The following is a 70,632-nucleotide window of genomic DNA, read 5'->3' on the forward strand; positions in this document are numbered from 1 at the left end:
TTGTGAGTTTTTTTTTCGTTCATTTCTCTTGTTGTTTGGTATGCTACATGAAAAATCAGAAAAACTGGCAAAACTAACTGACCAGTAACTAATTTTTATATTTACGAGCCAAAAGCAAAAACAAAAGAAAAAAAGAAGCAGGACATTTACTTTTTATGTGCAAGTGTTTAAGTTTGTGTGTAAGTGAAGGTTTATGAATAGAAACAAAAAGTTTATAGCCAGCCTCCTTTACATTTTCACACACTCGCACTCATTTACTTTTATATGTCCTGATGTATTCCTTTTGGAGGGGAGCTTGACCAAGCAGTACGCTTGACCAGTGTCTATATAGGAATTCTCAATTAAATGTTTGTAACTGTTTGTGTTGTTTTGGGGGGGTAACAAGATTTTTAGCCAAATTGAAACCCATAAAAATATTTTCGTCATGGTCATTTAAGGTTTATGCATAAAAATAACATGTGGAAGAATTAAAACAACAAACCTAACAAAAAAGATTTAATGGCTCAAAATACATAAAAACAACAAGTTGGAAAATTACAAACAATAGTAAACGATTTGGAAAAAGGCTCTAACAGACAATCTAATCTAATCGATCGGAACTGTACAGATACTAAAGAGAGAAAGAGAGAGGACACATACAAGTCTTTAACTATTATTTTGGTAGATAATTCTTTTATTTTGTAATAAACTAAAGAACTTTCAAAGAGGCTTTTAAAGAAAGTCAAGAAGAGATAGCTCGATATTAACATGAAAGTTGATGTAATTTTTCAATTCTTTATAATGAAAAATATAACTATATGTTAAAATATATCAGTTGGAATCAACGTCTAAAACTGACATTACTCCATTACTAAGGACGAGGAGTATTCAACCCAAAACTTCAGTTTTCAAGAATCAAATTTTTTTAAAAAAAAACTTAAATTTAACACAGAAATGTTAATTTTACAAAAAATCCAATATTAATTAACAACGCTAAATTTACACAAAAATGTCATATTAAAACTGATATGCTTACTTTAACAGAAAAAGATTTGAATGTATATAAACGTAACAGAAATATCTCAGTAATATCAGGAAAGCTAATGGAAGTGGAAGATCTCAACTAGATTTATAAAAAAATAACAGATGATATCCACGTCTAATAGAGGCAATCTTACAATATCAGATGGAGTATTTAACTCAAACTTTCCCCTTTCTAGAATCAAATTTTAACAAAAAAACGCAAATTTTACACAAAATCTTTAATATTACTTAACAAATATAGTTTTATACAAAAATGTAAAATTTACACGAAAACACAAATTTTTCTCAACAACTATAAAATTACATTAAAAATCTAATTTTACTCTGAAATTTTAATTTTACACCTTCACACCTTTAATTCCTTCACAACTTAAATTTTACACAAAAACGTCAAACTTACACTGAGACACTAATTTTACACAGAAATCGCAATTTTTACGTAAAAATTCTAGTTTTATACAAAAAATATAGTTTTACACAAAAAACCGAATTTTTCAAAATTCGTAACAATTCTAATTACACACAAACATAAAAACGCAAATTTTACTAAAAAAAAAAAATATTTTACACCAAAACTCTAATTTTACACAAAATCATTAATATTACTTAACAAATATAGTTTTACACAAAAATGTAAAATTTACACGAAAACACAAATTTTTCTCAACAACTATAAAATTACATTAAAAATCTAATTTTACTCTGAAATTTTAATTTTACACCTTCACACCTTTAATTCCTTCACAACATATATTTTACACAAAAACGTAAAATTTACACTGAGACACTAATTTTACACAGAAATCGAATTTTTTACTTAAAATACTCTAGTTTTATACAAAAATTATAGTTTTACACAAAAACCCGAATTTTACACAAAAATCATAATCAATTCTAATTTTACACACAAATATAAAAACGCAAATTTTACTAAAAAAAAAATTAAATTAATTTTAAACCAATACTCTAATTTTCACACTTCAAATTTTACAAAAAAAAAAAACGTAAAATTTACACTAAGAATTAGCATCATACACATTAATGATAATTTAAAAAAAAAAACGTAAGTTTTACATAAAAACTCTAGTTGCAGATAAATATTATAGTTTTGCACAAAAATCCTCATTCTACTCAAAAATCCTAACAATTCTAAACTTACAAACAAAAGTTAAATTTTTACTGATACGATAATTTTACACAGAATCGTAATTTTACACCAACATTACATAAAAACTCTAGTTTTATACAAAATACTAGGTTAACACAAATTTACACTGAGACGTTAATTTTACATAAAAAACGCAAATTTTACTCAAAACTAAAAATGTAATTAAAGAATCCCATTTAGCATAGAAATTTTAATTTTACACCAAAAATTTAATATTACTTCACATTTAAAATTTTACACTAAGAATTATCATCTTACATATAAATGATAATTTTACAAAAATATCTAGTTGCACATAAATATTATAGTTTTGCACAAAAACCCTCATTTTACACAAAAATTTTAACAATTCTAATTTTACACAAAAACTAAAAATTTACACTGAGACTACAATTTTACAAAGAAATCCTAATTTTACATTAATACGCAAAATTTTACATAAAAACTCCAGTCTTATACAGAAATACTAGGTTAACACACATTTACAAAAAAAAGCTAATTTTACTCAAAAACTAAAATTTTACATAAAAAGGCCAATTTTACACAGACATTTTAATTTTACACCAAAACTCTAATATTACACACTTCAAATTTTACACAAAAACGTCAAATATACACTAACGCTAATTTTACACAAAAATCTTAACGATTCTAATTTACACTTAAACGCAAAATTTACACTGAGACGCTAATTTTGAACAGAAATCTTAATTTTACATCAATACGCAAATTTTAAGTAAAAAATGCTGTTTTATACATAAATACTAGGTAAACACAAATTTAATATTACACAAACACAAAAATTTCACTCAAAAACCAAAACTTTACATAAAACGCAAGTTTTACACAAACAGAATTTGGCGTAAACATAAGGCTTACTAGTACTTTAGCTCACCAGAGTCCACTTACCCTGTGGATCGACACACATCAATAACATCTTTAATGTTCTTTCGATACCCTCTTAGGTATACGAAGTAAAAAAGAAGTTTCGCGAAATTATCGCCGCAGCTGCCACTAGCTGTATTTCTGCGACTATCGACTATGACGGCACAAGGATCGTACAGCTGCATCGATAATTGTTTCTGAAAACGCAATGATCGCATCTTAATTGATCTTCCAACAGCATCCAACATACAGAAAGCAGAGATGAAGAGCTGGTCGACTATCAACAGTATGGATGTAATCCCCAGTAGAAGCTGCTAAAGTCATAGACTAACAACATCTGAAGTATCAACACTGAAGAGCTAAGGATCTCCCAACTGAAATGAGACTGCACTTTTTAAAATGTTGAGCAGCGAAAAAAGTTAGTGGATCATCACGCTACCAACGGTATGTCCATGCTGATGTTATAATATCTTTGGCAGCTGGAAGTTAAGTTCCTATCAACGTTTTTTAACCGGTCAGTGAGGAGCCTAATTAGACACTGTACTTGAAACATGGTAGAGTTGTCCTGATACTCCGACCTCTGAATGGCAAGATTGACGGATAGACTTAGAGGCCGATATTGCTCTTGTTACTGTTACCTTGAGCTTTTTATACTCATCATCGTCATCTATCTGCAGCTTTCCATTAGCATGGTTTCCATAAAATTCACAGCAACAGCAGAGCATTAACCGCCATTGCCATTCAGATCTCGCAGGACTTAAAGCAACAGAGGACTTGTTGTAGTTATACAAAATGAAGAGATGGATCGTAAATTATCTGTTTTACAAACACATTTTATAATTACACAAAAACGCTAATTTAAAAAATATCCAAATTTTACACAAAATTTATAATTTTACATAGAAATGATCATTATACTCAAAAGCAAATATTACACACAAGTACAAAAATTGACAGAGAAATTTTGATATTAACAGAACACAAAAATGCTGTTAATACACAAAAGTACTAGTTTTACACAAAAATTCTAATTTTACACAGACATTTTTATTAACAAATTTACAACTTTACACAGATTTACACAAAAAAATTTCTGAACAACGCAAAATATTATACATAAATTATAATTTAACATAAAACCTCTAATTTTATAAACAAAAAATGCCGAATTTACACAATTTTAATGTTTGACGTGCTAATTTTTCACAAAAATTAAAATTTTACATAAAAACTCCAGTTTTACACAAAAATGCTAGTTTTACACAAAAAAACACAATTTTACAGGAAAATGCTAGTTTTACACAAAAATTATCTTTATAAAAAAAATTTTATATTTACACAAAAATGATAATTTTACACAGAACTAAAAATTTTCAAAGAATTTATAATTGTACACAAAAATGCAGATTTTACATAAAAACATTAATTTTACAGAGAAATCGCAATTTTTAGACATTAGTACAGATTTTACACAAAAATTTAAATTTTACCAAAAAGAAAAAAATTACACAAAAATGTAAATTTTACACAAAAACGACAAATTTTCACAACAATTTTAATTTTACTCAAAAACGCAAATTTATCATAATAACGATAATTTTACACAAAAGTGTAATTTTACACAAAATTGCAATAACGCTTATTTAACACTTATACCTTTAATTTAAGCAAAACACCCTAATTTTATTCACAAACTTTTAACCTTCAAATTTTACATAAAAACGTTAATTTTACATAGAAATCGTAATTTTTACACAGAAGTTCTGATTTTACACAAAAATGTAAATTTTAATAAACAGCAAAAATTTACACAAAAATGTAAATTTTACACAAAAACTCCAAATGTTCACAACAATTTTAATTTTACTCAAAAATGCCAATTTATCATTATAACGATAATTTTACACAAAATTGCAATAACGCTAATTTAACACTAATTTTATAAAAACCCAATAATATTTCTAAAAATTTAAATCCAAAAATCTGCTAACAAAGCTTCAGGACAGTCACCCTCAATAAGGTGCTTAATAAAGTGCCAAACCCATCTTTACCACCACTTTTCCTATAGAGTACTCTTACTTAAAAACATCCATAAATATTTAGTTTTTAGCACAAATTTAGGCTCAGATTTGTTTTGTGGTTAATTAACCAAAAACAGAAAAACATTTTATCTATCAAACTTTACAAAGAAAATATCCAATAACTGCATAACGAGTATGGAAAAAATCCATAGGAAATAAAAATAACAAAATAAATTTTATGCATTAAAAACATTGGAAAATTTAGTAAAAAGTTTATTTTTGCATTACCACAAAATATGAAGTCAGCACGTTTCGATACTTATTAAAAGCATTTTAAAATTTTCCAAAATGCAATACGAGAGAGAAGATGAAAAAAAAAACATAAACAGAATTGTACATACTTAAAATGCACTTCAAAATGATTTTCAAATTGAAAATATTTATCTGTTTTTTTTTTCTCGTTAGGTTTTTATGATGGTGTATAGAGAGCTGTATAGAAATGAAAGGGTTTTTGGTTAAATGTAAATAAGGGGGAATTAAAGGAATAATAGAGGATGTCAATAGTGGAATAATCAGAATGATAATTTGAGAAAACGGTATGACGGTCAAATAAATATTTGACTTACAACAACAGTCTGAATCACCAAGTTTTCCTGGAGATGTGAAGAAAAATATTTAGTTGACTAAATTGTTTGACTTTACTATTTTATAGATATTTGCACTCTTTCTGTCTGAGTCTTATTCTAATATGATCAGTTCAGGATTCACCTTAACATCTTGTAGTCTCTGAAAATAAAAATTCTATTTATTCTTCTATAAATCTAAAACCCTGCTTCAGTCGCTCCAAACCAAAGTCATAACCATTAAAGTTGTATTTATTATTTATTTTAAACACAGTTAAACAGTTACCAACATTTTCTATCTAAAAGCATTTAATGGCAAAATATGCTTCAATATACTGATGCATGTTGTTTTTTTTTTTTTTGCTCCTGTTGTTCGAATTGTAGTCTCTGAAATATCTGCATTTGCAATTTTAGGTTTCACAATCACACTGCTTTACCAAATCGAAAAAAAAGGAAAAACAGTTTGATGATGACAATGACTTCCCTTGCCTGTTTCTTTTTTTCCTTCGTTTTTCTGCATGTTCCAGCAACTCTTTGTGGTTAGTGGAGTCTGGGTAGCAATTTCCTGGCATAAAATCATCGTTATCAGGAAAATGTCCCAACTAGCGACCGAGCACTACAGCAACATTGGTGTTAAGTGTTCGTAACATCATTCTTGTTTTTTGTTTTTTTTTTTTTTTGCACTCTACCACTAATTGGAAATTCGCACGCACTAATGTCGATACTTGGTAACATTTGTTCACGAAAAAAAAAACTGGAAAATAATGTTGTATTTAACAGTAAGTGGTTGAAATAGTGTGGTTTTTGTATGTGTATGTAAAGGTTTGAGCTGTTGTTCAAAATATAGTTTATAATTTTTATTATAATGATCTCCTGTCCATAGTTGCGAATGGTAGTTGCTGTTGAAGAAAGTGTTTGCATTTTCTGCCTCAGTGCATCACATATTTTGTTAATGATTTGATGACAGTTTACTATTTTATTTGGAAGGATATTATAGGAAATGGGAATAGTAAAGGAAGTTAGATAAGAAGTGTGAAAAACCTCGGAGTATATAAATATTTAACATGAGGTTTAACTATTGTTACATGCAGTTACAAAAGCATCCCATCAACTTAACATAATTATTTGTAATACATTTGTAACATTTGTTCTAATAAAAAATTAATAAAATGTTTGTTAATAATTCCCGAACAGTTTAAGTTATACATTGACCCGGGTAACAAAGCATAATTAAGCGAGGCCAAAATTCTTACTTCGTTTACCGACCGAGAGCCAATGCATTTATTGGGTGCATGCCTAGGTTAGGTTAACAGGCAGCCGCATGTTGGAAACAGGAAAGAGAGCAGCTCACTTGGGTCCAAGCAATAGGTCCCTTTGTATTACGTGAAAATAAAGATAACAAGTAAGATATCTATATTCGGCTGTGCTGAATCTTATATACCCTTCACCAAATAATACTTCAAAATACAAATTTTAAATATTTTTAGGTAAACAAAATTTCTTTTTTTTCCCAAAGTTGTTTTTTACATTTTTTGTAAAAATTTTTTTTCGAATTGTTGTTTTAAATTTTTAGATTTTTTTTTCAATTTAAAATTTTTTTTTGTGAAAAAAAAATCGGGTTAAAAAATATTTTTTCCGATTCTAACCCATTGTAGGTCAAACTTACTATGGTCTTATATACATCGTTGCAAAGGTCTTTGAAATATTTATCATTAGATATTCATATTGTCTATATTAATGACTTAGTAATCCAGGTATAGGTCATAAATCGAGGTTGTCCTGGTTTTTTCCTCATATATCAGCCATTTGTGGACCAATTTTGCTGACTTTAAATAGGAAACTTCTCGAAAGCATGTCTGACAGAATTATTAAAGATTTAGATACCAGAGATATCTGGGGTATTCAGAAAATTGATTTCAACAGACAGATAGACAGACACACGCTATTTATAAGGATCCAGAATATATATACTTTATAGGGTCGGAAAATTATATTGTGAAAATTACAAACGGAATGACAAATTTATATATACCCTGCTCACGAAGTTGAAGGTTATAAAAAGAAATAAAAGATTGGAAGAGGAAGGAGGTCAGAAGAAGAGAGGAGAGGAGAATATTATGCACCAGTCAATTGAGGAATATTAGGTCTCTGCCGTGTATGGCTTGATTAGCCAATTGCTGTTTCTGATAAAGTCATTAATGAACTCTAACTTCATATCCGAAAGCTCAGAAAGTCGATGTCCCAAAAACCTTGATCGAGATCTTCGATCAAGCCTAATGTGAATGACTTAAAAATGCAGGAATTTTTAAAATTTTTAGCTTTCATTTTGAAACATTTTTACAATACAAATTTATTCAAAGTATTGGCCATTATTAGCAATGAACTTTTTCCCATCTTTCTGGCAACATATTGATTCCGCGCCAAAAGAACTGCTTATCCTTTGATGCCTAGAACGAGTCAAGCCAATTTCGGATACTCTGCTTTGAAGTGAAACGTATCCGGACAACATATTGATTCTGCGCCAAAAGAACTGCTCATCTTTTGAGGGCAAGAACGAATCAAGCCAATTTCGGATAATCTGTTCCAAAGTGAAAGCGTACCCCAGAGAGAGCTTTCTGCATCGATAGAAACTAATGGTATTCAGACAGGACAAGGTCTGGACTATAATGCGGGTGAGGCAAAACTTCCCAGCCACTTCTTTATAAATAGTTTTTAAGAGGTATTCCAACATATTCCTGTTACACCAATCGAAAGTGTAACAGGAACCAATCAGTTGCTGATCGCAGTGGTGCGCTATTAACAAACAATGATGCACAGACAAAATGATGGAGAGAAAATTTCAAAGAAATTAGTAACGTCATCTCGGATGCAACTACCAATGACAACGAAATTTAAAACGACAAACCTGCAGAAAATATCCTAAGAATATCAAGAAGTGAGATAAAGGAGGCCATCGGGAAGTTAAGATATAATAGGGTAGCAGCTGAAATTCTTCGGGTTGACATCGAAATCACAGCTGAACTTCTACGACTACACATCATAGCAGTCTGGGAGGAGGAAAGGCTACCTCTAACTTGGAAGAATGGCATCATCGTTAAGTTACCGAAAAGTGGTGACTTGAGAGTTTGCAACAACTGGAGAGGAATTACTCTGCTTAACAACATATACAACATACTAGCAGTCATAATACAGGCAAGGCTTCAAATTAAAATGGAGAATATTCTACGTGATGAACAGGCAGGTTTCCGGCCAAACAGGAGCTGCGTAGACCAGACGCTCTACGCATTATAATAGAACAGTATATGGAATGGCAAAGAACTATCAGTTCTTCATAACACAGATATAAGTCAACCATTTCACACAAACGCTGAAGTAAAACGAGGATGTTCCATATCACCTCTGCTATTCACTATATTGCTGGATGCGAAGTTTGTTCAGAGAGAAGAGGAATAACATGGAGCCTCTCACGTCAACTCGAGGATTTGGATTATGCGGATGATATTTGTCTAAGATCTCCAAAGTCTACTCTGTTGTATGAAAGTGAAACTTGGTTAGTATCGAACACCACCGCGAATAAAAAACTACAGGTATTCATTAACAAGTGCCTCAGAATCATATGCGGAATATTCTGGCCTAACAACATCAGCAACACGAATCTCTGGAACCTTACCAACGACGAACCAACACTAACACAATTAAAACTATTATAAAGAATCCTGACAGTATAACAAGGTTGGCGCTACAGTGGAACCCTCAAGGTTCAAGAAGCCGTGGTCGGCCAAAGAATACATGGATATTCCAAAACCTAGGACATTGCAATCTTACAAGGGAAGATGCGCAAAAACAACTGCAACAAATCGCGATGATGGGTATGCTTTGTGTTGTCATGATGGAATATTACGGTTTCATGTCTGGCCGCTTTTTGTTCAATGCTCGCTTAAACCGAATCAGTTAAATTCGGTACAGGTTCCTTGTGATGGTCTGGCTAGATTTCAGCAGCTTATATGAATCATTTGGTCCCACCTTTTTGGTCGGCCGGGCTTCACATACGATCTTTTACGATTTCAAAATTCAAAATTTTCAAATTACTGACTGAGTAGCTCCTAATGATTTTGCAAGCTCTTGTAGAGTTTGACTCTAATTTTTCGTGTTCAAAAATTTTTGGATGGCCTGAGCGATTATTGTCTTCTGTGTCAAAATCACTAAATGGCGCTAAGTCCCCAATGAACACAGTCCCCAAACCGCTAATGCATTAAGGCCCCAAAATTTTATATAGAAAAAACCAACAAAGAAATTTAGGGACTTAGTTCATTTTTTGGGGATTTATTTCATTTCTAAAATTTGGGATTTAATTCATAATGAAATTACTCTGGAGTGTATCAAAAACTGACTTCGCTCAGAAAAGTTATTTTGCATTGCCGTCCTTCGGCCGTGCACAAAGGCTTCCACCTCTGGGGTGTATCAAAAACTGGCTTCCCCAATTTTGGGGCCTTAATTCATTTGCGGTTTGGGGACTTTGTTCGTAGCGCTTCACAATATCTCTCGCACGTTGACACCACATTCACCATAAGCTTTGGTGAGCTATCGGTGATCTTCAGCGGCAATTTTATTAAATAATGAAGATTCATTGATAAAAAATTTTAAATTTTTAAAGCAAAAAAAACTTTGTTGTTCAGTAACTAAGTGAGAATAAATGACGGACATGTGCCATTCATCCAATATTTCGTCGGAACATGCGGGCTGGAAACAAAAACTGCATCACAATATGTTAAACATTTCTTCAGAACAAACATTTTGGAAAGCCCTCTTGTATAGTTTTTTTTTTAAATTATTATGATAAAAAAGGAAATTATTTTCTTTATAATTTAATCATTTTACCGCAATATACTAATTCCGTCTTAATTAAATCTATTTTATTTTTTATTATTCTTAAATACATTAAGCATATTTATAATCATCACAGACCTAGACAATTGTCTGGCATAATCAGCAGACAAACTTGATTTACTTTTTACCCCCATGAAAATTATAACCACAGAATCCTGCAAACATTTTCTATCGAAGAATTTTCTACCTTGCAGTGTCATAATGTTTAAATTTGTCGCGGATGAAATCGAATTCTGATCGAGGGAAGAAGTGTGCAACTACAATAACACACCTAAAGGGATGCTTGTTACTGATATTTAGAATTAATGAATGATATTCTTGGGGATGTGTTAAGATATAATATCATACAACTAAAGGGAAACACTTTTTCTTCGGGAAGTTAAGAAAGTGTCTACATGTCGATTATTTTACTTCTAGAAGTGTCGATGAACTGTTCTATAAAACTATGTATAAATGATTCCCTTCAAATTATATTTTTTACTAATGTATTGTATTTTCTTATTGCAAAATTGACTAGAATCAACTTTCAGACTTCTACAAGAAACACAGTAGTCACATTTGTACCAAAGCCCCTTACAAATGCTGGCAGGGTACTGATACAAGACTAATAAAACTTGAAAACAAATATGAATAAAAAAAAACACGAAAATTTTAGCCACAGAAATGTCTATATAAATTTGCCAATATAAATTCAAGTTTATTTGACTGTCTGTATATTTTGTAGTCTACAAATCTATATGTAGCTCTACTAATGCCTGGCGTTTATATATGAATCTCTGTATGGCTGTCTACTTTTGTACCTTTATCATTTGTACGCTGATTTTAACTGAATTTTCTCTAGTTATTTTGGCTAGCACTCAACCGGAAATAGACATGTGGCCATTATGCATGTATTAGTTATATGGGTGAACAACTCTATAAACAACACAGAATAGCAACAAAAACATCAACTTAAATTAACAAACAACTTGTATGGAGATTGAGTATGCAAAAAAACAAAAAAAATCCAGAATCACAATTCTGCATGTTTGTTTTATACTTCGTTTTTCTAAATTTTATACAAAAAAGAGGTTATAAAAATGACAACAACTATAACAAAAACACAAAAAATATTTAGTATGGAAAATCTACCATTTCGCACACTTATATAGGCACACATACTCAGAATTTGAAAATTCTCAAATATTGACAAATATTTTTAATGTGTGAGTAAGAGAATTTTTTCATATTTGTTAGTAAACTACAGGAATTTAAGAGTCTTTGGCCTAGAACCTGAACTAGAACTTGAACTAGAATATGAACTAGAACCTGAACTAGAACCAGAACTAGAACCTGCACTAGAACCTGAACTAGAACCTGAACTAGAACCTGAACTAAAACCTGAACTAGAACCTGAACTAGAACTAGAACCTGAACTAAAACTTGAACTAGAACTTGAACTGGAACCTGAATTAGAACCTGAACTAAAACCTGAACTAGAAACTGAACCAGAACCTGAACTGGAACCTGAACGAGAACCTGAACTAGAACTGAACTAGAACCTGAACTAGAACCTGAATTAGAACCTGAACTTGAACCTGAACTAGAACCTGAATTAGAACCTGAACTAGAACCTGAACTAGAGCCTGAACTAGAACCTGAACTAGAACCTGAACTAGAACCTGAACTAGAACTAGAACCTGAACTAAAACCTGAACTAGAACTTGAACTGGAACCTGAATTAGAACCTGAACTAAAACCTGAACTAGAACCTGAACCAGAACCTGAACTGAAACCTGAATTAGAACCTGAACTTGAACCTGAACTAGAACCTGAATTAGAACCTGAACTAGAACCTGAACTAGAACCTGAACTAGAACTAGAACCTGAACTAAAACCTGAATTAGAACCTGAACTTGAACCTGAACTAGAACCTGAATTAGAACCTGAACTAGAACCTGAACTAGAACCTGAACTAGAACCTGAACTGGAACCTGAACGAGAACCTGAACTAGAACCTGAACTAGAACCTGAACTAGAACCTGAACTAGAACCTGAACTAGAACCTGAACCTGAACTAGAACCTGAACTAGAACTAGAACCTGAACTAAAACCTGAATTAGAACCTGAACTTGAACCTGAACTAGAACCTGAATTAGAACATGAACTAGAACCTGAACTAGAACCTGAACTAGAACCTGAACTAGAACCTGAACTAGAACCTGAACTAGAACCTGAACTAGAACCTGAAATAGAACCTGAACCTGAACTAGAACCTGAACTAGAACTAGAACCTGAACTAGAACCTGAACTAGAACCTGAACTAGAACCTGAACTAGAACCTGAACTAGAACCTGAACTAGAACCTGAACTAGAACCTGAACTAGAACCTGAACTAGAACCTGAACTAGAACCTGAACTAGAACCTGAACTAGAACCTGAACTAGAACCTGAACTATAACCTGAACTAGAACCTGAACTAGAACCTGAACTATAACCTGAACTAGAACCTGAATTAGAACCTGAACTAGAACCCGAACTATAACCTGAACTAGAACCTGAACCAGAACCTGAATTGGAACCTGAACGAGAACCTGAACTAGAACTGAACTAGAACCTGAACTAGAACCTGAATTAGAACCTGAACTTGAACCTGAACTAGAACCTGAATTAGAACCTGAACTGGAACCTGAACGAGAACCTGAACTAGAACTGAACTAGAACCTGAACTAAAACCTGAACTAGAACCTGAACCAGAACCTGAACTGGAACCTGAACTAGAACCTGAACTAGAACTGAACTAGAACTGAACTAGAACTGAACTAGAACTGAACTAGAACTGAACTAGAACTGAACTAGAACTGAACTAGAACTGAACTAGAACTGAACTAGAACTGAACTAGAACTGAACTAGAACTGAACTAGAACTGAACTAGAACTGAACTAGAACTGAACTAGAACTGAACTAGAACTGAACTAGAACTGAACTAGAACTAGAACTGAACTAGAACTGAACTAGAACTGAACTAGAACTGAACTAGAACTGAACTAGAACTGAACTAGAACTGAACTAGAACTGAACTAGAACTGAACTAGAACTGAACTAGAACTGAACTAGAACTGAACTAGAACTGAACTAGAACTGAACTAGAACTGAACTAGAACTGAACTAGAACTGAACTAGAACTGAACTAGAACTGAACTAGAACTGAACTAGAACTGAACTAGAACTGAACTAGAACTGAACTAGAACTGAACTAGAACTGAACTAGAACTGAACTAGAACTGAACTAGAACTGAACTAGAACTGAACTAGAACTGAACTAGAACTGAACTAGAACTGAACTAGAACTGAACTAGAACTGAACTAGAACTGAACTAGAACTGAACTAGAACTGAACTAGAACTGAACTAGAACTGAACTAGAACTGAACTAGAACTTAACTGAAAGGTTGAATGTTCATATTTTTAATATGTTTTAATGTTTTTTTCATTCTCATTCTCAACATATAAGTCGTTAATTGATATTAAGCTAGAAACTTTTCAATCCTTGTTACTAGTTATATTTATATGTATGTATAGAGCGATTGTGTTTAGCTCTGCATACATCCATATTTATATTTGTGTCTGTATTTTACTTATGGTTTCATATATGTCTACAGGAATACATACTCGTTAGGGTGACTCTATTTTACACTTTTGCAATTATTCGATGATCCCTAGATCTAAAATTGTTCTTCTTCGTCTAAGATTCATATATTGAAAATATGATTTTTATATGACGAAAATCAATTTTAGACCTTGGAAGCTTTGAAAATCGCAAAACTGTATAATTAGAGCCGCCCTTGTACTTAAGTATGTGTATACAATCATATATACACTCTTAATGCGGGCTGTCAATATGACAGTCGAGGTTTCAGTATATTTGCTTTTAAATAAATTTTCAATTTGGCTTAATGGCACCAACTACTTTTAAGATTTTACAGATAAGGTTTACGAGATCTAAATAATTAAACTAAATTTGAAATTTCGACTTCTTATTAAGAATCTTTATCCTAAATATCTAGAAATCGCGATTTCTTTATGATACTTAAATCAATTCTAAAACTCAAAGTGGTGCCATTTTTGCTGAACTTAAACCTGCCAGTATATAACTGACAATATTGTATGCATAACAGTTCCTTTTTTGTTTGAGATATTTAAACTGGCTGACTCTCTATCTCTGCGTCTGTCCATATAGCCAGCCAGCCAACCAGTCTGTCTATTATTTGTTTAGTCAGTGTATTGCAAATTATATACGGACATTTGCAATTTAAACTCAGATTTTATACCATCTATATATGACCAGTATCACCAACAGCATTATTATCATTGTGCTGTATTATATGCAAAAAATAAAAAAGAAAAAACCTGCAGTGATTGCTTTGGACTCTATATGATTTCGAGTAGAGTAAAGTAGAGTTGAGTCCAGTTAAGTGAAAATGTATAAGTAAATATTTAGTTTTCTGTTAATTGAGTACAAATTCTTCATTTCATTTCACATATAAGCAGACAGAGCTACACTACAACCCACCTATATCTTTCTCTATGATGATGTATATGTACAGGACCAATCAGTCAGTCACTCTGTTTTTTTTTTTTCTATCACTACACATCACTCAGACCAAGATAAAATATTTAAGTTTGTGTTTCTATTATTCTTCTTTGTTTTTAATTGAATTAAAAATTGTTTTCTTGTTGTTTTGGTTTTGATTTTATTCCTTGTTTTTTTTTTGCTCCAGCATAATAAATCTCTGTAAATTTTCAATGAATCTTTAATGTTTTGGAGAGCAGAAAAACCTTCTCAGTTTTTTTCTTATATAAAATAAATATTTATTTTGTCTACCCCTCTATGTAAATATACACACATAAATTAATTCGTTTTATATTGATATTTAAGCGCAAAAAAATTGATTTTTTTCTATATTTGCCTTTTTACAGTGAAAACGATTAAAAATTCATTTTCACTTTTCATTTGTTTTCGATTTTTTTTAAAGGATGTTTCTTGCTAAAGTTTTCATTGTTTGTGTTTCTATGCTGGGCCCAACAAAATTCAAATGTAAACAATTTTGATTCCTATGGAGTGTGATTGTTGGAAACAACAACAGAAAAACTGAAATTTAAATGAATTTATGTCTGTGTTGTCTTATTTAAAAATACAAACAAACATCTCCCATTGATGTGACTCATTGACATGTGTTGTATGTGATTGATTAATGGGGGAAACAGGAAATCATGAATTGTTTCCTTTGTGGGTGGTTTGAGGTGGTTATGTAGCTTTTTAAATAAGCCAATTAAATTTAAATTTAAACAAATGTAAAGCTACAATTGATGGTTATTTACAGTTGGCTTTAAGTTTTACATTGATTTGATCAGGCATTTACATGCATCGGAATAACTCTTCTGAACTTTAATGATGTTGATGATGATGTTTAAAGCTATTTTCTTATGGAAATAGCAGGGGTTAACGTTCTCAATAAATCGTCTCTTAAATCTTATACCACGTCTTCTAACTTAATCATACAATGTTAGGAAGAGTAGACCAAGCATCTCAGCCGTGGCACTTTAAGAACTCCAAATTCCATATCAATCTTGGCTCCTTACTTATTCCAAATTGCATATCAATCGTGGCTCTATAAGTACTCAAAATTCCTTGTCAATCATGAGTCCTTAAAAATTCCAAATTTCATATCCATCGTGGCAGTTTTACTACTCAGAATTCCTTGTTAATGATAGTGACTTTTTATGTACTCCCAATTCCTTGTCAATCATTACACCTTAGGAACTTCAAATTTCATATCCATGGTGCTCCTTTTAGAAATTTGTATCAATCGTGTGTTCTTACGAACTTCATATTTAGAACTCCAACTTTCGTGCCAATTGGGACTCTTTCAGAACTCTTAATTTCTTGTCAAATATTCCTCCTAAAGAACTCCTAACTCTATATCAATCGTGGTTCTTTTAGAAGTCAAAATTCCTTTTTAATCATGCCTTCTTACGAACTCCAAATTTCGTGTCAATTGTGGCTCTTTTACAACATCGAATTCTCTTTCAGAACTCTTCATTCCTTGTCAATTCCTTCTTTCCTTAAGAACTCCAAATTCCATGTCAATCTTAGTTCTTTTAGATCTTCAAATTCCATACATATCATAGGACTTTTGGAACAAATTCCTAGTCAAACGTGCCTCATTAAAAACTAAAAATTCCGTGTCAATCGTGCCTCATTAAAAACTCAAAATTTCGTTCCAATCGTACCTCATTGAAAGCTCCAAATTCCATATCAATCGAGGCTCCTTTAGAACTCCAAATTTCGTTCCAATCGTACCTCATTAAAACCTTCAAATTCCGTGTCAAACGATTTCGAATTTCTTAGCAATCGTGCCTCCTTCTGAACTCCAAATATAGTGTCAATTGTCACTCTTTTAGAACTCCAAATTTCATGCCAACCGTGGTTTTTTAGAACTCCCAATTCCTTATCAATCGTGTTTCATTAAGAACTCCAAATTCCCTATCAATAGTAGCTCTTTAGGAATTTCAAATTCCATACTAGTCGAGCCTCTTTTGGAACTCCCAATTCCTTGTCAACCGAAGCTCATTTAAAACTCCAAATTCCTTGCCAATCGTGCCTCAATAAAAACTCCAAATTCCATGTACATCGAGGCTATTTTAGAAATCCAAATTTCGTTCCAATCATGCCTCATTAAATGCTCCAAATTCCATGTCAATCGAGGCTTCTTTAGAACTCCAAATTTCGTTCCAATTTCCAATTTATTAGCAATCATGCCACCTTACGAACTCCAAATATAGCGTCAATTGTGAGTATTTTAGAAATCCCAATTTCTTGTCAATCGTGTCCCATTAAGAAATCCAAATTCTGTGTCAATTGTAGCTCTATTAAAACTTAAAATTCCATAACTGTCATGTCTCTTTTAGAATTTCAAATTCCGTACCAATAATGTCTTTTTCTGAACTCTTAATTCCTTGTCAATCGTTTCTGCTTAAACACTCCAAATTCCATGTCAATCGTAGCTCTTTTAGACCTTCATATTCGATGCCAATTTGTGTCTATCATTCCTCATTAAAAACTGCAAATTCCGTGCCAATCGAGGCTCTTTCAGAAGTCCAAATTTCGTTCCAATCGTGCCTGATTAAAAGCTCCAAATTCCATGTCAATTGTAGCTCTTTTAGAGCTTCAAATTCCATACCAATTCTTGTCTATCGTGCTTCATTAAAAACTTCAAATTCCGAGTCAATCGAGGCTCTTTTCTAATTCCAAATTCCACGCCAATCGTGGCTCACTAAAAACTCCAAATTCCATGTTAATCGATGCTCTTTTAGAAGTACAAATTTCGATCCAATAATGGTGCCTGCTTAAAAGCTCCAAATTCCATGTCAATCGAGGCTCCTTTAGAACTGCTAATTTCGTTCCAATCGAGCCTCATGAAAGCTCCAAATTCTATAGCAGTCGAGGCTCCATTAGAAATTCAAATTTCGTTCCAATCGTGCCTCATTAAAGCTCTAAATTCCATATCAATCGAGGCTTCTTTATAAATTAAAATTTCTCTTCAAACGTGCCTCATTAAAAACTTAAAATCCTTGTCAAACGAGGCTCTTTTATAACTCCAAATTTCTTTCCAATCATGCCTCCTTAAGAACTTGCAATTCCTTGTCAATGTGCCTCTTTAAGAACTCCATATTAAGCCGACTTTGAACTGCTAATTCTATGAAGATTATTTTGAGCAAAATCCTAACCGTGAATAGTAATATGTCTCGTAATATCTTAGATACCACCACGCAATGGGTCCGTGTAGATTCTGAGAGTTGCAGGATGAAATCCCAAAGAATTTAAATATAATATAATAGTGCAAACTGAAAAAAACTACTATAAGATCGTGTTAGGCGAGGAATAGTATGAGTTTTTTTAGACGATCCATATCCAATAGAAATTTGTTTAGACAAAGGATGGGCTGACTTCTTTTTTCATGGTATTGGGTTTGGCAAAATTAAAGTTATGAAGTTATTATTGCAGACAACCTTTCAAAGATATTACTGTTCTAATTAGTCCAAACCTCTGTTTTAGACTTTATAATTTGGTCACCTCAATTTCAGTGATTAAACAACCCAACTTTTTATTGTTTTGCTAAAGTTCTGTGTGTATGTAAGTATCGAAGTGTGCATATCAATCAAATATATAACTATTTTTGTTGATTTTTAATATTGTTACTTTAATTACTCAATATTTGCATAAAAAATTTACTACATTTACACATTCAAAATACAAATATACTCCGATATTGAGATATTGGCTTTAGCAAACAAACTCACTTAAATATGTATGGACGTATACATTTTTGTGTGTAAGTGTATGAGGTATATAACCAAACAGTCATGTATGAATTGATTCAGGCAACCAACCATTCACTCACTCACTTACTCATTCATTCATTCCCTCATCCATATGTCCATCTATGGCTACATTTATGCATCTCAGTGTGCAAGACACCAAATCAGACTGGTGTAAAATTCCAAAATTGCCCATGCAATTATTGAGTTTGTTAATAATGATGATGTTTTTGTTGTTGTTTCAAAATAATAATGACGATGATGATGATGGTTATCATTATTATTGTTATTATTTGCTAAAACTTTAAAATACAACATAACATACAAACCACGAACTTGATATGTGGACATGTATGATCAATCACTGGAAAATTGGATTTTCATACATCAAATACGAATTTATGTTTTTGTGTGTGTGTGTTAGTGTGAGTGTGTGTATATATGTGGCTTTTATATGTAAAATAATTTTAACACCAACAAAAACAATATACATATTAGTAATAATAACAGCAACAGTAACAACAACAAAGATATAGTAAGCCATATGTAAACAATGACTAAAATTTAATATGTACTTGCATAACTAAATGCAAGCACTTTGTAAACATTAAACCGGCTCACGATATGAAGTTACTGAGGTCACCTGCTGGAGGTAAATCCAAGCAAAACCGAACTTTTGTACTTTTCAAGACAAAGACCAAGATTTCAAGCTTCAGACTTCCGGGATTGAAAAACTGAGAAATCTCTCTTTCAAATGGACTCTAAATTATCATGGAAACTGACTATTCTACACAGGGTTAAGAGGCAATGCTGGCCTATAATACCTGTCGTAAGATGTTTGGTTAAAAATGGGAACTTAGTCCCAATATAGCTAAAGGATCTATACGGCTATAGAATGCCCTATTCTTACTTAATGGATATCTTGTATGGTTGAGACCAACTATAGAAAGTCCAAAGATAACCTTGCATTGGTATAACTGGAGCACTAAGAACTAGTCCTTCAGAATAACTGAACACTATACTGCACCTTGTTCCAATATACCTTCACATAATGGCAAGGCTTCACGAATCTGGATGTTGGAGATCGAGAATATATGGCCAAGTGGGGATTTAAGGCCTACTGCCTTCTATCGTATAACAACCTTCCGTCTATATTACTCCATATACAGCTTTTCATAGGATGTTCAAAGTCTTAATTCCCACAAGGAGTGAGTGGTATAGGGGTAATCGCGTGTACGAATAAGACAACAGCATATATGCAGACGGTTCTAAAATCAACTGTGGTGTTGGTTCTGGTGTTTTCTGTGGCAAACTTCGAATAGTCATCTTATACCGTCTTCCGAATGAATTTCTTGTTTTTCAGGCTGACATTTTTGCGATTATGGTAGCTTGTAATACACTACATGACCAAGATACGCGCGGAAGTATTGGTATTTTTATCAATGTCTGTACAACTTCATCTTCATTAGTCAGGCAATATAAGAAAGCTCTGTCAAGGCTGGGTCATCTATCTGACATTACTGTAGTTTGGGACCCTGCGCACAGAGACTACCATGACAATGAACATGCAGATGTATTAGCCAGAATTGAATCTACTTTGGATACCTCCAATGCAGTTTCATTAGCAATTCCACTGGGGTTTATTAAAAGTATTATCTTCAGACACTTTCTTACAAAGGCTGAGAATATATGGCGAAACTTAGATACATCTTTAAATTAGAAACGAACATTGAAACTGATAACTGCAATAGAAGGGACATATCAAGATTACTGGCAGTATTGACTGGGCATTGGACTGTAGGCAATCATGCAAATCGCCTTAAATTCCCTTTTAACGACCATTGTCGTAGCTATAAAGATAGGAAAAAAGAGGAAACGATTTTCCATCTTCTTTGAGAATGCCCAGCCCTGAGTGTAAAAAGGCATACATTCCTGGGCAACTACATATTAACCAACCTTGGTGAGGTACCTGAATCTAAACATAATGACCTACTGAAATATCTCACGTCTACAGGTTGGGTCTAATAACTTTAACATCTACAACATACATTGCCATGTAAATGCCACTACATTTCACGACTGGTGTGGTCTTGTCAAAACGGGGTCCTTTTTCGACTCTACTTGACTTATCGCTAGCAGTGAACTACCACGTAAAGTAACCAGCCAACCAACCACCTGCTGAAAATAAATTCAAATAAAAGATAACTTTTGGAAAGTTTTTATTTCAAAATTTAGTAACATTTCTTTGTGAGCCACTGTAATGTTAATATATATAATAAATATGCAGATTAGCAAATATTTGTATGTATTACATTGTAAGGGGGTATTTTGTAAGTTAAACATTTTAATTAAAACATATTAAATTTCCTTGTTCATTTTATTCTTCTACTACAAAATCAAACATTTGAAAAATAAGACCATTCTTGAATACCCCTAGTTACTGAGACTGCTATAGTTTTAAAATCATTTGAAATTTGAGAACCTCTTTTTATTTAAAATTATTCTCACTTTGAAATTAAATCCGTGTCTTTGATTTATAGTAGAGTGCTGCCCACAGAAACTACATAGCAACGAGCAATAATATCTTCTGGAATTTTTTTCTAGTAGCCTGACAAAACGCTTTGTCTGTCTGTCTAGGTGATGAACAAATTCCGATTTAATCCAGAAACCAGAGTTTTTCTTAAAGGTTCTGGGCCTAGAAAGGTACGTTGAGCACTCCAGCTGTCCATTGAAACTACCGGAATTACTTTATATAATACTTGCACTCCTCAACCGTCTCCTCAATTACTCTCTAGGGCAGTTACAATTAAGTTTGATAATAAAAATGAGTTGTAAAATGTATGTAAATTATATTAGATTAAATTTAAGAGGCTTTAGCACCATGTCTATGTTCGGAGAGCAGATAATAGTATGGCATAGTCTAGTATACACAAAGTATCTACACAGTCTCGCCTCATCATTATCCAGAGCCCACTGTTGGTTCCTAAAACAACAATATCCAGTTAGCCATCCCGAAAGTATCCGAAGATCGAACTTCTGGAATTCTCCTCTTGACAATGTAACAAAACGCATCGTCTGCCTCAGGCCAAATATAGATTTGATGAGCAAACACTTTGATGAACAAACACTGATTCAATCCAGAAACTTCTATGTATATCCATAAGACACGCGAGAGCAAGGTTATGATCGCACAACGATATGTCGAGTCACCTGTACGACAATCAATCTGACCCTAGTTACATTCATCCAGCACAATGTTAATTCATTGTGACCCATCAGATATTTCAGAAACAAAACCAGAACTTACTTCATAAGATAATTAGACCCAGAGCGAAATCCTTGCACCCCTTTATCTACCCTTATGCGCAGTTAAAGATGGCTAAAATTTCCGCATGAAAGATTGAAGAGAATTGAATTGAATTCCATGAGAATTGATCATTTTCGCATTTTTGAATTCCCCCTTGATCCAACTAATTCAACCACTTCACGTCACCAAGCGTGGTTAATCCACTGGTTTTCCTTCGGTATAAAAATATCAAAGATCCTATGCAATACCAAAACCGGTAGCCTAGTCTGGTAATCTGATGTACAGGTCATTTTCCAAATACGAACATACATATATGCCCCAACAAGTCGCAGTCTATCCCCTGATTTGGAATTTGCAAAACTCGTCCTTTGCCAAGATGTTCAAAGTTGAAATATGCTAAATATATCCCACTGAAATGTAATCACAGAATCTATACGTCTCGTCTCATTATCCAGAAACATTTGTTGGTATCTAATACCGCAATGTCCAGTTAGCAATCAAGAAAGTATCCTAAGATTGAACGACAACGTAAATAAAAGTTTCGTCTGTCCGAGGTCAAATATGGGTTTTCTGTGACGAACAAACACTGACTCTACCTAGAAACTCCTTGTATATACGACAGGCAATCGAAACATTTATTCCTCGAGTTACATTCATGAATTAACATTGCGCTCCTCTAGATAGTTCATAGACAAAATCCGAGCTGACCTCATAAGATAATAAGGCCCAGAGAAAAGTACTCGCTCCCCATTATATTCTCCTCATGGGCATTTAAAGATTGCTCAAATTTCCACCTGAAAGATTGAGATATACTTTTCAATGAGAATTGACCTTTGATGTATACCATATTCTCATTCACACTTCAACTTCATTCAACCAAGTTTGGTTAATCCACTAGTTCTCCTTCGGTGTAAGGATATCAAAGATTCTGCGCATTACCAAAACCGGTAGCCTGATCGGGTACACTGATGTACAGGTAATTTTCCAAATACATACATATATGCCCCAGTAAGTCGCAGTCTATCCCCTAGTGCTTTACCAAGATGTTCTAAGTTTAAATATGCTAAATAGATTCCACTGAAATGTAGCTTCCCATTGCAACAGTAAATATTTAGCAGTGATCTGCACTAACCTTTGACACCATACCAAGGCAACGTAGGTCAATATGGACTTTATCTTGATATTAAATTACAAGTTGATTAGTCTAGATCAAGGGTTATTAGTCCTACCAAAGAACAAAATATCCTTAATGGGCCTTTATAATGTTCCTGATAGTAAGGACTTGTCAAGTATAATTCCAGGGTATATAACCCTTCAGAGAATTCGATTTTGGAGCAGATAAAGCCATCTTTACCAAGTCATGTACATCATGACATATGAAGACAATGTCAAAAAGAGGTCATGTAAAATCTCTGAAAAAAAAATTTGTTGGTGGCTAATAGAAGGACATAGTCATGTAAATAAAAGGTAGATTTAATAATTTTAGGTAAGCCACATATGAGCAACAAATTTAAAACAAGCTTTGAACTCGAACACAGAAATAGTTTAACAATTTGTTTTTTTTGTTCACCAAATTAATATTTCTTTCCTACGAAACTCCCCCTTAACTGTCTGCTTTGCTCAAAAAATAAGCAATTTCTAATGATTATTATAACATTTATGATTATGATCATTATATTAACATATATGTATGTACCTAAATATTTACATGTTAAATGCAACAATTTGTTGCAAAATGTGTAATAAAAATTTAATTTCTTTAACGTATTTTTAATGAAAATTCTAACAAATCTGAAAAAAGGCTTAAAAAGTTTTTTTTTATCCTCGTATGCCACCAGTTTTTAGTAGTTAGAAACTTTAGGAAAACAAACACGAAAAGGCACTTCAACAAAAATTTTTATGCAGCACAGTTATTATAAACAAGTTTTTGTTTTGTGGCGGCCATGGTGGTGTGCTATCAGTTACAGTGGGAGAAAAAGGGGTTTGGACATTATTTAAAAGTTATTGAAGAAAGTTTTCAAAGAGTTAGGAAAAATAATATCAGGTCAGAGGCATAGGAAGTTTCTAGTCTCAAAACTAAGAACTTTATTTATTTGTTTCTAAGAAGAAAATTTATTAAACTACGACCAGAAGAGGTCGTAAGATGATCAAAATTAAAAACATATTTGCATGTGCTGACTTGTTCGTACATTTTGTCAAGTGTCAGCAGGACAAAGTCAGTAAGATGGTAATAGTAATGAGCCATGTTACCACACAGCAACAAATCTATAAAAAATCAAGGGGTTTCATAATTTTATTTTAAAACGAAATCAGGCGAATTAAAAATTGTTCACTTCATAATTCACCTTCGTGAGAAGGGTATACAGTGAGTGTCACTCAAAATCGTACAACATATATTTTTTAAATATTATAAAATTATACAGGCAATAATAGGTGATTATATAAAAAATTAAAAGTCATTTTATTAATTGGAACAAAAAATATGTATTTCAACAAAAAAGTTAACAAAACCTCAATTCGTTAAAAAATATTGATGAAAATTAAAGAACATCACAAAATTCATATTTCACTTAAATTCGTACAATTATATTAAATTATAATTAAAACTTTAAAAATTAAAAAAAATGTTAATATTAAATAATCCTAATACTTTGTAGGGTATCATTTGCTATTTTTTAGTGCCTTTACGATTTTAAATGAAGCGTTGATATTCTGGGCACTGACAGTCTTACCCAATTTTTTTATTTGTGGATAAGGGCAATTAAAATTATACCCAATTTTCTGATAGGTAATAGCACACACAATATAAAAATAGCATTTTAAAATATTTCCAAAACATCAACTTTCTAAAACTAATGAATAAAATTTGACTACGATGGTGTACGATTTTAAGTGACATTCACTGTATATAAGTCTGTCATTCCGTTTGTAATTTCCACAATATAATTTTCCGACCCTATAAAGTAAATATATTCTGGATCCTTATAGATAGCGGAGTCGTTTATGCCATGTCCGTCTGTCTGTCTGTTGAAATAAATTTTCTGAAGACCCCAGTTATCTTCGGGATCCAAATCTTCAATAATTCTGTCAGACATGCTTTCGAGAAGTTTCCTATTTAAAATCAGCAAAATCGGGCTACAATGGCTGAGATATGAGAAAAAAACCAGAACAACCACGATTTTTGACCTATATCTGAATTACTAAGTCATTAATATGGACAATATGGATATCTAATGATAGATATTTCAAAGACCTTTGCCAAGACGTATATAAGACCATAGTAAGTTGGACGTACAATGGGTCAAAATCGGAAAAAATATTTTTTACCCCGAATTTTTTTTTCACCAAAAAAAAAATTTTTAAAAATTTAAAAAAAAAATTCAAATTTAAAAAATTTTAAAATAAGAATTCGAAAAAAATTTTTTTCCAAAAAATGTAAAAAACAACTTTGGAAAAAAAGTTTTTGTTTACCTAAAAATATTTAAAATTTGTATTTTGAAGTATAATTTGGTGAAGGGTATATAGATTCGGCACAGCCGAATATAGCTCTGTTACTACCTTCCTTTCTCTCACTGCATTTCACTTGTGTTTAAAAATCATTGTGAAAAGCACTTTTAATTTTTTTTTTTTTCGTTTCCATATTTTTTTTTTGTTTTCTTCCTTTTTCCGTTATTGCAGCAAAACTACGCCGCCATCATATTGGCCATGTTACATGGCGATAAGCGTTAGGAAGTACGTTGCAGGAACAACGACGAAAAAAAAATACAAGAATCAACAACTAAAAAAACTGAACACATAAAAAAACATACACAGAAAAGAGAGAAATTCAAAACCTAAATCCATATAAAACCAGAAAATGCAACAACGTTTGTGATGTGCATTTAAAACCAACAAAAATAAAAGAAAATGTGCATTGTTGGTTTTTCAACAGCAGCAACAAAAGCAGAGAATATAAAAGCACTTGGGTGTTGTATAGGGATTTCGGTAACGTTATCCACTTTAAACAGCAAGTATTATTTCCAACCGAAAAGGAAATAAAAAAGGAGCATTAATACTCATATGTATGTGTATAGAGAATTGTACTCGTAAATATGAATGAATTTGCGTGATTAAATGTGAACTTTTTTTTTCCTGTTCACATGTTTACTTATTTTCAGTTACATTTTAAGTGAAGTCATAACTATTATTAATATGGGAAGGTAAGCTAACTTAAAATAATTGAATTTATTTAATAATATAAAACATTATTTAGTATATTAGAACGTTTTTAGGAATTTCGATGATTTTCCTTAATAATTTTCCAGCTTTTGATGCTTTGCTGTTGCTTTCTAAAAATAATCTCATTTAAAATTTGTTTGAAATATACAAATAGTCGTGGATACAACAACAATCCCGTATTGTCTAGTGGTTAGGATATCCGGCTCTCACCCGGAAGGCCCGGGTTCGATTCCCGGTACGGGAAGCATAATTTTTTTATTTAGAAAATCGTTTAAGATGTCCAAATCTATATGGAATCTATTATCGTATACATATAAGAAATTAATGATCAATACACTGATTCTCTAAAAATCAAAAAAGATGATTTTGATTTTGTAATTCCGTTTGTAATACTTCGAAATATTCATCGCAGACCCACAAATGTATGTATATTCTGGGTCCTCAAAAGATTAAAAGACGATCTTGCTATGTCCGTCTGTCTGTATATTGAAAACACGATAGGTCGCTAGGAGGCTGAAATTTTACATAAATTATTTCTAAGTACTCTGAAATTATACTGTAAAGCATGTCGAAACAAGATTCGGCACAGCCAACTATAACACTCTGAAAAAAAATTTTTTTGCTGATAAAAGAGTTTCTGGTAATAAACGGTTTTCTGGTAAAAATCTTAAATAAACTCCACCTGCATACATATTTTTTAGGTTGATATATGTATATGGGAGCTATAACCAATATAGGTATAGCGATTTTGGTATATATGAGGATTATTTATGTCGAATTTCAATTTAATAGCGATATTTATAAGATATTTATGCTAATTTAAGTGATTTTCGGAAGTGAACTTTATAATTGGGCTATGGTCAAATATGGGCCGATCCACAAAAAATTTAGTGTTGTGATTTATTTTCGCACGAAACTTATTTTCGCTGAATTTTGTATGGATAATGCAATTCTGAAGGCATTAATAGACCATAGAACCATATTTCGGGAAGAAATTTGTATGGGCGCTAGGGGAAATCATGAACCGATTCTTATAATTTTCACCAGAGTTAGTCCTTTTATTATAAAAATAACGTGTTTAAAGTTTTGTGGTATTATCTGCAATATATTTACACAAATAACCAAAAATATGTGAAAATTGTAAATTTTTTTTAGGTTGTCTCACATTTTGGTTCATAGCTCTGGTTCTACTGAACCGATTTTGCTGATTTTCAATACCAAACTGCTTAGGACAACAGTAAACATATTTTGTGCCAGTCTACTAATTTTGTTTGCGTATTTTGGACGTGAGCGTGTTTTACACAGACACACAGACAGGCGGACATGGCTCAATCGACTTAGAATTTCATATGGATCAAGAAAATGTCTTTGAAATATCTATCATTAGATATCCACATTGTCTATATTAATGTCTTAGTAATCCAGATATAGGTCAAAAATAGGTAAAAAATCGAGGTTGTCTTGGTTTTTTCTTCTCAGCCATTTGTGGACCGATTTTGCTGATTTTAAATAGCAAAATTCTCGAAAGCATGTCTGACAGAATTATTGAAGATTTGGATCCCGAAGATATCTGGGGTCTTCAGAAAATTGATTTCAACAGACAGACAGACGGACATGGCTTAATCGACTCCGCTATCTATAAGGATCCAGAATATAAAACTTTATAGGGTCGGAAATGAAAAATGTAGAAATTACAAACGGAATGACAGACATATATAAGTCTGTCATTCCGTTTGTAATTTCTCACGAAGGTGAAGGGTATAAATAAAATAAAAAATAAATGACAAACTTATATATACCCTCATTCACCACTTGTGGTGGTGGAGGGTATAAAAATAGGATTTTATTTTTAGTGAAAGAAAAATAATAAAAGCGGATTCTATATAACCTTTTTCATCATTCTGTTGAAATCGTGTCCAATTAAAATGTTTTTATAAAAAATTTTTATTCGAAAATTTTTTTTTTCTTTTTACAACAAAAATTTTGTTCATCAAAATTTCGTTTTCAACAAAAAATAGTTTCACCAAATTTTTTATTTATAAAAAAAAATGCGCATTTCATCCACAACGTTAAATCAACACCTTACCTACAAGGATCCAATATATACAAATGTATAGAAATTACAAACGACAAAAGCTTGCCCCCTCGTGGTTTATAATAATGCGAAATAAGTTTTAAACTCCAATAATTAATAAGGTAGCGATTGGCATAAATATTTTAAGGTGTATGTCGGTCCACTATTTTTAGTTATAATAAATATTAGTACAGTTCCACATTACATTTCAAAATTGGTTTGTGTCTCCACTAAATGAAAAAGTACTGCTTCGTAATTGTATTTTCTTATTACAAGTGATGTATGCTAAAAATAACATCCCGTATTGTCTAGTGGTTAGGATATCCGGCTCTCACCCGGAAGGCCCGGGTTCGATTCCCGGTACGGGAAAAACGTTTTTTAGTTTTGCTATACGGACAACTGATTTCATTTGGCATTGTGGAACAGACAATATATATTCTTATAATAAATATGCTGTAATTTCGTTGAGATAAATTAAACTGGTAAGTTAAATAGATGATATTTACAAGTGTCACTGACATCGTCACAAAAGAGTGCTGTGGAGGGGGTGGTGGCTAACCCCGAAAATGCATTCCATTCTGCCGAGTGTCTAAATATATCTTTTTCTGTATTCTTTAAAATTATGAAAATTTAATAAATAAAATAGTCTTGCTAAGGAAAACAATTTAATGAACTCGAGCCTGAATAATTTACTAATAAACCCAATAAACCGAATAAACTTTATAAAACCGTTACCGTAACATAATAAAAATAAATGAGCACTTCCGTTACCTTTTAACCGTTTTGAGTCGATAGCAACTACTTGCTATCACGGGTAGGCCCCCAAATTGAAAACAGTAAGTCATTGGATGTGTCAAAATGTTGCTCGGCAATGCTATAAATAATATCCCGTATTGTCTAGTGGTTAGGATATCCGGCTCTCACCCGGAAGGCCCGGGTTCGATTCCCGGTACGGGAAGAAATATCTTTTTTAATATATTGGAAAAATATTATTATACTGAAAAAAATTGTATGACCATCTTCAATTAAATTTTAATATTCAGTTATTTGAAAATATCGCTAGCGTTAAATTATCATATATTAACCATTTCCCTTTGATTGTTAATATTTTTAAAAACGGTTCTTGTCTTTACTAAATCTTTATCTACAACAAAATAAAAACCACTAAGCAAAGACCTACCGGAAATTGTGAATACGATTTTAAATACATACAGCTTCAAAAGTGAGTAACCACCAGTGAATTTTTTTGATTTTTTAGATCACTTTTTGTAATCGAAAAAATCAAATAATTTTGAGGCTGTGTTTATCAATTTTATGTTAATTTTGTAAAAAATGCAATTAATTGAATCATATTTTGTAGTCCTTATTACAGAATCACTGTTACAGAATGTTCGAAAGGTGTAAATTTTCCATAATTTTTAATTTTAACAAGCCTATAAAGTGAATTACATCCAGATACTAACCCCTAAGAACCAATTACGTAACTAGTTATGTGTCAGTTCCCAGTTTCCTTTACTATTTGCTCATCATAAACGTTTGTTTTAATATCAACTGATAAGTAATACAATTAATGATACTAAAAATAATATCCCGTATTGTCTAGTGGTTAGGATATCCGGCTCTCACCCGGAAGGCCCGGGTTCGATTCCCGGTACGGGAAAATCTATTTTTATGATGGATATAAATAAAGAGGTGCTTTTAAATTTAAAAATACCTTTTTATATACTTTTGATATGATATTTTTGACAAGCAAGGTTTGTTACATTGTAATTAATCTCATATGACTTTTAAGGGTTGTAATAATGAACTTCTACTGTCCTTATTTTTACATTTTTAAATTAATTAAATAAATATTTGTTTAATCAAAAGTATAAATATCAATTTTTTTGTTGAAATAAGTTTCGTAGCCTCAGACACTAACATTAGGAATCTCCAAAACTCAAATCTGTCAGAAATACTGAATTATCTGTGTCCATAAATTACTAAAATAAGGGAGTTTTTCATTAAATTTATCAAATAAAACCAAGTGTATGTGAGATATCATTTGACGTTCTTGGATGTCATGTGGATAGGTTAGGCTAGGTTACATGGGTTACTCGCAATTTACCGAGTTCTCTCTGAGGCCTTGTGGCCCATTGTGGTACCCTTAGAATGAGAGAATGGTTTCCCTCCCTAATTCCGATAACTATGTTACTCATGAGTAACTAATAAATTTTATTATATTTATTAGTGATACATCTCTGAAAAAGTCCAGATCATGAAAAAGAGCTCTGATGTATGCTGGACAGTCACATAGAATGTGTTGTTCTGATTCTTCCTCATCTAACCAACTTCTATAATAGCTATAATGTGGGTAACACATATGTACGTTGCGACATGAGTCCAATCATGCAGTGTCCAGTAATTATACCCGTAAAAAGCCTAATCGAATTCCTATCATAACACAGAGTCCTGGTCCTATCCTTTGTCAGAGTGGGTCAGACCATTCTGGATATGAATGATATTTGACCACCTAAGTTCCTTCTCTCTCAACGCCCATTCATCTATCAAATACAATACGGTCACCAAGGGAGTGTGAATGTCTCTTTGCGCAAGTGTTACATCCATTGACGACATCCAGTAGATTTCACCTGAACCAAGAATCCATATTAACTCGACGTGATGTTGTGTTAGATGTACTAGTGAATGAATACAATTTAGAAGGCATTTCGACCTAATAACGTTGGAGTTAAGAGCCTTGAACTCCTTGAATTTTCGAGATTCAGTTCCCGGATTCTTCTCGCGCCTTTATCGATGGCATAGATCTCTGCCTGGAAAACCAAGCAGGTATTGGGCAATCGAAGAGATATCGAATGGTCCAGTTCATCGGAGAAAACGTCAGTCTTTATGGCATCAGTGTAGATTGTGAACATGTCGTCTTGACGGTTCTTATTGATCCTAAAGTTCTATCAAAATTCGGTGTAGGTATCATGTAGTCCGTTTGTTGCGCCATGATTGGCCTGCCTATCTTTTGTAGTATGGTGCCGTGACCAATACGGTCCGTCCCACTCTTTGAGTAGTAGAGCATAGTTATCATCGTCTTTAGAGAGGCTTGACGTTTGGAATTCATAGAGCCCGTAGACGAAAGACAGGCTAATCTGTTGAGCTTGTTTAGAATAGAAAGGTGAGTTTTAATGTAAACCGTTCTCCACCAAACAAGGGCCCCATAGGTAAAAATAGGTCTTATGACCGCAGTGTACATCCAGTGTACAATATATGGTGTAAGACCCGATATAGAAGGCACATAATGCCTTCCTCATTCGACTGTCAGCATTACGTTTCCACGAAAGCTTAGATTGGTATCGTTCCAAGTTTGACAATTTTGTTTTTTGGCGTACAATATTATCATTTGCACTTGGAATACCCTTTATAAGTGAAAACCGGTTTCTGCTTAACTAGGTTTTTGATTCTAGTGAAATTGCTCATACACATTCTAATTTTTACCTCTAATAGAACCTCGGTGACGCCTTCTTTCGAGTGGGCGTGGCATTTTAATTGAAAATACTTGTGCCAAAATCTTCGATACTTAGTTCTGCAGACAATACTTATATATATAATACATATATTTATTCAAAATTAAAATTATTTCAAAATATGTACATCGTGTTCACAAACCCGATTCCTAATACATATGTATTTCTTAAAAAAAAGTATTTGGGACCGTTCTAAAATTGAGATATCCAAAATTTATGATGCCACAAATTTCCGCTCTTGAATAAAACATTTCTTTGGCATGTTGCAAATATCCTCCCGTATTGTCTAGTGGTTAGGATATCCGGCTCTCACCCGGAAGGCCCGGGTTCGATTCCCGGTACGGGAAATCTTTTTTTATTGATTTCATAAAATCCATATGTTGCCACAAATTATTCTCCCTAGAACCAAGTATTTCTGCAGCATGTTGCAAGTAATATCCCGTATTGTCTAGTGGTTAGGATATCCGGCTCTCACCCGGAAGGCCCGGGTTCGATTCCCGGTACGGGAAATTAACTTTTTTTAATTTACCTTTAAAAAGGCAACCTTCCCTTAATGTATTTTACCTTTTTATTATAACCTACCTATTCATAAAGAATAAATACTGAGCAAAAAAAAAAACGATGTGTGATAATTTTACTTTCATTTCCATATAAAAATGGGAAAAAAAGAAAACAAAAAACAAGAACGTTTTTTAACTAAATTGAAATCTAAAAGAAAACACTAACATATAAAATCAACGTGGCAGATTAAAAACATTTTGACATACTTTTCCGTTATGAAATAAATAAAAATAATACACAAAACATAGAAATTAAAATGCATTTTTCACAAAAAAATAGGAAAAAAAAGGCAACCACATAATTTGCGTGCAGACATGCAGGCACACAATAAATGAATGTAAACCACATTTTTTGCACATGAGCACCTTTTTACAAAAAGAAAATTTAAAAAAGTATAACTTATTAAATTAAAAAAAACTATTTATAATGAATTAATAAAAAAAATAAATTTTCAAAAAGGTAAACTTCCCGTACCGGGAATCGAACCCGGGCCTTCCGGGTGAGAGCCGGATATCCTAACCACTAGACAATACGGGATTGTTAAAATAACGCAGCTAATATAGTGTTTTTATTTGAAAGTTAAAGTTACAGAAATGTAAGTAAATCTAATATAAATTGTATGTAATAATTTTTTTGTTATAAATTTAGTTTAATTTACAATGTAACCAAGTTATGGCTGTTTGTTGCTGCCTTTGTTATTATGTATTCTATTTTTTTTTTTAATTTTTATGTTATTGTGTTTACAATCACGTGCTTACAAAATATTTATAAATTCATTTCAAATTTTCACTTTGTTATTTAAGTGGAAAATTATAGTTTGAAATACAATTTACAAACACACACTGTGGTGCTGCACACAACCACCTACATTACACATACATAATTATTGTGGCGTCAATTTTACTCCCAATAAAAACGTGTATTATGGTCGTTAACATTTTGACCACCAACAACATTTAAACCTTTTTTTGTTTTGTTCCACCAATTCAATTTCTGCGGCACAATCAACATAAAGGGTCTTTCATTAAGCGCTTCCTATCTTTAAATTTAAATAAAACAAAGTTTTTATTCGTTTTTAAGGCCCATTATATAAAGAATATATGTAATATCGTTCTGGAAGGCCTGCATCCGAAATGCCCAATTTTCCATGACTCTTGGGCATAAATCAGGTTGAATTTGACTTTTGACATGGGATATGTTGGAAAAGTCTAACGGGTCAAATCGCACGATCTCGAAGGCCAGTTAATATCAACTCCACGTAAGATGACTAAGCCCTCAAATCTCTCGTGAAGAATCTCCCCTGTGGCATGTACTGTGTGGCAAGTAGTGCCGTCCTATTGAAACTACATGTCAAAAATCTGTTGGAAATCCAAAATGTACTTTATAAAATAACACTTTCCTAAACAATATAGTTTTGAATTTAGTAATTTATGTTTACTGTTTTCAATATTTGAAATATTGTAATAAAATTTTTCACTCTGATTTCTATATTCAAGTGTAAGAATGTCTCAACGCCCATGAATCCAAATATAAAACTTACAAAAGAAATGTGTCCACAATCACAAGAAGAAATTGAAGAAGTCAAACACCTGCCATACCAAAATCTCATTGGGTCGTTAATGTATTTAGCCATATCTACAAGACCGGACATAGCACATGCTGTAAGTGCTTTAAGTCAATTCAATACAAATTTTGGAAAAAATCATTGGATTGCACCAAAGGGTTCTCAGATACCTGAAAGGTACACAAAACTGGGGTCTAACGTTTTCTAAATCGGAAAAAGAATTAGAAGGATTTGCTGACGCTGATTGGGGTGCATCAGTAGATAATCGTCGTTCTTATACAGGATACATATTCAAGTTTGCAAATGCAGCTATAAGCTGGGAATCACGAAAGCAACGAACGGTTGCATTATCAACAACGGAACCGGAATATATGTCTATAGCCGAATCATCAAAAGAAGCAATAAATTTAAAACGTTTCCTTTATCATATTTTGTCATTGCAGGGACTGTGAATTTGTCATTGCAGGGGATGTGAATATTTACAACGATAACCAAGGTGCTGGTAAATTATGCAAAAATCCAGTGTTTTATAATAGAACCAAACATGTTGACATCCGTCATCGTTTCGTTCGGGAAACCATTGAGAGAGGAGATATTAATATTCAATACTTACCTACAGATGAAATGCCAGCAGATGTATTAACGAAAGCTCTATATAAACCAAAACACATACAATGCTGTAATCTAATGGGTCTCAAATCTATTTAATTTTCAAAATACATTTTGAGGGGAGGTGACTTGTGACTTGTTCCGGATGCATTGGACGCTCTTGGATCTCATTTGTATTGGTATAGCCCAAATTCGACAACTTCTTTTATCCACGTGCCCATTCTGAAGATGTTTTAAAATGAGTGAAAAGCGTGAAACGTTGGCCGAAAAGAACACCCATTTTGATAAAATTCAACTTATGTAGCTTCAAAAATATGACCACTATCAACTGTCAAATTTTGGAAGTCCCTACTGGAAGACCCTTTACAACATGTTAGTTTATTGTTGTTGCTGTTGTTAAATCTTATTTGTTCTCGTCTGCTAACAACAGCTGTTTAAACAAATATTACATACATGTCTGTAATATATATTTATTTTGGCTACCGCTCTTTAATTTTATTTATAATATTTAAGTCCTCCGTGAAAATGATCCACCTCCTCCCCACTTGTTTGTTGGTTTACCCCAACTAAAGCAATCAACACTCCCTTTCTTCGAACCCTCTCTAAAATCATTATTGTATGTGATATTTTTCTATATCTATTAGGGAATAGGGGGGAAAAAACTAATAAAAATTCTTTGTTATTTCAATTAATATTGTAGTGGCATGCAAGTTTTGTTGGCTTTTTCTTTATTATCCTGTGTTGTAAGAGTCATGAAAGAGTTGATTTTATTTAGGCGAAGTGTATCACGTGATTATGATGTTTCAAATGGTCTCTAAATGAAATGGCAGTTATTCCAGGAAATATATTTAGTAGTTTTTGGAATAGTTATTGAATTGTTGACTAAGTATTAAACAGAAATTGGGTCAGTTCTTAACAGAATGCAGCTATAGCTAAACAAGAGTGTTGATTGGCATTAAAACTGGCAGGCAGAAAAGGCTATGCTCAAAGCTTTTATTTAGGAAAGACTGTTAAAATCCTCTATAATATTACATCTTTCGCGAAATCATTGATTTATTTCTATCAAAATAGTCATCGAAAAAGAAGTACTTGAAAAAATAATTAAAAATTTTCAAAAAAAAAAAAATCAAAAAAATAGCAAAAGATCTGAAGGTTCATTGTCACACTGTTTCAAAAGCCATTAAACAATATAAGGAAGACTTGAACATTGAAAGAATAACTGTATAACTGCAGCGAACACTTATGTATATCAGAAAAGCAGCTCGTAAAGTTAAATTCTGTGATTCTTTTTTGATCAGAACCCAAGCTAATGCTGGAAGTCGTACAAAGATCGAGATCGTAATGCGGTAAAGAACTTAGAAACAAAAGAACGAGCGAAAGAATTGAGGTAGAATTTTATAAAAAAGTACATCAGTTGTGTGGCAGACTTTTCACAATTTCCGGGTCAAGATTTGTAAGTGGCTGATGGAAGAAGTAATTTTAAAGAATACCGGACAAAAAAACCAACAAAATTCCCCAAGAAATTTTGTAAGGCAAAATATGTTGAATAACTCCTTCGAAGAGCACCGAACACTTCTATCAGAAAAGCAGCTCGTAAAGTTAAATGCTCTGATTCTGTTGTGCACAGAGCCAAAGTGAAAAATATTGGTAAAATTTTACAAAAAATACACCTGTTGTGTGATGGATGATGAAACCTATGTACTGGAAGACTTTTTACAACTTCCGGGTAAAAATGCTTATGTGGCTGATAAACGAGGTAAAGTTCAAGAACAATACCGGACAAAGAAACAAACAAAATTCCCCAAGAAGTTTTTTGTGTGACATCAAGCACGATAAACACTGAAATATATATTACGGAGTGTCTACTAAAACGGCTTTTAGCTTTTTTAAAACAGCACAGTTTCTTTATATTTCTGACCCGATTTGGCACTATGCCACTATGGAAAAAAGGCCCTTGAGTAGTATTCAAAGAATAATGTCAATTTTGTACCACGGCAGCCAAATATATCCAACTGTCCAGAACTTCGGCCTGTTGAAAGAGCACACTCTTGTTAAAATAGAATCAAAGAACACAAGAAAGGTATCCCATGACATGTCCGACTTTAAACGTAAGTGGACCAGCTCGTCCAAAAAGGTAACGGAAGCAACTATAAAATCTTTAATGAGAGGATTTTCGGGAAAAGTCTAGAAATGTATAAATATTTGAATGTTTAATGCATTGCCGGGCTTCTGGCGAATGCAAAGGTTTTCACTTCTGTGGTGTATTAAAATCTAGATGACCAGTTAAAATTTTTTACTGCAGATATTTTAATTTCCACCTAAAACATCAGCCGGACCGAAAAATTAAAAGTTAATCAATTCAAATAAAATTTCGCTCCAAATAAGTTTTATATATATGGAAGTCATGTCACGTAATTTTATGATGATCGGTATATAATTAGTCATAGCTCCCATATAAGTCCAGCTTCCGAAAATCATAAATCTCTTAAAAATTTTGGTATCCACATAAAATTCAACAGAAATAAGTTTCATATATACATAAAATACGCGACCAAATTTCATTGCGATCGGTCCATAATTTGTCATAGCTCCCATACAACGCCAACTTCCGAAAATCATTTACGAAAATAAATTATTGAAATTAAAAAAAAATATTTCTCAGTGTAGGGTATAATATGCTCATGCTTGACGACCATTTCTTACTTTCTTACTTGTTTTCTTTTTCTTATTTCTTAACAAAAAAATATCTGAAATGGAAATTCAAGTAACGTAACGTCAGGGAACGTCACGTCAGATACTAAGGCAAAAAAAATAAAAAACGAGGAAAGATTTTTTAAATTTTATATTTTGGAAAATAAATTTATATTTTTCCAAATCCTACTCAAAAGATAGAACCAAAAGTCTTGCCCAATTCGCAGTTATACAATTTTGTAATACAATTCAAACAGCACTTCTGTTTTTGGTAACGTCAAGCAATCGCATATTTTTCCTAATCTTCAACTCCTTAGGAACAATTGTTGCCATATTTTTTCTGGATAAAGTGGTACATAAATATAAAAAAAAAAAATTTTTGCAAATTCGACTTTTTCATTATTCTTTTTTTAACATTTTGTAGTACAAATGTCACGTCACGCCATAAAGCAAAAGCCCATATTCAATATGGGCATGAAATATTTGCTGAGCGAAGCCTCCTTTTGATATTTCCGAGAGAAGAATTCTTTTGAGCAAGACCGAAGGCCGCTAATCCAAAAAAAAATATTTGTTGAGCGAAGCTTTAGGCATAAAGGAATACAAATAGATCGGAAACTAGAAAAAATCTCGAACAAACAATTTACTCAAAATAATTACACATACGAGTGTTGTTTTCTTTTTCACATAGTTTTTTACTAATACATTCTCACCACTTAGGTTTTTTACAACTGAGTTAGGTCTTTGACAGCAGAGTTTCCGCTCTATGGCTTTAGGTAAAATAATTCCCAAATATAATGAAATAACAATGGGTAGGCATTTCATTTACGAGTTATTTCACGGCATATTACTCATTCCAGCTTGAAAATACATTCAGCGTTCAAAATATACCACATCTTAACAAATTTTCTCCAAACACCCCTGTTTAATTTAACATAAATTCTAACACAGCACTGCGTAAATAGAATTTCTATAAATAAACCTAAGTGAGTGATTTGCCTTACGACAACAACAATTATTAAACACATTCTTAAAACACACAAACAACACTACACTAAAATACAAAGTGAATTTACAACAAAAGAGAACAAACCAGTTCTGTTAGTGTTACACTAACACACTACTAAAGCACTACTAGCAGCAATTTAACAGCACACTCAACCTCTACTAAAATAACAGCTGAAAAGTATATAAAAGCAATTTAGCAATGAGATTAACATATCCCATATGGTCTAGTGGCTAGGATATCTGGCTTTCACCCAGAAGGCCCGGGTTCGATTCCCGGTATGGGAAATTTTTTTATTTATAAATTGTTAAATAAATAATAATAAATTAAAATTTTAGATGATCTCATAAAATTCTAGATGATCTCATAGTTAAGCGATCTTACACTAACAATTTACAGTAAAGTGTCTTAGAGCAAAACCAATTGATATTTAAAATATGTATTCGAAAAACATATTTAACAAATCAACCCTCGTGTTGTTAGTTTAAATATAATGTCGTCATGTAGTAGTGTAGTGTGTGGTAGAAAACCATGTGCTTGGTCTTGCTTTTGTTATCAGTCAGCCAGTAAATTTGTTGGTACTCGTGTATTTTATTTCTATTCGTTTTTTTTACATTTTGTATCTTTTGGATTTCTTTCACTTAATTCTCATATGGTTTATAATTTTTTGAACACATAAAGTTCGCTTTTGCTGTTTCAAATTTGTCATTAGTAGACGTATGAACTGACGTTCTACCCTATTAATAAGGTCGTGTGATGATTCAGGATTATGATCTCTCGTGATTACAATCTCTCCCACGGTTCCGACGGGGTTGCTCTTGTCTGGAATTTGTGGCTGGACTGACGGCCTAAAGACCACCAAACCTTTTATAAAAATCAATTTCAAATATATTCTTAAGATGTACACGGAATCACTACTTTCCACGTACTTCTTGGAATTTGTATTAAGTTGCGCTTACCCGATTTATGAACAATTTTTGCTTCGATCCTAAACGACGACACTCATCAGTGATGAGTCATCACCAAGGTTGCCAATTTAGCCATTTTCCGGCTAGATCTAGCGATTTTATTTTCATTTAGCCATAAAAAAATGGCTAGATTTAATCTAGCCGGAAGATCTAGCCATTTTATTTTATACTTTTCATGAACATTTTTCTAATTTTTTAAATAAAACAGTATTTTTTATCAAATGACAAAAAAATTCGTCTGTTGATGAGAATATTATTGGTTTTATGAAAACAGTCAATTTTGCATTTCTTCAATGGATCCGATTTTGATTGTAAGTGCCCAGAAATTTGTTTAATTTATCAAAAAGGAAAAAAAATATTGATATTACACTCTTTAAATCTGCTAAACCCCATTAACACGAAGTCGGTAAAATTTGTTTTTGAAAACTGTCAGTATAACTATTAGTTAACACATAACCAGACTTACCCCCATTAACACGAACTCTGGTTAGGTGCTAACTAATAGTTATACTGTCGTTTAAAATTATTTTTGTATGAAAACTGTCAGTATAACTATTAGTTAACACATAACCAGACTTCGTGTTATTGGGGGTTAGTGGTAATGGGGGCCAGAAATGTAATATTTTTGAATTTGTTTTCAGTTATTTTTGGGTTTTAGCCATTTCTAGCCATTTTTAATTCAAAATATAGCCATTTTCTGAGCTGAAGAGTTGGCAACCTTGGTCATCACTGTTATCGATGCGTATGTTGGGTTGGAGGTAGAGTGTCCAAAAAACCGGTTTAACCGAAAAGGTGTGTTTTTGAAAAAACCGGGTTTTCTTTTAAAAAATTATTCGATTATTGTCTTTTAAAAAAAACCGGTTAAACGGTTTCGGTTTTTGTTAAATTTTTATTTAATATGAAGAAGGTCTCTTTCGGAAATTTAGCATTTTTGAATTATTAGGGATCTATCTTTATGCAATTATTTTATATCTTTTACGAAATATTGTAAAATTCTAAAATTTTCCATAAAATAGATCAATATTTTTCAAAATGGTATCAAAGTTGTTCATAAATATGTTGAATGAGCTTTAGAAAATATATTTCATTAAAACCGGTTAACCGTCTTACAAAAACCGGCTTGTCAAAAAACCAAAAAGTTAAAAAAACCGAAACCGGTGGAGTTTATGAAGTTAAAAAAACCGGTTGACCGGTTTTCGGTTTTGGATACTCTAGTTGGAGGACCATAAATACGAAAATGAGGTAGGAAAAGGGAGTACTGGTGCTCAATATCAGTTCTGTCTGCATCAATTGTATGATATTGAAATGGACGAAATGTGGTTTCAACTAGATGGTCCTACAATACGTGAAACAATGCAATTACTACTACATCGTGTACTCTGTTGTTTGTTAGATGAGAATTGGCGAATTGTTCGATGAAACCTTATAGACTGTGCCGAATCTTATATATCCACCACCAAATTATACTTTAAAATAAAATTTTTAAATATTTTTAGGTAAACAAAATTAAAAAAAAAAAAATGTTTTCAAAAGTTTTTTTTTAGTTTTCATTTCAAATAATTTTATGACAAAATTTTTTAAAAAAATATTTTTTTTATTTTTTTTTGTTTTCATTTCAAAATTTAAAAACAATTTTGTTTTTTAATTTTTTACTGAAAATAATTTTATGACAATTTTTTTTTTTAATTTATTAATTATTTATATTATTTACGGCCATTTTCACAATGTACGATTATTTCATTTTAACCGGAAAATTAACTAACTGTCGGTTTGTTTAACGGGGACCATTTAACCAACGGTTACCGATTTACGTTTCACCATCATTTGATTACTTAACCAAAGCATTCAGTAGAAAGTATGGCAATAATGCATACATTTGTTTACGAAAAATAGTGTAATGAAAGATTGAAATATAAAAAATTGTCTAAAAGACGGCATAAAAAATAATAGTTTGTGTTTTCTTAGTGGTATAATAAAAAAAAACGTATAAAACTCAAAAATATTAAGGTACCTAACTGTAAAATTTACAGAACAAACTGAACAACAATTACTGAAAATCAACAAGCAAAAGTGCACATTTGTTGTTTGGTTTGTAAGTGCAATATCCGGGTGGTATATGGATCACACCGTGCAAAATTTACTTTTCTTCGCTTTACACTTTTAAAAATTATAAATATTACAAAAATATAAATGTTTTTCCATGTTCTTTTATTATATTTCTTACAATTAAAATGCTAACCGGCGAAATTTGTTCGGTTATATTTAACAGCAACTTTGTTGTTAAATAGTGTCAATTAAGAATTAATCGTACATTGTGAAATTCAAATTAGCCTAACTTGCGGTTAAAGTTCACGTTAACTTTTAATCGTACATTGTGAGAATGGCCGTTAATTTATTAATATTTTTTTTCCAAGTTTAAGCATATTTTGAAATACATTTTCTGGCAACACTGATTCATACCACCCATATGTCTGCAAAGAGATTAATTTTGTTTAATTTCTTTCATTGATATTTCTCTCTTTTTCCCTCTTGTGTACACATTTATTTTATGTATGATTTTGTTCGTTTGTTTTATTTTATATTTTGTATCTTTTGGATTCATTGCTTATAATTCTCACTTGTTTTATAATTTGTAAGGCATATAATGTTCGTTTTTGCTGTGTAAAATTTGTCATTAGTAGACGTATGAACTGACGTTCTACCCTATTAATAAGGTCGTGTGATGATTCTGGATTATGATCTCTCTTGATTACAATCTCTCCCACGGTTCCGACGGGGTTGCTCTTGTCTGGAATTTGTGGCTGGACTGACGGCCTAAAGACCACTTTTTATAAAAATCAATTTCATTATTATGCACAAAATTTAGCTTTAGGAAATGGTTTCACAAAATCCATGTTGGTTTTTGTAGAATTGTTTATGTTGTAGAATTTGGACTACCTAAATAAGAATTAGCCTTGTTGTAAATTGACCGCCTTGCACATGACTAGATCTCCTCTTCATATAAAATGTCAGATCTAGAACTGGGACCGTTATTTTTTTTGAGATTTATTAAGGCCCAACTATAATATGCATACACTAGCTTAAGTCAGCTTAAGCAAATGTGCGAATACATATAAAGGCCCAACTATAATATGCATTCACTAGTTTAAAAGGGGGGTCAGACGGCATGTATTGCTTGTGTTTTGTGCCATGTATTGGGACATTTTTCCATATGTAAACATATACATACCGTGTGATCCACATGAAACTTTGTGTATGTAAAATACATGTGTATTACTCGTGACATTTTTGGCAATTAGAGCATGTTCTATTTTCGTGTGTATAACAGTGTTGTATTTTGAAATACAACACTGTGAGAGTGCAAAATAAAAAAAACAAAACAAGAAAGAGTAAAGAAAAATCATAACAAAATAAGTTTCATTGCATTAAATATATTTATTGTTATTTAAAAATGTTTTAAATAAATATATTGTTAAAAACAACAAACATATAAACTAATAGAGGTTATGTCACATGCAATGACATATGTACGTTTGAACGTGGAAATTATGAATCGTATGTATAACGTGAATTTTGACATACACATGGAATTCCATATGTATCGAATACATGTCCCAATACACAAGCAATACATGCCGTCTGACCCCCCTATAAGTCAGCTTAAGCAACTGTTCGAATACATATAAAACGTATGTGACAAACTATAATGTACTTAAGAGAGTTTCGTCAAGTTTCGTCAAATTTTATTTGCTTAAGCAAAGAGCGAAGCTAGTCGCACCTTCCGTAAGTTTGATTATAGTATACAAAGAAAAAATGAAAAGGATGAAGAAAATTAATTTATTTTCATAAAATAATAAGAAATACGTATTTTTTTAATTACGTGTTGCACATAAATGTGCAAATGGGGCTAAATTGTTTTGAATGCACATAAGTACATTATGGCCACCTAAAAGTTTCTTCGGATTTTCTTAAGCATTTGACAGTCTTTTCGTTCGGTTTTGACATTAACTTAAGCTAGCTTATGCATATTATAGTTGGGCCTTAAAACGTATGTGACAAACTATAATGTACTTAAGAGAGTTTCGTCAAGTTTCGTTGAATTTTATTTGCTTAAGCAAAGTGCGAAGCTGGTCGCACATTCCGTACGGAATCAGCTGTTTATTTATTTTATACAAAGAAAATAAAGAAATAAATGAAAAGGATGAAGAAAATTTATATATTTTGATAAAATAATAAGAAATACGTATTTTTTTAATCGCAAGTTGCACATAAATGTTCAAATGGGGCTAAATAGTTTTGAATGCACGTAAGTACATTATAGCCACCTAAAAGTTTCTTTGAATTTCCTTAAGCATTTGACAGACTTTTCGTTCGGTTTTGACATTAACTTAAGCTAGCTTATGCATATTATAGTTGGGCCTTTAGGTTTTTGTTAGGAAATATTTGTGACAAATTATTTTAATTACACTCTGCTAGAAAATGACACTTTTTGTCAGAACTTGAAAAGCCACCTAGTGGAGGTTGTAGGCATAGAGAAATATACGTAGAGCGGAAACTCTGCTGTCAAAGACCTAACTCAGTTGTCAAAAACCTAAGTGGTGTGAATTTATTAGTAAATAAAATAATGTGAAAACAAAAACAACACTCGTCTATGTGATTATTTTGAGTAAAATTTTGGTTTGAGTTTTTTCTAGTTTCCGCTCTTGTTGTTACTCTATGGTTGTAGGCCTAGGTGAGGACATACTAAAACCGTTTTCAAAGATTTTGAAACACCCTCAAAATTTTTTGTTATTTTGAAAAAACTGTTTTAGGGTAGGTCGTAGTACTTTAGTACGTCTAACTCACACATTTTTAGACCAATTTCAAAATTTTAAGCAATTATATTTAGTTAAAGAATTAGGCTTTCATAAAATGTATATAAGATCTATATTCTTAGAAAATTTTTAAGTTTTTATAAATAGTTTGGCTTTCATTTTTATTTTTTTCCTAATTTTTCAAATTCAACAATAGTTATTTTAATTTTTGTCTATGAAACCCTATTTTTTTTTGCACAGTATTTTATTGATAATTTTATGTAGACAAAAACGAGATATTAGTTGTTAAAATCGGTTTATACTTGCAAAAGTTATTAAACTTTTTCGAAAAAAGTTCCACAAAATTTACATTGTAAATTAAAAATTGTAGAAAAATTTTTTTTTATAGTTTTTTGTTTTTTTTATTCATATGGGCTGGGCGCGAAAATACTAAAAAAGTGTTAATGAAAAGTTGAATAACGTTTACAATTTTCACCCGATTTGAATTATTAAAACGATAGTTTGTTAAGAACTAAATTTCCTTAATACATTGGTATAAATTTTTATAAGCTTCCGTATCAAAATAAGCAATGAAAAGCAATTAAAATCAAAAAAGTTGATAAATTTTGTTTTTCTTTTAGAATAACTTCTGAATTTGAGGGTGTTTTTGAAATTCTTTGACACAATAATGTACTCAGCAAGCCCTATATTCCACGCTAGTTCATTTTCCAAGTTTTTTTACATCGTAGCACCGTGTTATTATCGCTCTAGGTAATATATGTAAGTTTTCTATAAAATTTTTTCTCATAAAATCAATTTTTAAGCAAAATTTTGTTAATTTTCTGTAATTGATGCCTTTAAAAGATCTAGAAATAAAATTCAAATGATGATCAGTTTTGTGCTCTTCCAAAAGGATGTAATTTTTTTTTGTAATTTTTTTTCTTTCAAATACATTCTTCTGGCATGATTTGAAGTGCAAAAAAGGTTTGAGTCTAATTTCTAGACATGATGACTCACTCATCTTTAAGTTCATTTCGTTGTTTATCTTAAAGTTATGTTGCCATAATTTCTTATTACCACCAAACTGAAGTTTTGTTGCATTTGTACTTGCTATCGTCAAGGCACACGGTGTTTGGTAAATGTGGTTGGTATCATAAACCAAACATTAGTCTTTGGGGAATAATTCCTTAAGCTCCCCAAACACTAAAAGTCTTTCAAGACTTACAAAATAACGTGTAGAATTTATTTTTTTTATAGTTGTGTTTGTTATAAAGGTATATTTATTTGTGCGGCTAACACGAAAAATAAATTTACAACTTAAGAAAGAAAATTAAGAAAAATGTCTGCAAAGAAGTAACATTTTTTTTTGGATGAAAGTATGTTGTAAAGACAACAAGCTGAATCACATAAAAATTTTGACAATGTCAAGCAAAAACACTCATCCATCTTAGAAAATAGACAGGCTGTTATAAAGCAAAACAAGACAATATTTTGCGTTAAGGTAATTTTATTAAAAAGGATCATCATCAACATGTTTTTTTTTGCAGCAACACTGGCAAAATATATATAACAATGATGTAGACCGAGGGAAAGACAACAAATTTAGCACAAAAATAGAGGTTTTCTGGAGGATTTTTTTAGGGGGAAGAAAGAAAAAAACCTTATAAAATATACCCAAAGGAGTTATTAAAATAAGAAAATTGTTAAAGATTTGTTTGCTAAGGAGAGTTTATTTAATTTATTTTAAAAATATTTAAACAAAATTTAAATGGTCAGGCAGAAAATGAAATGAGCTACATTAGATATGAAGCCATATTTAAATAAATAACAATTTAAGGCCAATGAACAAATTTGAATGCAAAAGCCTTATCACCCTTTTATGGGAACCTATATATGAACTGTTAAGCTTATTAAAACTTGTGACTTCTATAACTGACATTTCTTTAAACCTATACTACTTCCCTACACCCTATAGCGATCGACTATAAAATCGTTTCTTTTAAAATGTTATGTTTTAATTTAAACAGACTTTCTGCACCAACAAAAATCAAAAAAGTTTTTATAACCTCTGGTTGTAGTTAGTATCATGTTAGAAAGGACTACATACTACTCATTCTAAAGAATTTTCATTATAAAATAAAATGCTGTTGTTATTTTTAACTACAAAAAATAAAAAAACACAGAAAGAGAAATCCACTTTGTACAAGATGAAAACAAAGGCATCATTACATATTGCCTGGTCCCAAGTAGTGCTAAAATAGAAGGATGCAGGATATTGTTGTTACTTGTTGAGTAAATGGTTTAGATATGACATGTTTTCCCTGCTGTTGTTTTGTTTTGTATATTATTTTTTTACAATGACAAGACAAGTTTTACATTTACTAATGGTCAAATATACTCATAACAAATACAATATATACAGAAGAAAAATGGCACAAAATAAAAAGAAACAGGATAAATAACTAAAAGGCGCCTTGGGTTAGAAACAAGACAACTTAACCCATTTATTTGACATGAAATGAAAATATAATAATATTAGATTTAGTTGTTTGCTTTATGTATGTAAGTACTTATTTGTGCTACAAAATGTATGTAAAATTTAAAACGGAATTAGAAATTCATTAGCAAAAGAATTTAGAAAATTTAAAGTAAAACTAAGTTAGTGAGATTTAAATGGGAAATATTTTATTCAGGGAATTTTTAAATATTTTGAAAGATATTTATTAAGAATGACCAATTTGTGTAACTTATGCATAAGACATGTCTGAAAAGTTCTAATACTTGGCATTTGTGTAAAACAATATTTTCTTAGAAATTTTGTGTATAATAATATTTTCTATACAAAATTGTATTTACTATTTTTCTATAGTAAATTCATTGTATAACAGTTTTTTTCTAAAGAAATTTCTTTGTATAAACGTTTTTTTTATATAGAAAATTCTCTGTATAATAGGTTTTTATATAAAATTTTATTTATATAACAGGTTTTTCTAAAGAATTTTCTATATAGTATAAATTTCTTTTTTCTGAAGAAATTTTTCTTAAAACAGTTTATTCTATACAAAATTCTCTGTATAACAGTTTTTTTTTATAGACAATTCTTTGTATAACAGTTTTTTCTATAGAAAGTTCTATGTATAACAGTGTTTTTTTATAGAAATTTCTTTGTATAACAGTTTTTTTTTATATAAAATTCTCTATATAACAGTTTTTTCTATAGACAACTCTTTGTATAACAGTTTTTTCTATAGAAAGTTCTTTGTATAACAGTTTTTTCTATATAAAATTCTCTGTATAACACTTTCTTCTATATAAAGTTCTTTGTATAACAGTTTTTTTATAAAAAATTCTTTGTATAACAGTTTTTTTCTATATAAAATTCTCTATATAACAGTTTTTTCTATAGACAATTTTTTGTATGACAGTTTTTTCTATAGAAAGTTCCTTGTATAATAGTTTTTTCTATATAAAATTTTCTGTATAACACTTTCTTCTATAGAAAGTTGTTTTTTATAACAGTTTTTTTATAAAAAATTCTTTGTATAACATTTTTTTTCTATATAAAATTCTTTGTCTAACAGTTTTTCTATATAAAATTCTTTGTATAACAGTTTTTTCTATAGAAAATCCTTTTTATAACAGTTTTTTCTATAGAAAATTCTTTGTCTAACAGTTTTTCTATAGAAAGTTCTTTGTATTACAGTTTTTTCTATAGAAAATTCTTTGAATAACAGTTTTGTTCTACTGAAATTTCTTTATATAAAATTTTTTTCTATAGAAACTTCTTTGTATTACAATTTTTTCTATAGAAAATTTTTATTATATAACAGCTTTGTTCTATAGAAATTTATTTGTATAACAGTTTTTTCTATAGAAAATTCTTTGAATAACAGTTTTGTTCTATTGAAATTTCTTTGTATACCATTTTTTCTATAGAAACTTCTTTGTATTACAATTTTTTCTATAGAAAATTTTTATATAACAGCTTTGTTCTATAAAAGTTCTTTGTATATAATTTTTTCTATAGAAACTTCTTTATATTACAGTTTTTTATAGAAAATTCTCTGTATAACAGTTTTTTTCTATAGAAATTTCTTTGTATAACAATTTTTGCTATAGAAAATTAATTCTTTGTATAACAGTTTTTTACTATATAATTTCTGAAGAATATGTGTACATATAACTGTATCTTTTTTTGTAGAATTTATAATAAAAAACATAAATTTGAGTACTTTGGGAGTGAAAAAAGTACTATATGAATATTATTAAATAGAAGATTAGCGGATATCCAGCGTGTTCTACTACCCTAAAAATTCTTCTTAAATTAATGTAGAAAAAATATATTTTTGTAAAAAAGTACCAAAATTCTTGAATTTAACTTCTGTAATATGGTATACAAAAAATTACCAAATCTCAATTTTCGTCCGTTTTATTCCCTCTATAAGGACAAAAGTTAAAAAGTACCACCCACCCGTCCACTTGTTTTTTTAATAAATTAATATTTAGATTTTGGTGCAAGCTTTATATAGAGATACCGATTTTACACATTTCTACTCCTTAAAATTCAAATTTTCAAAAAATACCTTGCTAGTGGAACTACACACCGAGACAGGTGCCTACGTACAAAATTCCAAACATACAAATTTTCAAAATTTGGAAAAATGTAATGTTTTAGGTATCTAAAACTAAGGCAATTGTGCAGCCTTTCTAATGAAACCGGTTGGATATTTTCAGAGTCTATAACGGAAATACATAGGTATAAAATTTGTTTGTGTTTTATATGTATATATAGATTTAATTCTTCATCGCCGTTTTCTGGAGATAACATCCGTCATTAACAAATGTACTTTTTTCACAGATAGTACCTATTTAGTATTAATTCATTATTTTACCAACAATAAAAAAGCAATTTTTTAAATTAATCAAATAATTTTTAAATTCATATTTATTTTAAATAAAAAGCAATCAGAAGCCTTGTATTATTAAAAAGAAAATATTGTATTTTTAAAAAATACTGTTTTTTAAATAAGTACATTTTGAATACTATTTCAATATTGTAGCAAAAATAGAAATAATTATACATACTACATTTATTAAATTTTATTATTTTAAAAAATGTTCACAAATGAAATTAGGAATTAAACTCATTCATTAACAAGTAAGAGTGCTATATTAGGCTGTGTCGAATCTTATATACCCTTCACCAAATGATACTTCAAAATTTTAAATATTTTTAGGTAAACAAAATTTAATTTTTTTTCCAGTTGTTTTTTTCATTTTTTGGAAAAAAAATTTTTCGATTGTTATTTTAAATTTTTTTTATTTTTAATGCATTAAACACATTCAAGACAGCAGGCTACCAACTTCAATCTGTCAAAAATAAAATGCACACGTTTATATGGAGACGATTATTTTAACGACAGCACAGCTACACGGCCACACGACTACTCATGCCGATGTAGCCGAATTAGGCTAATTTCTATTTTTGTCAACTACAAAACAGAAATAGTGTTGCTAATATAATAAAAAAATGTAAATCAAATTAGTGCTTAAAAAAATATATTTTTTTACTTAATTAAGAGAAGTTTCTGATAACCATATTGAAATAAATTAATAACAAGTACATAATTGATTATAACCATATATATATTTTTACTCAAAATAATTGTTTCAATCTTAATTACTTTGGAATTTTGTACGGTTATTTTTTATTAAAGTGGCACCACTGAATTATAAATCAGCTGTTTAATTGTAGCTGTCGTCTTTAAAATAATTCAGTAGCTGACACACGACTACAACTGTAACCAGCAGAATTTGTGTTCGTGTAGTCGCGTAGCCTGTTGTCTTGAATGTGTTTAATGCATAAATTTAAAATAAAAAAATTTTTTAAATTTTTAAAAAAAATTTTTTTTTAAATTTTAAAAATTTTTTTTTGTTTTTTAAAATTTTTTTTTTTTGAAAAAAAAAATCGGGTTAAAATTTTTTTCCCGATTTTGACCCATTGTAGGTCCAACTTACTATGGTCTTATATACGTCGTTGCAAATGTCTTTGAAATATCTATCATTAGATATCCATATATTGTCTATATTAATGTCTTAGTAATCCATATATAGGTAAAAAATAGGTCAAAAATCGAGGTTGTCTTGGTTTTTTCCTCATATCGCAGCCATTTGTGGACCGATTTTGCTGATTTTAAATAGCAAAATTCTCGAAAGCATGTCTGACAGAATTATTGAAGATTTGGATCCCAAAGATATCTGGGGTCTTCAGAAAACTGATTTCAACAGACAGACAGACGGACATGGCTTAATCGACTCCGCTATCTATAAGGATCCAGAATATATATACTTTATAGGGTCGGAAATGAAAAATGTAGAAATTACAAACGGAATGACAAACTTATATATACCCTTCTCACGAAGGTGAAGGGAATAAAAACGCAATTTTAATAAATAGGAAATAAATTTAAGCAGAAAGTACTTTTTACAAAAATTATGATTTCAATACTGTACCAATTATAAAAAAATAAATTAACTCATAAGGAAAATAAAAATTAATATATTGTTAATAGAATTGAATAAAGTACTTTTTACAAAAAGTCTCTTTTTAGTACTAATTCGCTATAGAGTAAGAAATGAATTTGGAAGAACATTATTACAACGAAAGTATTTTTTTAAAAAAGTACATACCCGATAATTACTATATATATATCGATATTTTTCCCAAAAGAAGAATGATTTTTTTAAACAAGTCCAACTAAATTTTATTATCTTATTTAAAAAAAAACTTGTTTTTCAGAAATAAACTTAGAAATTAACCAGAAAGTACATAAGTACCAAACATGATTAAAGTACTTTTTCCAAAAATTTAAAACATACAAAATGAGCGGGCAGTACTATTTACAAAAAGTACCAAAATTACTAAAAGTACTTTTTTTAAAAGTGACTTATTAGTACTCAGAAAGACCTTATTACAATATCTATTTAACAAAAGTACTTTTTACCTTTTCTATGATATTTCGATATTATTCCCCAAAAAATAATTGTTAAGTTTATATTAATTGAAAATAATCAAAAATCAACATTTTTTTCCAAAAAAAAAAAAATTAAAAAGTACTTTTTTTAAAAAATAAATTTTCATTACTATTTCGATATTGTATAAAAATAAAAACATAAAATTTATTATTTAAAGAAATTAAATTTTTTAGTAACAAAATAAGAAATGAATCATACTTTGTTAAAAGGTACCAAAGATAATTGCCCTTAACGAAAATACTTATAGATATTTATTTAAAATTAGCAAGATATTTTTTATATAAATAGTATTAGTACCACTTTTCTACTTTAAATTTAAATAAATCTAACAAAAAAAAAACAAAAAATTATTAAAAGTACTTTTATTAATAAAGTACCTTTTTAATAACATATTTGATATTGCATCAAAGGTAACCTTGATAGTTTAATTAGAAAATTATTTATTGTATGAAAGTATTTTTTCAAAACTACCGTATTATTAAAGTACTTTTTAAGAAAGTACATTTCTTTAATGCAATATATTTATTGCCCAAAAGAATATAAAGTATAAAGAAAGTATCTTTAAATATGTATGTGGAAACATTTGTGATTTACAAAACATAATTTTTAAAAAGGACCATTTTTGAAATCCCCTTTTTTGGGTTTAAAAACACCTTCTTATCGAATTTTAAAGTTAATGCTCCATGAAAATCAAATTAAGCAATATGTAGTTAAACTTAATTTATGAATTATTAAAGCTCTTTAGGGTATTTATCTCCAAGTCCACAAAATATTTATTATATATCACTATTATTCCAAATAGTAGGGTTATTTAATAATTTACTGCAAATTGTTAACTATAAATTATAAAATTAATAGAGAATTTAAAATATTTTGGGGTTTTGGGTCCTTCCAAAAAATAAACACAACTTAACATGTGATAAACACATTATTTGAGCCTTAGGCCCGAATTTTTTGATACAACAAAATTTCATTAAAAATAACCAACTTAATTTGAGACATATTTTATATTTTCTAACGCCTTGTGGCTAAAACCATAACAAAATACAATTTTACAAACAAATAAACATTATTAGGGCATTTTAGTAAACAAAAATAAACAAACAAAACAAAAGTTATACCTGTTCCTTAAGATATTTATCATTTATCAAAAAGGAGGGGTTAGTAATTATTGTACTTATTCCTAACATACAATAAAATGTAACCAAACGACTTTCCCTCATAGAAAAGAAAACAAAAATAAACTTTTTTCTTGCTTATCAGTTAACTGCAAATTTTGCGGTTTTTATGTGGTGGTTTAACTAACAACAATTGTACCTTTCTCCCACATACTCTCACCTCCAACCCTTAGGACCAACCAACAATGGTCCCCCAGGATAATATGCTGCGCTGTGGCAAGTATTTTGTGAGTTTATAGCCCCCCATTTCTTATAAAGTCATTTTTGTTGTATTCATTCTAATTATCCCTGCTTGTATTTTATAGATGGCGATAGAAAACGCTACAATGGTAAATAAGTTTTAGAATGAAAAAAATTTCTTGTTGAAAAAGTTAAAGAAAGAAATTGTTATTAACTTGAATTATTTAACATTAAATGGTTTTATTGTTGTTTTTTGTTATATTGTTGCTATTTGCTATTTCCTATGGTGGTTTGTCTTTTTCTGTTGCCTTAACAAAAAAAATATAAAAGAAAATTAATAAAAAGTAGAGAAAGTTTTGGAGAACAAAACTTTTAAATGTTTGTTAGAAATAAAATTGAATTAAATTTTGTGTTTATAAATAATAAAAATAGCTGGTGGGTTAAAAATTATAGAAATTTTCGAATGAGAGAGGGAGGAAAAATTATAAATAATGGTACGGAAAAAATTTAAAATTTATAAAAAATAAACAGCAACAAGGAAAACGCAATTCGATTTTATTAAGGGACAAACTAACTTATTATAAATTCCCCAAAGAATCAATCAATTATTTAAAAAATTATTGAATAAAATAATAAAAAAAAAATAAAAAACAATTTTCCCGTACCGGGAATCGAACCCGGGCCTTCCGGGTGAGAGCCGGATATCCTAACCACTAGACAATACGGGATTGTTGAATACTAGCAGCTAAATGTTGTATATAAACATTTGTACTGTAAAACACACTCATTTGTGTGCAACATTTGTTGCTTCATATACTTGTTATAAAGTTTATAATATAAACCAACCCACCACCATCAATTGCTTGGCCTCGCATGCCAATGAATGAATCATTCTTATTATTTGATTATGTATGTTTGATTGTTTTTATTAAATTTTAAATTCTTTAAATATTTTTGTTATGATTAAACTGGCCAGATGGTTTTTCAATATTTTAAAAATTATTGGTTCAAAATTATAATAAAGAAGTAATAGTGCCAGTCGTGGATCCAGGTCAACCATTTAGACGGGGGAAAATAAATTAAAATTTATGTTACATTCTTTTTTCCTTTTTTTATATTAAAACCATATAATACTCAGTGTAGTACATGAGCATTTTTTTTTAATTTCAATAATTTATTTTCGTGAATGATTTTGTCAATTTGGAGTATATGGGAGCTATGACTAATTATAGACCGATCGCCATGAAATTAGGTCGTGTGATTTATGTCTATATGAAAATTATTATATACATTTTTAAGAGATTTATGCTGGTTAAAGTGATTTTCGGAAGCGGCCCTTATATGGGAGCTATGAGTGGTTATGTACCAATCCACATAAAATTTATGTAGACCTATGTATCAATTAAACACTTATGACCGATAATGTCCAATTTCTATGGAATAATGCACCGATTTCAACTAGTTTCAATGGGCTTCGTAATTTTAATGAAACAAATGTATGTTCCAAATTTTATCGAAATACATGGACAGCCAGCCAGACGGACGGACATCGTTTAATCGACTCAGAAAGTGATTCCGTGTCGATCGGTTGGTAGAATAATATTTTTGGGCGTTACAAATATCACCACTATGGTGGTGCAAGGTAAGAAAATTTGTAGAAAACAAAATTTTCGATGAAACATTTTTTTGGGGGAAAACTAAAATTTAGTTCTGGCAAAAAAAGTTTTTGTGAAAAAAAAATTTTGTAGAAAACAAGTAAGAAAGTGTGGTCGGTCAAGCCCGACCATATAATACCCTACACTAAGTAAAAAAGCAAAAACATTTTTCTTTTAAAATTTCAATAATTTATATTTTTGAGTGACTTTCGGAAGTGGGGTTTATATGGGGGCTATGACCAATTATGGACCAATCACCATGAAATTAGGTCGTGTGATTTATGTCTATATGTAAGTTTACTATGTTGAATTTTGTGTGTATACCCGCATTTTTAAGCGATTTATGCACGTTAAAGTGATTTTCGGAAGCGGGTCTATATGGGAGCTATGACTAATTATGGACCGATCGTAACAAAATTTGGTGACATGAATTTTGTGTATATAAAACTTATTTGGAGCGGAATTTGTGGAGATACATATATAAATTAAACATTTATGACCGATAAAGTCCAATTTCTGGAGGACATTTGTATGGGGTCTAGGTGAAATAGTGGACCGATTTCAGCCAGTTTCAATAGGCTTGGTCCTTGAGCCGAAAAAACAATATGTACCAAATTTCATCGAAATATCTTCAAAATTGTGACCTGTACTCTGCGCACAATCGACTCAGAAAGTGATTCTCCCCACTATGGTGGTGTAGGGTATAAATATGTAGAAATTACAAACGCAATGACCAACTTATACATACTTTCCACTCATGGTAAAGGGTACAAAAAAAGAAGATAAGTAAATATTTAAATAAAATAACTTGGGAAAACACTTGCTCCCTGCCCCCTTTTATATGCTATTTAAATCATATTTGCAAGATAGATATTTTTATGTCCATGTCAATGGGGATGATTCTTCGTTTGGAGTTGTTAAATCTGGTATTCCTCAAGGAAGTGTGCTGGGTCCTATTCTATACACCATTTATACGTCAGATATGCCCATTAATGATGAAATAACTACAGCAACATATGCAGATGATACTGCTATATTATCATCCAAAGAATCTCCAGTTGAAGCTTCTGAAATGTTACAAAACCAACTTAGATTGATTGAAACCTGGTTACAAAAATGGAACATAAAAGTTAATACGGAAAAATCAGTTCATGTCACATTCACATTGAGAAAAGGTGATTGCCCAACACTTTATTTAAATGGAAATATTATTCCTAAGGCAAATAATGTAAAGTATTTAGGACTCCATTTGGACAGAAGGCTTACATGGAAGGACCATATCAAAACGAAAAGAGAACAATTGAATATTAAAACCAAAAAGATGTATTGGCTCTTAGGACCAAAATCAGAGTTAAGTTTAGAAAACAAGGTTATTCTATACAAGACAATTTTAAAACCGGTTTGGACTTATGGTGTTCAACTCTGGGGAACAACTAGTAATTCCAACGTTGAAATACTCCAGCGATATCAGTCAAAAACTTTAAGATTATTGGCTAACGCTCCTTGGTTTATAAGTAACAATTGCTTACATAATGACCATAGAATATCCACAATAAAGGAAAAGATAAATAGTTTTAGTGAAAGATATTTAGAAAGACTTAGTAATCATTCAAATTTGTTGGCTATCACACTTTTAGACGATAGTGATGAGATACGAAGGCTTAAGAGATACCATGTTCTTGATCTACCTTTTAGAAGTTAGTTAATTAATATATGAATCATGTAATTTTTTTTTTATTAAGCTCACTGGAGCTTAATAAAATAAGTTATTGTAATTTATTTATTATAAGTTTTGCTTAATATTTCTTGTAAAATAGATTGCAAATAAATGAATTTAAGAAAAAAAAAAAAAAAAATATTGGATATATGACTTAAGAATTCGAGATTTGCTTATCTTTTGAATGCGATTTTTGTTTTTAATAACTTATATGTTATTTTGAAGGGCACATGTCCTGGCATTTATTCTCACTTAGTTATAGAACAATATAGTGTAAACAACAAAGTTTTATTTTGATTCGAAAATGTCAAATTTTGTACTAGCAAAGCGTCATATGCGGCAAGTTATGCTCTACTTGTTTAATTTGAAAACAACAATGCCGCTGATGCACACCGATTATTACATCATGACATCGCTAAGCCAAATGTTGCAATACCTGTTAAAAACTTGTTAGAAAGAAGTGGTTGGAAGTTTTGCTCACCCCGTTCAACTACTATTTGTTACGATCGATTCAGAACGATCTTTCTGGGATGCGCTTCACTTCAGAACAGAGAATTTTTATAAAGAAAATAAATATTAGGTTTTTGAGTTTTGAGTTTTATTGTACAATAACACGGTGCTACGATGGGGTTATAAGGAGTGAGATCGAAAAATTCTTAACACACGTTTTTCATTACATTTTTTAACCCAAGTATTATTTGAATTTTTTTTTGATCAAGTTACCTTTGAAAAACATGTCAGTTATTATGTGTAATGTCAATTATATTAATTTTTTTGTTAATCTGATTAAAATGAGTGACCAGAAAAAAGTGCGTACTGAAATTATTAAATATTTTCAACAAAACCCAACTTGGTCTTACAAAAAGTTGGCCAAGCATACAAAGGTCTGCCGTCAAACTGTTTCCAATGTTATTAAACAGTACCGGGAGAACTTGTCAGTTGATAGAAAATCTGGTTCAGGTAGAAGGAATGGTCCACATGATGTTTCTAAAGCCAAAAAAATAGAACGCATTTTCAAAAGAGCTCCCAACACATCCGGTAGGAAAGCAGCCCGGTTAGCTCAGTGCTCGGACTATTTGGTACGAAAAGTTAAAGCTAATGCAGGTTTAAAAACATACAAGGCTCAAAAAGTTCCTGACAGGAACGCTACTAAAAATTTAGAGGCCAAAAACAGAGCACGGAAATTGAAGTCAAGTTTTATAAAAAAATATTCTTGCTGCATAATGGATGACGAAACGTATGTTCTGGCAGATTTTTCGCAACTTCCAGGTCAAAAATTTTATGTTGCTGATGCTCGAGGGAATGTTGAAGAAAAGTTTAGGACCCAAAAGCAGACAAAATTTCCCAGAAAGTTCTTGGTATGGCAAGCAATATGCAGTTGCGGCAAAAGAAGCCACTCATTTGTTACAACGGGCTCTATAAATACCGAAATTTACATCAAGGAATGTTTACAAAAAAGGCTGCTTCCATTCATAAGACTTCATAATGTGTCCACTTATTTTTGGCCTGACTTGGCATCCTGTCACTATGGCAAACAAGCCCTTGAGTGGTACAAGAACAATAATGTGGTATTTGTACCAAGAGAGGCAAATCCTCCAAACTGCCCGGAGCTAAGGCCAGTGGAGAGATATTGGGCTCTTGTTAAAAGAGAATTGAAGAGTACAAAAAAGGTGTCCAAAAGTGTGGTAGATTTTAAACGGAGATGGACTACATGTTCGAGCAAAGTGACAGAAAGCACTATAAAAACGTTAATGGAAGGGTTTCCGAAAAAGGTTCAAAATTTCATCACTAGTGATTAAAACTATAAAAATAATTTTTTTTGTAAATTGTAATAATAATTTCAATCAAATAAAAAAAAAATTAAAGCTGTAAGTTTAGTGGTTTCTTTTTTATAAACATATATGTATGTTAAGAATTTTTCGATCTCACTCCTTAGGTATTGCTAAGTATACTACAAATTGTCTCTAAAAATTTCAGAAACACCCTCAAATTCAGAAGTTATTCTGAAAAAACCGTTTTTAGTGATGTTCGTCGACTTATCGACCAGTAGCTTAGTCAGTTTTTTTTTTAACGGGTTTGGAAAGAAAACTGATTACGCTTTAAAATGACGTGCATTTTTTGATACATTTTTAAGTTCTAAGTATTGTTTTTTTTAAGAATACCTAAAAGAAAAATAAAATTTATCAACATTTTTGATTTTAGTCGCTTTTCATTGCTTATTTTGATATGAAAGTTTATACCAACATATATAGGATTTAGTTCTTAACAAAACATGGTTTTAATTATTCAAATAGGATGAAAATTCTAAAAGTTATTCAACTTTTAATTAACACCATTTTTAGTATTTTCTCCCCCAGCTCATATAAATAAAAATAAACAAAAAACTGTAGAAAAAAAATATTTTTTATAAAATTTTGAATTTACAAGGTAAATTTTTACGAACTTTTTTCAAAAAAGTTTAAAACTTTTGCAAATATAAACCGATTTTAACAAGTAATATCTCATTTTTTACCATATAAAGATGTCTTTAAAACATTGTGCAAAAAAGAAGAGGTTTTCGTAGACAAAAATTAAATTAACTATTGTTGAATATGAAAAATTACCAAAAAAAATAAAAAATAAAGCGAAACTTTTTATAAAAACTTACGAAATTTTTTTTTTATATACATTTTGTGCATGCATTTTATGAAAGCTTAATTCTTTGTCTATCCATAATTGTTTAAAATTTAGAAATCGGTCTAAAAAGGTGTGAGGTAGAGGTACTAAAGTACTACGACCTACCCTAAAACAGTTTTTTCAAAATTTTGAGAGTATTTCAAAATCTTTGAAAACGGTTTTAGTATGTCCTCACCTAGGCCTACAACCCCCATTAGGTCGCTTTTCAAGTTCTGACAAAAAGTGTCATTTTGTAGCAGAGTGTACTAATTGTGGAGTTCAAAGAACCCACATGTAATTGTCGAAAAACCACTGCATCCAAAAAGTGTTACTGTCTTTGTTCTCACATTTTAATTTTATATTCGAAAATATGGCCACCTTAATATTTATTTCAATTAAATTTAATTTTATAAGATTTCAAAGTCATCTATTCTTTAAATAAAAACCTATGCATTATAATGCAAATTATCAGCCATGACCATGACAATTTGAACTTAGACACAAGATAAGAAGCATAACATCATATTTATTTAATTTATTTAAGTATTTCAAAAATTTTGAAAATAAAATTTAAGCAGCTATTAAACCATAAAACCTTAAGTTTTATATACATACATACATACATATTTATGTATATTATGCGAAACCACAATTTCATTTATTTTGGTAAATTAAAAAAAAAAATTAACTGTCAAGTGTCAAAAATTGGCTAATTTAGTGTGAGATATTAAACCAGGATTTTTGAACACGTTTTTTTTGGGTTTCTGTTATTGCTGCATTTTGGTGTTTTAGATTATGCCACATTTTAACATCCTGTATAATGTAGTATACATTTCCGTTTATTTATTATAAGCAACATTATGCACAATGTATGAGGACGATGAGCTGTATTTCACGTTGCAGCCAACCATAAAGTGGCAAAGAGTATGTGTCCGAAATTACAACAATCAGACAGAAACAAACAAACAAACAAACAAATAATAGCAAATGTAGTGAAAACAACATCCGCAATATGAAATAAACATGCGGATATTCGAGGCTATAAAACCAGCAAACAACACAATTGTGGTGACAAATATGAAATTTTCGTTATAGTATGTGGACAAAAAAAAAAAGGAATTAAGTTATTACTATGACTCCCTATTTTATTTTATATTTTGGGTTCCTTATATAATTTTGAGGCTAGAACCCAAAAAAGGAAAAAAAACAATCATAATAAAAAGAATTTACAGTAATTACAAACAATTCTTTTATTTTTTTCCAAAAATATACAATTGTTTGAAAATGGCTAAAAGTGTGTATTTGCAAAACTTGTCTAAAAATTGTGTTTACGCTGCTGCAGGCTTAAATGTTACAATTTCCATTTTATTTTGTCGTAGCAAATTTTTTTTATTTTTATTTTTTTGGTGTATAACTGTTTAGGACATTTCGAGTGTGTCAAGCCTTTTGTTATCCTTGTATGTTTTGCAAACAGCTGAGGAGATGTGAAGGTTTTTAGAGTTATTGTTGTTTGTATTACAAGTAACAAACAAAAGTTTTAGACTTGTTTGTTACACATGAGAAAATGACCAAGGCGTAACATACTACATACAACAAATACCAACTACAATGGCAACAAAAAAAAGAAAAAGAAGAATCATAGAAAATTTTTCCTTTTTTGGCAGAAAGAACCAGCAGCATTTAAATAATAGTAGGACCAACTGGGTCCTATAGTAAGGGAATTATATAGAAAATGTTCCTTATTTTCGAAACAAAACTATTTTCAAGGCTAATCAAATTTTGGATTTTCATTCTCTACAGAGGTTTTCTTAAATTGTTTAAAAGCTTTTTACTTAATATTTCCAAAACAAAATGAAAGGTAAAGCTTTTTGCTTACAAACATATTTTCAAGAAAAAAATTTCGGTTTTTTTTAGCAGCATAAAAGCTTTTCTATAGGTAATGCAAAAGCTTTTTGATAAGCTGTTCAAATGCTTTTTACTGGGAGTCATTTAAATTAGTTAAAATCAAAAGCTTTCTAGAGTTTTATACGTTCTTAAACAAAGCTATTTTATAAGCTGTAACTACATCTATTTTATAAGTTGTAGAAAAGTTATTTATCGGTTTTTTCCAAAAGCTGTGATATTTTGATTTTTGAATTCCATGTCACAGTAACGAAATAAATTTAGTTTTCGTCTCTATTAAAAGAATTTTATAATATTCAAACGAATTTCTTTGAACATTCGAAATTTTGATGTAATATTCGCATGAGAAAATAAACAAATTTTTGTGATTTATAAAAACCAAATTTTTAACAAAATCGTCTGTTGACGAATCGTTCGTTTAGAAATTCTTTGATTTTAGAAAACCAGCAAGGCTGTAAAACAAAAGCTTTCTAGAATTTTTTCACAAAAAATATTCTTTAGCCAAATTGTTTCTAACAAAACTTTGCCAAAGCTTTTTAAATAAAAACTATTTTCAAGTCAAAATTTTGGATTTTTCGCGCTGCACAAAACGTGCTGTAAAACATTTTGAAACATGTACAAAAGCTTTTCATTGAAAGACATTAAATTTAATTTAAATGTTTAATTTAACAGCTAATTTGAAGCCAAAAGTTTTGGTATTTTAAGCTGGACAATAGTTTTTTTTTAAATATATTGTACAAAAGCTTTTAATTTTCAGACATTTAAACTAAATAAAAACTTTTCTCGTTTTCAAATGTTTTTAAATATTTATTTCTTAATTAATAATGTTTTCAACGAAAAATCTGTTCAAAACAAAAGTTTTGGTCTTTTCAGTTGTACAAAAACTTGTACAAAAACTTTATCTTTTAAGAGATATTTCAATTAATATATGTATTAATATGTACACATTTTGGAAATGTTCTTTAAAAAGTCAATAAAATAGTTAATAATTAAAATGAAAATTAAATTTAAAAGCATTTAAACATTTTGAATAGTTTTAAAATACTGTGAAACTTTTAAAAGCTTTAAAAAACTTTGTTAAGTAGCTTGATTAATTGAAACAAATATTTAAACATATAAAAAACTATGAACATTTAAATCTTAATAATTAAAGATATTTAAAAAGCTTTTAAACAATGATAATAAAGCTTTAAAGCTCACTACTTTAAGCGTAAAATATATAAAAAACTTAACAAAAGTTTTAGAAAAAAATCAAACCTAGTTCCGAATCTATTATTCTTTAGGATAATTATTGAAAACAAATTGTGTTTGAAAAAATTTTTTTGAGGAAACAAATATTTGTGGGAAAAATTTGTTAGTGAAAAATTTAAAAAAAAATCAAACTTTACCAAATCTATTATAATGTGTAATTTTGCTAATTAAGCGTAAAGAGCTTTATTTACAACTTTTCTGTCTTTGGCGACCCCCACTGAAATTTTCCGGCAAACATTTGCGTAGAATATTTTAATCCTTAAATGTCCTTTTTGAAAGGATTTTTTTTCATTTTCTCAGAAAAAGGGTCAAATTGACCCTTAAAGAGAGGAGCTAGAGGCATAAGATCTTCCACAAAAATAATCCCCATAAAATTCCATAATATAACTCTGACCATAAGAATTCTCTCAGATATTAACTTACAACATTTTTTTTCATTTAGTATAATGATCCCTTCGAACAAAAAATCAAAACTTTGACCCACTGTAAAAAAAAAAATTCAGACCAGCTGGACTATAAGTTTATTCTACAAAAATGATGTATTCAACATGCTCTTTCAGAATTATAGGGTCAGCATTAGGGTATTCGAATTATTCGATTTTTCTCTTGTTCGAATAAAACGAATAATTCGAATAAGATTTTAACTTGTTCGAATAATTCGATCACACGTTTAAAATTAATGGAATAATTTAAATTTTTTTAAAAAAGTAAATAATGAAGTTTTGATGTCGGTTTTTTAATAATTTATTGTTTAAAAAAAACAAAAACTAACTTTAAAGTTAACAATTCAAGTATTGATAATGTTAAAAAGATTTGAAAACAAAGTCCATTATTAAATTTTCAACAAAAATATTCTGATCAGATTAACTCCCGAACAATCTAAAAATCAATTGACTCCCGAACAATCTAAAAATCAATTGGAGCTATGCTTTAAAAAATTTGAGCTAGTTGGGCATGATTCTGAATTAAAATACATTATAAACGTATTAAGAACTTTTTTATGTTGTTCATTAATTCAGGTTTTAAATTGAGTAACTAATTCTTTAGTAAATTAATTATTCACTATTAATTATTCTATCAAAGTTGCGGAATCTTTGCTTAATAAAGTGGTCTTGGGGAATTACACAATAAAGGGAATCTGTTCAAAGCTTGATATCATTGTCAGTGAATGTGGCTAATTTGAAGTCAGGCACTGCATGATCGACGCATTTACAAATACGCAAAAAGTTTATTACCATGTTAGACAAAGATGTTCAAAATCGTGTATAAGACGAACTCCATGCTTTTCTTGCAACAAAACATTAATTTGCAATATTTGTGTTTATCATTCGATTTATTAAATATTTTGCAACACATAGGTACGCGGTTAATAACATCACTTATATACATATTTTAACATCATCTTCATCTATTTTAATATAATCATTATAAATGTCATCCTCAATATCACTTTCGACGACCGTTTCAAAATCACATTATCCATCACATTCAACTCCACTTTAATTTAAGTTAATATTTTGATTATTAATTGCGATTCTTCTAATATTTCGCCAGCTAAATAACAAATATTTTATTTCGTACCTTTTATTTTCATTGGTTCAAGTCCTAAGTTCAAAATTTTGAATGATTTGTTTTTAGAATTGTAACATTTTGCAGTAATATTTATATATTTATAGAAGGAGCTATCGGAACACTCATCTACAGTGATCGAAAGTCCCTTTGTCTTTGGTTATTTGTAGAATTTCAGAAACAATACAGTTTTTGTGAGTCATTATTACTTATTTCAATTTGAAATTATTAACAATTTTAAGCAATTTAATAAATTTTAATATATATGAACATTTATTCGTTTTATTGGATTATTCTACATAAAATTGATATTCGAAAATGGCCATTTTTAAATTGTTCGAATAATTATTCGCAAGAAATTATTCGATTACTCGAATGAATACCCTAGTCAGTATTCTGTTCCAATCAAAAAGACTCAATTTGTTGGAAAGTGTAATTAAATTAATTGTGAAAAGCTTTTTACTATGACAACAAAGCTTAAAACTTGATGTACTAAGCTCTAAAAGCTTTAAAAATACTGTGAAATTTTCAAGCTTTAATATTTGACGAGAAGAACTTTATAAACAATTATAAAAAGCTTATTAATATAATTTATGAAACTATTAAGAGCTTTTCAATATATTAATAGATATGTCGGGCCTACGGTGGTTCGAAATTGTTTTTTAAAATATCACCAATATTTGCGATAAAATTTCGAATACTATAAAAATAAATAATAATTATTCGAAAATGGCCATTTTTAAATTATTCGAATAATTATTCGCAAGAAATTATTCGATTAATCGAACGATCATTAGTCGAATGAATACCCTAGTCAATATTCTGTTAAAATCAAAAAGTCTCAGTTTGTTGGACAGTGTAATTAAATTAATTGTGAAAAGCTTTTTACTATGACAGCAAAGCTTAAATCTTGATGTGCTAAGCTCTAAAAGCTTTACAAATACTGTGATATTTTCAAGCTTTAATAATTGAAGAGAAGAACTTTATAAAACAATTATAAAATTATAAAAAAGCTTATTACTATAACTTATGAAACTATTAAAAGCTTTTCTATATATTAATAGGCAAGTCGAATTATTGTTAAATTAATTTATTTAACTTTTAAGCCTGCATTGAGCTTTAAGTTTAATATTTTAAGAGACGAAAACTTTATTACACTTTTAAAAGCTTTTGTAACTTTTATCATTGTTATTAAGAATGTTCCTAATTTTATATCAAAATAATAAGTTGGTGCCATTTTTCTTAATCTTCTACAATTCATTCATTGAGCATACTACAACTTTCCATGCATGATGCGCTTTTACAACCCAACAAATTTAACAAGAACAAGAAAAAAACTCAAAGCTTTATTTCTATTTTTTTTTTCCAAAATATAAAAAAAAATAATAATAATAAAAGAGGATACAAACTAAAACGGATACAAAACTGTCCTTAGCAGACATTATAATTAAAAAAAATTTTTGTACACTTTGGTAGTTTGTTTGTTACTCTTAACTAAATATATTTTTGCCAGAGATTTTGGACAAACATGTTTAAATAAGAGCAAAACATTTAATTTTAAAGTTTTCTTTAAACTTTAAAAATATATATCTAACTAAATTTAACAATAAATTTATAGGGTTTTTTTTTAGATGATAGTTACTTTTATTGTAGTTGTTGTTATTGTAACAAAATGTTTTCAGACATTTTTTTTATGGCTTAACAAATTATTTATTATTATTTTTATTTTAAATCTGTTTATCTGTTAAACAAATGTATTTTTATATAGTTTTTTGTCTGTCCTCTTATATTTTTGCATTTTATGTTGCTGTTTGTTGGTTGGTATCAATTCAGTCTGTAGTTTATTTTTGTATGCAACTATTTTTATGCTTCAGGGCTTTTTTGTACAATCCAGACATAGCAACACTTTTTGCATAAACAAAACGTTTGAACAGGATGTGTTTGAAATGCTCTCCTGCTCGTATATATAACCAAACCTAGAAACACTATAAAAAAAGCTTGAAAAAAATGTATTTTTAAAAATATTTATGATAAATGTTGGTCTAGTTGACTTTCCCCCCCAGACATGTTTATATGACCAGCATGATTTCTATGTAAAAATCAGGGACGTGATTAAGTTTTGCAAATTTTTTTATATTAAATGGAAGCTGTTTACTATGGTTTGGATATTATATCCCATCTCTGCTGTTTGCTATTGTTTGCAAAATATCTGTTTTAATGTTTTTAGCACCCTTTTTTTAAACAAATACTTTGCTAAATCAGACATATGCAGGTTTAGTTTGTTTTATATTAAAAAAAAAGTATTTACATTTTACCCTTTTAAATATATATCCGATTTTATATGTTGTTTTTTGTAAAGTTTAAAATTTATTGCAGTTTTTTATCGCATTTAATTACTTTAATTAACAAGCCATAAAATTAAACTAAAATAAATATGTTTTCTAATAAAATACAATAAAAAAATAACTTTTATCAACTTAATTAGGGAAAATTATTAACTTTAGTAATGAATTATAAATTATGGATATAAAGGGTCTTTCAATGAGAGATTCCTATCTTTAAATTTAAATAAAAGAAAGTAGGTATGACTTATTTTGACATTTTTTATTGTTTTGAATAATATTACATCCCCCCTGGCTTTGATGGTTAGCGCACATCCTAAATGTCCAATTTTCCACAACTGATTTGAGGGCCGCTGTTGGTTATGGCTTATTCGAATAAACCTTCTACTTAAGAAAACCCCACAAGGAAAAGCCTAACGGGGTCTAATCGCAAGATCTAGGTATCAAGTTCACATCACCTCCACATGAGGTGTCTCGGGAACTATTTGAGATATTGTTAAAATGTTTGGAGCAGATTTGGCATGCAATATAAGAAAACAACGTTAACATTCTTAAAAAGGGGGCAAGTTTTTGAAGAGTAATTACAAGATTTTTATATAAGTATTTCATATCGGTGAAAAGCTTAGGACTTGAAGAAATATATTTTTGTAAAATTTAATAATTTTATGAATTTTTGGGACATCATTTACCTTAAAAACTAAAAAAAAATTAATATGGTGATTTTCCATTAAAAAAAATATAAAATTTTAATTAATGTAAAATCAGAACGGTTAAAGATATTAGAACAAAATTTGGAAATAATTTAGATCCAAATGATATTTTTTATTTTCAAATGCCGAAATTCCCTAAACGGGGAAAATGTGTTCCAAAAACTGACTTTCTTTAGAAAAGTGACAAGTGTGAGGTTATTTACCGTGCGATTACAAAACAACTTTGTAAGTATTTAAGAAACATATAGGGTTATAAAAATATGGAGGTTTCTCGAGGATTGGTGTGTTGGCTTTTTAGAAATTTTTACTCAAACCTAACATTTTTTTTAAAAAATTTACCAAGTTTGGATAGGCCTGAGGGGTGTTGTATCTGCTGAAATGAGCCAAATTTAATTTCACACTCCTTTGCAGTAAGTTTTCTTTTTGGATCATATAAAAATTGTATATAGTTCCGAAGAAAATATTTTTCTACAAAAGAAAAACTATAAGGACTTGTTTGGAAAAAAAAAAGTAAAAAATACGTCCCTTTTTACATGTTCCAACTTCGGATCCGTGTAACTTTTTATAGGGACGAGATAACTGTTGAAAAATTATTTTTATTTTCAATACATGATATTTTAAAAATAAATTTCGACCCTCATAAAAAACCAAAAAAAGATCGAGTAAAATTAAAATATCTAAATAAACCTAAATATCCCTTGAACTAAAAGAGATAACCTGCATATCTAGGAGCATTTTTTGTAGATCTCCTTAAGGACTATTACTGTTTAAAATTTCAGATCATTCGGATCATAAATGGATTTTTGGCGATTTGAGGTGATAAATTTTGAGGCCCCCATTAGTGCTAGAATACTGAACGACTATAAATCAACTCGAAATCATATCATAGCTAACCTTGTCAAATTTCGTAACAATATTTTTTATAGTTCCCGAGATACCGTCCTGTTGAACTCAATTTGGTTTATGAAAAATCAGAAATTGATTGGTGAAAATAATTTTTTTTATTGAAAAAACAATTTTTATTGAGAAAAATCTATTTTTTAACGAATAATAGTAATAAGTAGTTTTTTTGTGAAAATTTTTTTAAGTCAAAATTAAAAACCAGTAATAAATAGATTTTTACTCAAAAATTTATTTTTTAGTGAAAAATCAAATTTCTAAAAAATCAAACTTTTCGTGAGAAATAAAATATCTAATGAAAATCAACTTTTTAGTGTAAAATCCATTTGTTAGTAGAAAATAAATTTTTAGAGAAAAATCTATTTTTTAGTGAAAAATCTATTTTTTAGTGAAAAATCTATTTTTTAGTGAAAAATCAATTTTTTAGTGAAAAATCTATTTTTGAGTGAAAAATCAATTTTTAGTGAAAAATCAATTTTTTAGTGAAAAATCAACTTTTTGGTGAAAAATCAATTTTTTAGTGAAAAATCAACTTTTTGGTGAAAAATCCATTTTTTGGTGAAAAATAAATTTTTTAATGAAAAATCAATTTGTAGTGAAAAATAAATTTTTTAGTGAAAAAATAATTTTTTAGTGAAAAATCCATTTTGTAGTGAAAAATCCACTTTGTAGTGAATAATAAATTTTTAGTGAAAAATTTATTTTTAGTAAAAAAAAAATAAATTTTTTGCTGAAACTCCATTTTTAGTGAAAAATCTATTTTTTAGTGAAAAATCAATTTTTTAGTGAAAAAATCTATTTTTCAGTGAGAAACCCATTTTCTAGTGAAAAATCAATTTTTAGTGAAAAATTTTTTTTTTAAGAAAAATCCATTTTTTCATGAAAAATCTCTATCATTGACTCTATGAACGCAACAGTTTCTAATTTATGAACGCGCACAACGTGATTCAAATTGTTAAATGTTAGGTTAATAAAAGTTTACTTAAGCCCACTTTAAACATACTACGAAAACGCACGCCATTGGTCAGTTCCTGTGCAACTGACAAAAACAACAACAAAGCAAATTACATAGGGTACATGAAAAAATGAGAAGCGCATAGTAAGCTGTCTTTGACTTGATTAACATAATAGAGAATTTTTACAAGGTATGTGATTTGCATGCATTATTTTAAAGTATAATAAAGAATAAGATATAATGTTTTATACATCAATGGAAAGATAATGAAATGTAGTTTTCAAAACTTTTAATATTTTGAAAACTAGTTAATTACTTTTAGATGAAAATTAATAAAATGTAAAATAAATATTTTTGAGAGTTTTTGGGTTTATATTTTAAACTTTTGATAACTATTAGAAAGTCAACAATGACTTTCTAACTTAAAAGGAATTAGTTCGTTGATTAATTGAACAATGTTTATTAATGAATAACCTTAAATAACTACCATTTTTGTAAATTTAACATTTTGCAGGAAAAAAACATTTTTTTTCAAACACAACCCTGCTAAGCTTGGAAAAGATATATGGCTTTTTGGAGAAATTTTAAATATATATTATATATATAAGGATGTTGTTTGGTTAACACTTTACAATTCTATTTAATTCTAAATAGTTAGCCATATTCATAAAAATCTAAATTTGATCCTATAATAACCAATTTTATTTCATGAGCTCAATATTTTATTTACTTTTAATTTATATGTTTAATAAAACTTTGATATTAAACCACAACCCACTATTTTCAAGTGCATATATTTTATATTTTAAGAGCATATTTTTGGTTTCCCTGCTTAAAAGAGCATGAATATTGCAATAAAGAACCTTTTTAACATGTCAAGCTTTTTTATAACTAAATTGTTTATATTTCTAAGTTATTTAAAGTTTATTAACCCAAGAAAAATTACAATTTCTATACAAATATCCAATTATTATAAAAATTCCAGCAACACAAAATATTTAATTTATTAGCTATTTTTTATAGCCAAAACTTTTACAAATCTTTTGTTTATAATTCCCTTTCTTTAACTAACTATTCTAATTTTAATAAATTTAAATATTTTTTATTACAAACAACTATAAAACCCACAAAATTATACGATGTGTCGCTTTATACAACCTCTGCTGACACTTTAAAAACAAATCAAATTCTAAAATAAAATAACTTTTATATAGTTTATTTAAGGCATTACTTGTTGTTTTATAATACTCTTTTCTAGTTACATTAATTACACATTGTTAAGTTTTATATGCAAAGAAAGTGAAATTATTCTAATTTTTTTATGATACAACAAACAAGTTAAATTTATGATAAAACTTTGTCTGCTGGCTCATAAAGTTGCTGCTGCTTGTCATTCACTCACTCACTGTTTGTCGCAGACGATTAGTGAAAGAATAATACAAAAAATGTTTAATAAAATTGTTTAGACAAAAAGTCTGCTAGTATTTTAGGTGAGAATTAAGTAAGAATTCTTTATTTGTTTATAAAGAATACAAATATTGCCGTGTTTCTTAACTAAACATGTTGCTTAAGTTCTAGCAACATCCTCGATAGTATAGTGGTGAGTATCCCCGCCTGTCACGCGGGAGACCGGGGTTCAATTCCCCGTCGGGGAGATTAGAAATTTTTTTTAAATTTTTTTTTGTTTTTATTATTTGGTATAAGACTTGAAAATTTGGGGTTTTTGTTTTCAATAAGTTATATGTCATTTTGAAGGGTATATATCTGTCATTTATTCTCACATAGTTATTGAATATATATTCAATAATATTATAGTGAAAACAATTTGTCGAATTTTAAGCCAACAAATATGCGGGAAGTTTTGCTTTACTCTTGTTGGAACAATTTTGTATGGCAAAATGTCTTGTTGGAACAATTGTGTATGGCAAAATGTCTTGTTGGGACAATTTTCTATAGAAAAATGTCTTGTTGGGACAATTTTCTATAGAAAAATGTCTTGTTGGGACAATTTTCTATAGAAAAATGTCTTGTTGGGACAATTTTCTATAGAAAAATGTCTTGTTGGGACAATTTTCTATAGAAAAATGTCTTGTTGGGACAATTTTCTATAGAAAAATGTCTTGTTGGGACAAATTTTCTATAGAAAAATGTCTTGTTGGGACAATTTTCTATAGAAAAATGTCTTGTTGGGACAATTTTCTATAGAAAAATGTCTTGTTGGGACAATTTTCTATAGAAAAATGTCTTGTTGGGACAATTTTCTATAGAAAAATGTCTTGTTGGGACAATTTTCTATAGAAAAATGTCTTGTTGGG

At 30.0% G+C, this 70,632-nt stretch overlaps 9 non-coding genes across 9 annotated transcripts; 7 read left to right on the top strand and 2 right to left on the bottom strand.

Moving 5' to 3' along the window:
- Positions 1–26,665: 26,665 nt before the first annotated feature.
- TRNAE-CUC (transfer RNA glutamic acid (anticodon CUC)) lies at positions 26,666–26,737 on the top strand. Its single transcript has one exon. It is a non-coding gene; the product is annotated as a tRNA-Glu (tRNA).
- A 2,127-nt stretch (positions 26,738–28,864) lies between these two features.
- TRNAE-CUC (transfer RNA glutamic acid (anticodon CUC)) lies at positions 28,865–28,936 on the top strand. The gene has a single exon. It is a non-coding gene; the product is annotated as a tRNA-Glu (tRNA).
- Positions 28,937–29,453: 517 nt separating this feature from the next.
- Positions 29,454–29,525, top strand: TRNAE-CUC (transfer RNA glutamic acid (anticodon CUC)). The gene has a single exon. It is a non-coding gene; the product is annotated as a tRNA-Glu (tRNA).
- A 630-nt stretch (positions 29,526–30,155) lies between these two features.
- TRNAE-CUC (transfer RNA glutamic acid (anticodon CUC)) lies at positions 30,156–30,227 on the top strand. Its single transcript has one exon. It is a non-coding gene; the product is annotated as a tRNA-Glu (tRNA).
- A 2,127-nt stretch (positions 30,228–32,354) lies between these two features.
- On the top strand, positions 32,355–32,426 carry TRNAE-CUC (transfer RNA glutamic acid (anticodon CUC)). Its single transcript has one exon. It is a non-coding gene; the product is annotated as a tRNA-Glu (tRNA).
- A 90-nt stretch (positions 32,427–32,516) lies between these two features.
- On the top strand, positions 32,517–32,588 carry TRNAE-CUC (transfer RNA glutamic acid (anticodon CUC)). Its single transcript has one exon. It is a non-coding gene; the product is annotated as a tRNA-Glu (tRNA).
- A 517-nt stretch (positions 32,589–33,105) lies between these two features.
- Positions 33,106–33,177, bottom strand: TRNAE-CUC (transfer RNA glutamic acid (anticodon CUC)). The gene has a single exon. It is a non-coding gene; the product is annotated as a tRNA-Glu (tRNA).
- Positions 33,178–38,722: 5,545 nt separating this feature from the next.
- On the top strand, positions 38,723–38,794 carry TRNAE-UUC (transfer RNA glutamic acid (anticodon UUC)). Its single transcript has one exon. It is a non-coding gene; the product is annotated as a tRNA-Glu (tRNA).
- A 14,523-nt stretch (positions 38,795–53,317) lies between these two features.
- On the bottom strand, positions 53,318–53,389 carry TRNAE-CUC (transfer RNA glutamic acid (anticodon CUC)). Its single transcript has one exon. It is a non-coding gene; the product is annotated as a tRNA-Glu (tRNA).
- Between the last annotated feature and the right edge of the window lie 17,243 nt (positions 53,390–70,632).

This window comes from Calliphora vicina, chromosome 5 (genome assembly GCF_958450345.1).
Source record: "Calliphora vicina chromosome 5, idCalVici1.1, whole genome shotgun sequence".
NCBI classification, from domain to species: Eukaryota; Metazoa; Arthropoda; class Insecta; order Diptera; family Calliphoridae; genus Calliphora; species Calliphora vicina.